Raw genomic sequence first — 69,115 nt, 5'->3', positions numbered from 1 at the left:
AAACGAGAAGAGATAGAGTAATTCCGCTTGAGGTCAGAGACATCAACCAAGCGTAACAACTGCAATTCTCTCGATCAATTAACAGGTTCTAGCATATTCAACAATATTATCACAATCATTTCTACAACATCCTTCGTGTCCAAAGTGATATTGTTATTTTCAAGTTATCATTTAAACATTCGTGCCCAAAACATTTAAAAGATAACATAATCGATCGTGTCATAAAACGATATAGTTATTTCTAACGTATCTTTTAAACATTCGTGACCAAATCATCTAAAATATAACAAGGTCGATCGGATAACTTAACCGACGATTTCCCAACCGATTAAATGTCCGAAAGCATTAAGTTTTTGATTAAAAGTGATTATCAAAGATTAGTCAAACGCGTCAAGAGTGATAATTTAAGATAGATTGTTATTCTAGTTCTAGATTCAAGAGTTCGTGTCCAAATCATCTTGAATCTCGATGAAAGTATTAAGAACGAGAATAACAACAATATTGAATAAATAAGCTAGAACCATCATTAAAAGATAAAGAAATTACATAATAGCTAGATTGAATACCTCAAAACCACAAGTTAGATGCAGCTACATATGTCTATGATAACTTTGCAAAGGATAAAAGAAAGATGAAGATTCCATGAAAAGATCCACGATGTCTCAATGAATCCATTATTGAATCTACTCCTAACTACCTTGCTTTGTGTTTCTCTATGGAACTAACTCCTCTCTTACAAAACATAAACTACCTAAGAAAACAAGACTGAAAAATATAGTACAAGATTGAATGAATTGGAAGAGAGGAGAAACTTGCTTTTATAGAGCAGGAAATTTCGCTAATAGCCATATTTTCGCTATTAGCGAAATTGTTAGGTTACATGCCTGTCACTATCAATGTCTTCTAGTGCCAGATTTCACGGAGTAGATGTCAAAATCATGACCTAACATTTACGCTATTAGCGCCCCATACGCTAATAGCGACGTTCTTGCTTTTCTTCATATTTCGCTAATAGCCTATGTGAAGCTATTAGCGAAATCCTTTTTCTTCATAATTTCGCTAATAGCCTATGTGGAGCTATTAGCGAAATTCTTGTTTTGCCTTTTTTTGCCATTTCCTGCTCCTTTGCTTGCATTTTCCTGTCAAACTTGAGTAGAGTGAAGCATTTAAAGCATAAATGGAGAATTTACAACAATTGAATGCTTTTCCTTGGATAACTTGCATAACAAGTTACAAAAATGCTTCTTTTACCATATAAAAAATAATACTTTTGAGCACGTATCAAGCATATCTAAGAATCTACAAGGGTTCAAAGTTGGTGAATGGATCAACCGCCAACACGAAATCAAGATCCGCGTACCAACAACCTCCTGAACAAATCTAATACCTTGAGCATAATAGTCCAAGTACATCCACATGGACTGAGACAGATATGAATCGAGTGCCAGAGAGGAGGCAAATCTGATACCTCGAGACCTCTAGATCGCAACAGACTTGGAACATCAAAGAATCGAAGAGCACATCAACTCAACCGGTTTCACAAGAATATGTGTGTTTGATCCCAGATCGAAGGATGAGTCTAACACACTAGTAAAAGAATCAATAAATAGGTTATGACAACTAGTCTTTAATTGGGGTTGAATTTAGTGGAAGATGTTAGTTTCTCATAACATACTTAATTAGAGAAATATTATCAACACTCTCGTTTTAAAATTCCCTCTAACACTCGTTCTATTATTGTGGAAAACTCAATGGATCTTACAACTTTATGTAGAATTCATTTTCAAAGTATGAGACCTATGTATGTTTCACTAAATAAGATATTGAGTGTCCATGACACTTTTCAGTTAAATTAATACTCAAACTTCGACTTCGAAGTGCGTACATTTAATGTCCGATAGTTTATTGAAAGAGTTAAGATCCTTTCCATTTAAACGCTTCTCTTTTTCTTCAATTTGGAGAGATAAATACACAAAAAATCTTAATAATAATTAATAATGATGAGATCCATTTAATGATAGAACCCACCATATATTTTTTGTGTTTATCTCTTTTATAATGACAATCTCTATTTATTTTTATAAATGGAGAGTATTCAACTCTTATTGAACATGATTATCGTTTTTTTTACCAAGTTGAACATGATTATCTTATGTAGGAACAAATGGAAAAAAGAGTAATGGAGAGTACTTCTAAAGCTAGCTAGATTCCCACTAGCCCAGGACACCAATGCATCACAACAATCACAGCGTAAAAGTGGACGGAATGTTTGACTGTTGCTAATGGCAATGCATTCTGCATGCATATATAAATAGAACAATCACTGTCTATTATTCTGTCTTTTTATCATGGCTCAAAAAGCACATCCATAATATAAGGATCTTATTGTGTTTGTTGTATCTAACACTAGCTAACATCAGCGGCGAAGCTCGCAAAAAATTTATGCAGGGGCCAACTATAAAAAAGATTTTTTTTTTAAGAAACAAACATATCAAATTTAAGGATAAAATATATTTTTAGTCACATAAATTATAATTTTTTAGGTTTAGTCCTTAATAAAAATTATTCAATTTTTATCTCAGTTTTGTAAAATTTTACAAAAGCAAAGTGTTTTTAGTCTTGAATTTAATCTCTAACAAAAAATTAAGTACTAAAATTAATAAATCTTAGGAACTTAACATAATCTCTAGTTAGAAATGTTGGGCAAAATGTGTTTCTAGAATCCAATTTCATCAATAATTGCCTGTTTAATATTAGATTAATAATGTTTTTCAATTGTAAATAAATAGGTTATTTGTAAGAAACTCACTGTACATTTAATTTGTTTACGACTATTGTCTTGATAATTTTTATCAAACCAATATTAGATATGTTTCTCTATTGTTGTTATTGAGATCGGGAATATCAAACCAATATAAATAAATCTATCAATCTTGTAGTAATTTATTTACTCTATTATTTATGCTAATTTTTGCAACAAAACTTATTTGGGGTAGCTCAATATTTATTATTCAGGGTAGCCGGATTTAAATACATACCGACAACTTCAAGAATAATATTTTTTTGGGGTAGCCAAGGCTACCGGCTACCCCTCCCATATGAAGGGCAACGCCCCTGGCTAACATAAACACATTTTCATTTCTCTTTATTTAAGGAACATATAATGGTGCATGCAATATGTAATGTGATACATACCAAATACCATTAAGCCAAGTGCATGCGAATATATATTTTATAATTAAACTTCCGCATAGTAGGTAGTGTTCTTAAAAAAGCAGAGACAAAAGTGGTGGAGACAAGAAAGTAGTAAAAGACACGGAAGACATGGAGAAGGTGTGGTTTTTTTTCATTCTATTTCTAGCATTGGACTTCTTAATCACTATCCTATAACAATGTACACCAGAACACCTTTTCTAGTTTCTTAGTTTTAATTTCTTCTTTTCATGAAACAAACAGTTGGCACTTCTTAGGTACTTGGACAATTACAAAAAGATACAGAAAGCTAGATAAAGGCTAGGTGTTTTCGTCAAACCCTTACTTTTGTTCTTCAAATCATTCACACTATACCTTATTTCTGTTATTTCTAAGTTAGGCTGCTGGAGTTGCTTCAATAACTAAACCAACCCAACAAAACCTAAAACAAAGAAAAAAACAATAGTTCTTCACCATTTTAGAAATGAGTCTTAGATAAAGTAATAAAATCCACATGAATTTTATCCAATAAATGAGGAAGTATTGAACAGAAAATATTAGATTGAATTTTGTTAGCACTACTTAACAAGACAAATATTGTCGTTTGCTTTTTTTTTTTTGGTCAAGATAGTTGTTTGCTTTTAACAACCACGTTATTTGGCTATTATTTAAATTAACTTCCGTGTAAATTAATGATCCTCCACGCGTAACTCTGTAGACTTATACTCCCTTAAGTCTTATGTGATCAAAATAAGCGGCAAACTCCGTATAAGATAAGATTAACTCAATGTATCTTATATTATAATTTAATTCTTAGCTGCTTTGTGGATAGCTGCCTAACGCAATATACTATCGCTGATTTTGAATTAAATTGCAGTAACAAATTCACAGTTATTCGTGTAAAAGTAAAAAATAAAAAATTTCATTTAATCTTGTAGTTGTAACTATAAAAATAATTGTATCCTCCAAAATATCATTCATAAAAACTTGTTTCATCAGAATACAAAAGTTAATTAAAATTCTTTCAAAAAAAGAGTTAATTAAAATATATTTTAAGAATGATATTATTAAAATTAATTGACTTTTTTCGTACCCGCTCTATTATTTTTTATCGTCACTTTTGTAGAAATATTTAGCTCTTATTTAATTTTCATTTTTAAGTTCAATCCAATATTAATTATTGTTTTATCAATAATATTCTTAAGTGTCTATTGCAAATATAGAGAAATATTTAAAATGAAATGATGAATAATTAAGCTATAAAATTTTTGATGTTTGATGATATAAATTACTTCTTCCATTTCTTTTTAATTGTCCCTTTAGGGTTTTTACATACCAAGAAAATTAATAAATATTATTATTTTGATAGAATTATTATCGGTTTTTTAACATGTAAACTCAACGGCTTCTGTCCAAAAGACATAGGAGTTAGAGCAGGCAAGACAAAACAAATCCTAGTGCCATGCGAAGTTTCAAGAGACAAAATAACATTAGTAAATAGTTGAACATCTTTGGGAATTGTAGATAATGCACAAAAGAATGTCGTCTGTCTTTTTGTGATTATCAGATCTTGGGAGTAACTTAATTGTGGAAATTAGGGTTTGGTGGCTTAATTGGTTTGAGCTAAGAGTTAAGGAGTTTGAGTTTCATGATTCAAGTCTTGATGAGAAGAAAAACTAACATAACCATTAATATATTAACATTTTCATTAAAAAAATTGTGGAAATTGAAATTAACACTGAAGCATGTATGCATCTCAATCTGTCAAAAGTAGATCTTAAACTTGATAACTTATTATGATATACATGATGCATTTTGATCTATCAAAGATAATTAAAATACTTGAATGTTAATATTCTCGTAGTGGTAATCTTGAAATACAAAAAGAGAGATACATGTGATATGGTTCGATCGAGATTGTTAGCTAAAGTAGACAAGTGTTTCGTTGGCATCGTAAACAGGGGGTGGTAGCTGCTAGCACTCTGACGTTCAAGTCAGTAATATAGTGAAAAGTTTTAGAGTGGAAAAGGTGTGTACTTTGCTTTGTTAGGGAGGGAGATATTTATACAACCTTCGGGTGGAAACCATGAAGAAACAAGAGGGAGCCGTTACAAACGGCGCCCTTCAAGCTTGATTCGTTAGCTGTTGGGTGTTTTAAATTTATAGAAGCATTACAAATTACAATCATATTTTGTGTTAGGTGCTTGGTCCTTGAGTTGAGCCTCATATATATTATTTATCAATTTATGATTCATTCTCAACCGAGACTAATTATGTTTTAGACACTATTTAGATGAGGAAAAAATATAATATATTGCCCGCTGTGTTAAAATCATATCTATATGTAGGATGGTGTCCAATTAGAGTTTCTGTTATTTTGAAATAAAACATCAGTGACATCCATCCACTGATCTTTGAACCAACATCAATTAATTAATTAATTATATAATTAAAAATCTGATTAAAATCATTACTTAATTTCATTACTAATTAAGTAAACTAAGGGCTACATCTTGAAAACCATATGGTATATAATGTGAACATTGCATGCTGGTCAAAGTTTTGGGATAGATGAAGTATACTATTAAGTAAAGGCAATTTGCTTCGCATTGTGGCAGTTACAACATCTCCTTCTTAAGGTTTTCGTTTGACAAAGCCGGCTAATATATATTTTAAAGTACATTCGTTTAATAAGGATCTTTTACCCTCCGATTTTTAGGAGGAGATGTTCTTGTAATCTAGAGTTCGGTTGGTTGGTACACGTAAAATATGATTATAAAATTCTTTAATTTAGAATTCAAACTCGGATTTTCCCGAATAATTTTGATAATGATTATTTTCTTAATAGATATACTTTAAATAGCTTCGGTTGGTGTATTTTCATTGTCTTATCTTTTTTTTATCATAGTTATTTTTAATTGAAAATTTTAAATATTAAATAAAAAAATACTTTTATACCATGTATATTTATCAATTAGTTTATTTACAAAATTTATCAAACCTCTAAAATTTCAATTCGTCTATTAGCTTTGTATGATATCTTAACTTCGTATGTTATCAGCTAGTTCATCCATCATCCATTTTTTACGGACCGAATTATAAATCTCTTAATTTGGAGACTTAACTTCGTATGTTATCAACTAGTTTATCCATCATCCACCGAAATCTAAACAATTAACATCGTATGTTATTAGCTAGTTTATCCATCGTCCAATTGTTAGAGACCAGATACTAAATCTCTCAATTTGCTCAAAAATAAATTGTTAGACCTAAATTATACTCCCACGCCTTAATTAAAAAGTATATTTCCATATAACATTAAGTCAACCTAATTCAATATCTCTGTCAGACTTTATTGAGATCACAGTAATTCAATATCTTTGTTAGACTCTATTGAGATCACAGCCGTCCAACAAAGTTTATAAAGTATGTTACTTTGACTTGCCACTCCTCAAACTTCAATTTGTTTTCTCATCTAAAAAAGTGCATATTGCTTGATAAAATAGTCCTAATTAACAATTAAGTTTTTATTTTTTATTTTGCATATTATCATAAAGTATATTTACATATTAAATCACTAAGTTCTTCATATTTTTAATTTCATTTCAATCAGAAATAATTTAATCAATAATTACAACTACATCATAAAAAATTATATTATTTTTCTTCCCTTTAAAGTAGTTTATATTACATTACAATATATATAACAACTTTGAACCATTTGTATATGAACTTTAGCGGACCAACCATTTAATTTTAAAAGCAAAATTTGTCTTAACTCACACGTCTTTCTTGATTGAATGGGATCAATCTGATAAGTATGCTGTCGAAGCACTAAGTATAAAAGATAAGACAATGAAAATTACATCAACATATGTAGAATAGTACAATCATGGAAGTAAGTGCACACTTTACTGAAAAACACATTGTGTTGTGTCTTAGAATATGAACTCGAGGAAATAAAAAAACATAACATAAATAAAGAATCACAAAATACTGTTTAATTTCAATTAGAGAAACTTATATGGTCACTGTTCCAAGACCAAAACGTTGAACAATGTCTCCTTTTACAAATACCAATATCTTTCTACTTGTTTATTAGCATCAGTCTAAATGAAACCGATCAAATCCACATATTATAGTGCCTCACATTCCCTAAATTCAAAGCAGACAGAACGTATATTATATGTTCAGTACATGTTTGATTTTACTTCTTTTGTGTGCCAAAGTTTAAGTATAAATTGATTTTGATACGTTTGACCAATAAGAATTAAGTTTAACTTAAGAGATTAGTCTCATATAACGTGGTGAATTAAAATTGGACTTGAGTTAGAAGATATTTGATAATTAACGGTGTCTCAAAAATTATTACCTCTAGTAGAAAAAATTTAAGGGAAAAAATGATTTTGACATATTTAAGGGTTGATGAATAAATATGCTTTTGTATGAATTTTAACTTAATTTCAAGATTTTTTATTCAAAAAAAAAAAAAACTTAATTTCAAGATTTTAAATTTTTCTTCCCAACATAATACGTAACCTTAAATTTATTGTTCAATTATCTTTTGTGTGAATTGCACCAAAATCAAATTTAGAGAATGAGTTAATTGATAATCATTATGGTCACCATAAAACTAATCACAAGGATTCACTATTCTTGCACATGAGACAATCATATTTGAGACCAAAAGGAAAAAAAGACATACGTTCAAAAAATAAATAATCAATTTAGAGTAAATATTATCACTTTCTTTGTAATTTAATAATCTCAAACTATATAAATATAATAAGTAGTTGACTTTTTTGTTGTTGAGAGGAAGTAGTTAAGATGTTGATGAGAGGAAGTAGTTAAGATGTTAGAGACTTAAAACAAATTTTCATATATTTTAGGGATTGAATAAACAAATTTCATCTATATTAGAAATTACTTATCATTTTTTTAAAGGATATACTATTTATCATATTTATATAGTTTAAGGACTAAATTAGTGATGAACAATAAAATGCTAATAAATATGTTCATGTGACACTTGTAACCCACTTGGATTGGTTTAATGTTGTTGGATTGAGACCTTGATGTATGCTCCTCTTAAGGTCTCAGATTCGATTTCTCATGGTGTCAATTTCGATGGACTATGTCCATACAAAGCTCGTTTTTTATTTAAATAATGTTCAACAAGTGCACGGTGAGATTGCACCGATTGGATAAGTTGGTCATTGGGCATATACAATAAAATTCATTAATACTTGTGTAGTCAATTTTTAAAAGTGTAAAAAGATTGCTCTTTCATATAAAATTTACTTTTTTTGTGACTTTAATAAGTGTTTATTTACTTTTTGAAGAATGTTAACCAGTGTCCCAAATGCATTGGTTAAGTATCTAAAACAAGCAAGTTTTCATAAAAATATTGTGTAATTATGACTTGGTCAAAAATAACATATCATATTTCCAAGACAAAATTTCTATTTGTAGAATCCTTAACCAATGCCCCGAGAGCATTGGTTAATGTCATGATGGCACCAGTTAGCAAAATTCTTACTTTTTTTGTGTCATTAACGAGTGTCTAGGACATTAGTTAACACAGCCCATTTAATTATCTAAACTACCACTCTCTCTAATTTAGTGGAGTAGCCCTTAAAGTATTTTTTTTTTCTATTTTCAAAACAAGCATGCTTCCATTGTGCAAACCCTTTTGATTGTTAGTGTATTAATCTATTATATATATGCACACGGATTGGGATATTGTTCAGATAAACTCAGAACTAAAGTATTGAGTTCAGAGTTAGAAAATCATTGAGAGGAGTAAAAACATCTAGAAGTGAAATATGGAAGAGAGCATGTCAGGCTTTTGCATGAAATCATCTGGAAGTAGTTTCCATGGTAAAAGTGGAAGCAGCAGCAGCACTGGCACAAAGTGTGGTCGTTGGAATCCCACAACAGAACAAGTTAAACTTCTGACTGAACTTTTCAGAGCAGGGCTCAGAACTCCAAGCACTGATCAAATTCAGAAAATATCCAATCAACTTAGTTTTTATGGCAAGATAGAGAGCAAGAATGTGTTCTATTGGTTTCAGAATCACAAAGCTAGGGAAAGACAAAAACGTCGTAAGGTTTCTTTTGATGATGACAAGGATGTCATAGTTCATAGAGACAACTCTGTGAATGCTTCAACACAAAGTAAGTCAAAAATCACTTACTCTATTTACCGACGCAACTCATTTATTCATTTACTTTCGTATCAATTTCCTTGAAACTTTGATCTGATACTATGTTAATCACAAGATCTAAGAGATAAAGATCCATCTCGTTAGAAAAATAATTTTGTTAAAAAAATTATTTTAAAAGGTCTTACTAAATTTTTTGCTTTAGGCCTCTTAATGCATTGGACCGGCCCTGACGATGATGTAACATGTATTTGACACTTCTTTTCCTCATATATTGCAGGGTTTGCTGAGATGTACTCAGAGCCTGATAGAGTGATTGAGACTCTCGAACTTTTTCCATTGAACTCATTTGGTGAATCAGAATCAGAGAAGTGGAGTATGCATGCAAATGAATGCAGGGAAAATACAATGTTTGCATACACATGTACAATGGGAGAACAAATGGAACACCCACCATTGGACTTACGGTTGAGTTTTGTGTAATAGAGACTCAATCTTTTCATAAATTAATTGTTGTTACTTATTGAGCTTAGATTTTTAGCATAATATGAAAAATGTTTAGGACTGTATCATGGATGTAGCTTCAAAATTAATATTTACCAAGTGATTAATTTTAGTTCTAACTGAAAATGTTATAATTTTGCCTATATATTCTATTGCATGCATCTTCAACTTGGATATTGAATATAGAGATGACTTGGGATTCTAATTCCATTCCTCTAATGAGATATATGTCTCACCTTGGAGTGCATACTAGAGATTACAAATTAGTCATACCTTGGGTTTGCAAATCTTTGAATATCTTGAACCACATACGCACACAATAACAATAAGTACTATATACTCTCCTAAAAAAAACAATTCAAAAAAACCGTAGGTATCTATCCATGTTTGGGAATGTCATTCATCGTAATTCACGGTTGGATCCTAATTATGTTTTTGGAGAAAGTGATAATTTGGATTAATTATGGAGAGCAGTATAGTTTAACTCAGGTTCACGTGTAAGGAAGCTGGCAAGTCATGTGAAGAAAAAAGCAAATGTGAAACAATCTCATTAACATATTAATTCAAAAGTTACTCCATGGAAACTAAATTATTAGACTCAAATAGTTCTTGTAAAAATAAATAATAATTACTTCAATTTAAGATAGATTTATAGGAAATATCCGAGTTTGAATCTTGGCTACAACAATCTTTTAAAAGACTTTACTTATCTATTGGTCATAGGTTATAGTATCAATTACTAGATTCCTATTTCCCTTGAGAACAAGAGAGTTAAAATTTAAGACCAAAGAAATTACCCAAATTGTTTCAAATTAAGCGTTTAAGTGTCAATTTAACGCAAAACATTGGTCTAAAGTGAATAGTTCACTTTATGGAATAAAATGAATAATATTAACCATTAATAAATAAATCAATGGTTGTTATTAAATTCACATGCATAGCAAATCTTTTTTTTTTTTGAAAGAAAGAACATGCATAGCAAATCATGAATAGTTATAGTATTAACTCTTGACTTTTTCACTTTACTTAACTACTTGTTGGAGCAATATTTAAAATCACTTCAAAAACATTTTTTAGTTATCGAAAAAATTATTGGATGAGTCCAGAACTAGGTCGCTCTTTTTAATATGTTATGTGGTACTGCCAAAAATTGTGCAAGCATGATGACAAAACATCATATGACATTTTTAGTTATGTTTTTAGTACTTTTCTTAGCATTTGTAGACAAATAAGTTGAGAGATAAATGAGCTGCTAATGGTCTGAGAAATATATTGTATTGTTTTCACTCGAGTCGTTGTAATCCACTTTTATCCTAGATCATGCAAGTCCAAAGGTGTTTTAAGCATTTTGTAGTGAGAAATCATGTAAATCGACAAATCAAGACATCACATGAAGGATCAAGGATATGAAGATTGAATTCAGTAGTTCTTATAAGGTTTTTGAAGACAATACAAAGTGAAGAAAATTCATTTTAAGTTCCTACGAGTTTTCAGACGGACGAACGGTCGAAAACAGAAGAAAAACACAGGATTTCAAACATCAGGGGCTTCCTCAGGCGCTGATGGCAGTGTTGCTACCACCCTGGGCACCATAGTACCCATGCATGCCCCAGTCGCGCCCGACTACATGTATTTTTTACCTGCAGCTTGATTTCCAAGCTGGATCGATGCAAAAAGGTCATTTTTCTTCTCCTAAACCCTATGTAACAGCCCGATTTTTCGATTAGATTTATTTTTATTATTTTTAATTGTGTTATATGTGCTCTTGTGTGATTATTTGCCTCTGTGTGTATTTTTGGTTGGGAATTGTAGAATTCGGTGTTAGAAGGGTATTTTAGTCATTTTGGACTTAGGGGCATTTTGGTCATTTTGAGAGCATGGGTAATTTTGTAATTTTTGCTGAAGGTTATTTTTAGTGCTTAGTGAGAGTTATTATTTTTACTAAGAGTTAGAGAGTGGAGTAATTATTTAGTTTACTGTTAAGTAACCGTTAGCGTTATATTTTACCGTTAAGTGAGTAGTAACATTTTGGGTTAAAATAGAAATGGGTTAGGCCCATTAAGATATTGTGAGTTGAGCCCAATTGAGTAGAGCTTATATAAACACTAGTTGGTAGTGAAATAGGGGCTTTACCAACATTTCCATTTCATTTTCACAATTGAGATATAGATAGAGAGAAGACAAGGGTTCAAGAGGAAGAACAAGAGAAAGGGGTTGGAGGCTAGAGCTAGAAGAGGAATTCATCATCTAGGAGCTAAATTGAAGCTTGGGTTAGAGATTCTTGGTGCTAGAGGTAAGAGGGTTAGGTTACACTCATAATTTCATAACTTTTCCCTTTTACCCATTTTTATGAAATTGATGAATTGATTTTAATTGGTGTAAATTCGTGCATGATTGTTGTTGTTATGTTTGAGAACATGATTTGTATGATAATTGTGTTGTTGTAGATGAAATTACATGCTCAATATATGTTTATATGTATACTTTGTTGATTTCACTCAAAATGGTGTAAATTAGTGTGGTTGTGGTTGATTTGTGATGGATTCGTGGTTGAATGAAGTTGTTGTTGAATTAGATATGTTGTTGTTGTTGATTTATACCATGGGTATTCCATTTTGTGATGTTGTTGTTTGAATTGGTGAAGTTTGTGCTAAGTTGTTCATGTGAAGGACCAAAATGAACTCTTGAAATATGAGGTTGTTGACTGAGTTTTTGATGTTGTTGGATGAATTGGACTTGGTAGAATTTCTGTTTTCATGTTATGATTGTGTTAGTCGAGTCGTTTGGGAGAAAACGGGATTTTCGTGGGAAAATTCGAGTGATAACCGTTTGAAAAATGAGTGTGATGTGAGGTTTTGTAAAATGATTTTGGGATGGTTGAAACTTGAATTTTTCTGTACATTATGTTAGAGTTAAGTGTCAGGAGCGCGTACGCGAAAACGACATCGAAAACGGGTTAACAGTTTGGATTTTACGCGCGAAAACGTGAAAATTGGAAAATCTGATGCTGTCTGTCAGGCAGCCATCGTACTACGATTTTTGGCATCGTACTACGATTTTGACCAGTTTTTGGAGTGTTTTCGCACTGGAAAAATCGTACTACGATGGAGAAAAATCATACTACAATTTTTCCTGACCAGAAACTTTTAAAATGCATTTTTCTTCAACCAAATTGTTTCCAAACCTATTCCTAAGTGTAGGAACTTTATCCTAATCATCTAGGGGGTGTTTTTATGAAAGAAATGACTTTGTTTAAGGGGTCCAATGAGTTCTCGTGTTGCTTTACATTGAATTGAGTAATTATGAGACGAACTTAGGATTTTCTCAAATGAACCTTAGTGGGACTTTGAACTAATGCTTGATAGCTTATAAGAGGCCTATGTTTGTACTTATATGATTTCTAAAATGGTTGGGATTGGTTTCACCAAGTCTTAACTTGTTTTTCTTTGGAAATGGAAATTTTTGTGAAAAATGAAAAAGTGAGACGAACTTTGTGGTTTTCGTGAATTCGTCGTAATTGGCCGATGAAATGCTTATGTAGCCTCTATTGCACACACAAGTGACTTGTGAGAATACATGGCATAGGCAATTGAACTTGTTTACCTTGTTTTTGCTTAAATGCTCAATTATTTTTAATGTTGTGACTTGAGAGACGAACTTGATTGAAATTGAGTTTTAAGAGCCAATTGTATATGAATCCATTGTGAATAGTTGTTATACCTTATGTGAAGATGATTGGTGGTGTATATATGTGACAACTATATGTTGCTTGAATCATGGATGTTGTTGGTGATTGTATATATGTTAAGTGGTGGTGAATTGTTGTGTATTGCATATATACAAGTATTAGTGATGTTGAGGTGATTAGTTTGTGTGAACATATGCATTGTAGTCGAGTCATATGTTCATGCATTCATGACTGATGGTGGTGGATTTTATATCCAATTGAGGTGATTACGATGTTTTTGTTGCATCGGAGGTGACGACCTTGAGGTGATATGGTACCGCATGCATCTAGATGAGTCTAGAGCCATTGGATACATTGTTGGTGGATTGAAATACATTTGAGTTGTGCATGATGATTGAACTTGTTAATTGCTAATTGACATGGTTGAAATTGTGATACGTGTATGATACACTTGTTGATACGAACTTGGAATGATGATATTGAATGATATGAGTGTTGTAATGCTAACCCTCAGTGGTTTACCACCTACCTTTCCGTATGGACGGGTAGATAGAGTGCAAGATGCTTATATTGTGTGCTTGATGTTGCCGAGGAGCGGAGTTCCTCCTTTTTATATGCAAGTGTCTAGATTAGGGCTCTGATCTAGGGTAGTACTTGCATGTTGGACTCTGTTTTTTATTATGTAGCTGGAGTTGAGATATTGTTTGTATCTGAGATCATTGAGATGTATCTATTGTCATGAGATTTGGAGATGTTATTCACATGATTATTTATATTCCGCTGCTATATTTTGGACACTTGACAATTTATACATGTATGTTGCTTTTGTTTTGATGACGTAACATCTATTTCTAGAATATATTTGTATATTCGCGCGTTTTACCGCTTATTAGAAATAGGGTGTTACACCCTACCCAATCATTTGCTATAAATAGAGACCCTTGAACTCATTATTATTCATTTAGAACATTGGCGGTTCAAGGCGAGGGTCAAGTATCAGAGCTTCAAGGTTGAATTTCTTCCTTATCTTGGTCTCTCTAGGGTATGTTTTTTTATTGTTTTGTTATGGTGTATGTTGCCATGAGCAACTAAATCTCTTGATCAGGGTTTCAAGATGAACTCCTGCTTATTTGTTGGATTCAATTAATAAAGTTTTCATTCAATTATGTTTTTCTTATGTCCGATTTAATTTGTACTTGTTTGTTTATTCATGATTTTTCAATTGAGAGTCTGTATTAGTAATCTTGACAATTGATCCGTAGAAGATTAGTAGGATTGACAACCTGAAGTTCTTTAATCGTTCATGGCAGTACAAATTACTTACTTCTTCATTATTGTTAATGAAATTTAAGTATGAAACATAAGGTTTTATATTCTCTTCTTTTGGGAATGCCATAGTTTTAACTAGGTTAACTTGTAGCACGTGTTGCCGTAAGATTTAATGGAGTTTAGAAATTAGTTTCTTAAATCAAAAGTAGACACCACATAACTGTTGTTTTACCGAGTTAATCATGATTTGAATTATATTGGCTTTTCATATGTTTTGTCGTTACATATGACTTCTTCTCAAATGTCTTTAATTCATTAGGTCCCTTTCGGTATTAGGGTTAGACATCTCATGAAGTGTAAGTCCTTTAAATGACAATTTAGGAGTCACACATGATGTTGTAGTCAAAGGACATGTTCATGGCTTTCATAATTGAGTTATGGAGTAATCTAAGTAACAGTAGGAATATTCTTTCTATAGTAAACCATTGTTTATGTTCATTATAAAGCCTAAAAACATATTTAACCCTTCATAAAATTATCATTTACAAATAAACAAAAAATAAATTTAAAATTTAATAATAAGAATGATATGCTAAATCCTTGAAAAAAAACAAAAACAATATATATGCTAAAGAATTTAAACTACTCCCTCCATTCCTTTTCTTTTGATGTTTTAGGTGATTGCACAAATATTAAGGAATCATTAAATTATAGGAATAATTGTATGGTTTATACTAAAATACCCTTACTTACTCCTTGTTTTTTTTTCTTCTCAAAATTCTAATCTCCTTAATTATTGAAACTCACCACACAAATTGCATTTATCATTTAAACTTCCAATTTTCAAAGTGTGTTTTTCAACAAGGATAAAATTAGATAAAAAGTATTAAAAATTCTAAAACATCAAAAATTTTGGAATAAAATTTAAGTTCTAAAACATCAAAAGAAAAGGAATGGAGGGAGTATCATTTTTATCCCAAAAAAAAAAAAATTGAACTATATTGGAAAGGGCCACGCAAACGCAAGAACCCCACTAATCCAAAAAAAAAAAATTGAACTATATTGGAAGGGGCCGCGCGAACGCAGGCCCCCGCAGCAACAAATTATGATGTAGGCTGTTCTACTTGAGAACACCTTAGATAGGCACCCCTCCAAAGTGCAATGGAGGTCACCAATCTAGGCCATGAACCTTATTGATCATCCATTGACCCCATCCAGGTAAGTATGTTGCAATGTTGCAAATACCTCTTTATTTATAATTCCTTCAACACTCCCGCATGTATACTTCTAGCGATGTGGGACATAAAAGATATAATAAACTTGGTTAACTAAACCAACGAATCTCTTCCCTTTGCAAGGGTAAATGACTATGAATAGGTTGTTTCTTTGATATCAAATTACTTGTGATTGTATGGTGCTTATCGTATTTTGAACAGACAATTGCAATAAGTTTCTTAAAGTATGATATGCATGACACTATAAATTGGATTCTCCAAGGAAATGTATTCTTCATCTTCTATAGTCTTTCCTGCACACTGTTTTTGGCTGATCTAAGCTATGTTCTTCTTTAACAAAGATTTTCTGTAATAACCTCTTTTCAGAATGCATAACAACCAACATGTAGTTGGTATGAGCAATGAGTTGCAAGGGATTCTAGTATTTGTGTGCGAGTACAGAAAATGATCTGAAATTGAAGTTATGGTGTCAAGATGATCAGCAACCAAGAGTGTTATCCAAAATCCAAGCATGATGAGCAACTTAAGTGTTTGTGTACAGACCATAGTCCCTTCTGGTTTTTCTTAGAGTGATCATCAAACCACATTCCCTTCGAGGTGTCCCTTCGAAAGCTATAGAGTGGTCATTGTGTCATACTTGAGTGGTCTCTGGGGTTGGGCTTTGTGTAATAGAGAGACTCAACCTTTTAGCATAATATGAAAAATGTTTAGGACTGTATCATGGATGTAGCTTGAAAATTAATATTTACCTAGTGATTAATTTTAGCTCTAACTGAAATGGTATAATTTTGCCTACATATTCTATTGCATGCCTCTTCAACTTGGTATTATGTCATTGAGTATACTATGTTGGATTGTACTTGGATATTGAATTTAAAGATGACTCGGGATTCTAATTCCCTTCCTCTCATGAGATATGTCTCACCTTGGAATGCATACTAGAATTACAAATTAGTCATACCTCGGATTTGCAAATTTTTGAATATCTTGAACCGCATACACACACAAAAGGAGTTAAGAAAAAAAAACAAATTTTGTTTTGGTGAAAGAAGTACTACTACTTTGGATTAATTATGGAGATTAGTAGTTTCACTCAGGTTCACGTGTAAGGAAGCTATCAAATCATTTGCAAGAGAAAAGAAAATGTAATCTCTTGAACATATATTAATACAAAAGTACTCCCTCATCACATTTTGAAAAAGAAAAAAAAAAATTGTTCTAAAATAATTGTCATTTTTAGTTATGACTTGAAGTGATCGAGAATAATTGGCCGAGCTTGAAAATTATTCTCTCGAGATGGATGTTATGGCCTTGTGGATGGTACATGCAAACACTTTGATAATCAAGTCTGTAAAAGAGCAAAAAGGGAGATGCTTTGGATGAAAAAGAATTGTATACCTTACATTGTTGTAAATGATGATTTTTATATTCGTCCCAAAGTTACTGCAGTGGTTTTACTTTGAATCTAATTATTTTTCAAATAAAAAAACTCGATAAAATATTTTTAAGCTTTATTTTCTAGACTTGTTCTTTTCCCACCTTATGAGTTTCTTGTGCGCCATATACAGTTTGGATTATAGAATCCGAACGTCGTAAACACCTCGTAAAAACCCAAAAAAACACGTTGAAAGATTTTGAATTTTAAAATCTGAATAGAGCGCGAGAGGAAATTTTACCCTATACCCCAACACATGTACTTTCACCCCTACAAAATTTTAAAAATTCCAATTTTACCCATTTCATTATTTAACCTTTTACACATAAATTTTTCACCCTCATTTTCAACATTTCCTGATTCAGTATGAGTTCACCCCCACATAATATTTTTCCAGATTCGTATTTCGGTTTTTTTTTTCTCTATAAATTTTCCGAAAATATTTCGGAATACTCATATAGACTTTTCCGAAAATAATTCGGAATACTCGTAAGATAGCTTTTCGAATATTTACCAGAGATCACAGCAGTACATTTCTGGTTCATGCCAATTACGTTATGTTACCATATAAGTTCAATATCAATTACCGGATATTCTTATTCTAATTCTCATTGTTCTCCCTGGATTAGCTTGTCTTTCTTAATTGCCACTCTCAATTAGTTTTATGGCATATGTCATTATTCATTTCTGGAATTATATATGGCATATTTAAATTATATATGAAGTTTGTCTATTTTTCATTGTAATGAAAATGAAGTTTGTCTACTTCAGAGAGCTTTTAAAAAAATCGTCGTCATTTAAAAAAAAAAATTGCCGTCATTTCAAAAACTTGATGCTGAAATGGAATTCTTCACCAAACGAATCCAGGAAGAATTAAGTGTTCCACGCGTTTTTCGGGTCCGGAACGCTTTGCACATGGTTTCCGGAAATCAACCGGAACACTTGGGTTAACACGATTCCGGGAACACGACGACGACGTTTCCAAATGGTTATTTATGGAAAACGATTTCGTGATGGATTCCTAACCCACTAACCCAGAAATCCATGAAAAACCTAGCCCTGAAGGATTCCGGTAAACAATTAAGAAGAAACACAGAAAAGATGAAGACAATTGAGGCTTACCGTTTGTTGGAAGCAAAAGCATAAGACCGTTTTTTTTTCCAAAAAAGGGGTTGAACTCGTTGAAGTTGAACTGCAGGAAGGGTTTTGTGGGGGTGAAAAGTGAAAGGGTAATTTATTTTTGTTTTATGTAAAGGGTAAATTTGAAAGTTTGTGTAAAATGTTGGGGTAAAGGTATAAATGTAGGGGTGTAGTGTAGGGTATAACTTCCAGCGCGAGAAACTCGTAAGACGGAAAAGTAACTGTCTTATTTTCTACATTTTCTATTCATGGGGGCCCAATATAATTTGGGCCAATCAATTGGGCTACAAACACCGTGGGACACTATACAGCCCAAAGCCAAAAGAGAACAAGTTCTTGTTTCAACTGAAAGGGTTTTGGTGAGATCGGAATCACGAAGAACAAAGAAAGAGGAATTTTCTTCCATATTCATTCATCGATTCGCACACAGAACAAAAATTAGGGTTTAAACCACTGAAAATTCACAACAACAACAACAATGGATGTGATAAAAACGCAACAAATTTCATGGAGAGCAATTGAAAAAGTTGTAGTTCATCCTTTAGTTTTACTCAGCATAGTTGATAACTACAATAGAGTCGCCAAAGACACTCGCAAACGCGTCGTTGGAGTTCTTCTTGGTTCCTCTTTGAAAGGCACCGTCGATATCACCAACAGCTACGCCGGTACAATTTTCAATTTCAATTTTCATAATTCAATATAATTACATGTGTCGGTGTCGCAATCACATGCACCTTTAATCAGAAGTGTCAGTGCTACAGAGATAATAACAAAATTGTGTTAATAGTTTTTTTTTTTTTCCTTTATTTGTTTTTAACAGTGCCGTTTGAAGAAGATGACAAGGATCCTAGCATTTGGTTTCTTGATCATAATTATCATGAATCAATGTTCTCTATGTTCAAGAGAATCAATGGTATGAAAGATTATTGTTTGGTTATAATATTTGCATGTTTTTTTATATTGGGAAATTTGATGTGATTAAAGATGGTGAATGATTGTTGTTGTTGATTTATTTTTTGTAGCTAAGGAGCATGTTGTGGGGTGGTATAGTACTGGACCGAAACTGCGAGAAAATGATCTTGATATTCATGCTTTATTCAATGAGTATGTTTCTTAACCTTAAATCCACTGCATAGTTGTTTTTTTAATTTTTTGTTTATTACTGCAATTAGGAGCTTATGCTACGGTATATTTTCCTTTTTATAGCTATGTTTATGACTCTAGGTGTAGTATAATTATACCGAGTGTAGCTTGGTTGGGTGGTGGGTTTGGCAAAATTACTGTGGCATAGTAATTTAAAGAGGCTCTTAACTATAGCTTTTGCAAAAAATGCGGTCAGTGTTGTTAAATAGCAGGTATAGCGGCATTATACCTCTAGCATAGCCAAATTTAGACAAACTGCTATTGTTCCGCAACACACTATTTAGTATGAAATGTTGTCAATAGCAGTTTGTAGCCCTATTGTGTAGCGGAATTTTAGCGATCCGCTATTTTCCACTTTCCGCGATTGACACAGTGAGTGCCATTGCTCACCGTAATTCGGGCTATCCAAAGTGCCTCTGATGTGGCATAGTCATATTCAAGTTAGAAATGAATAACATGCCCATGACATTTTCTCGCAACCTAAGGATTAATAATTGGTTGTAAACATGATAGAATGAGAAATTTATAGATGTTCGTGTTGTATACACCTCTTATCGATTATTGATGTTCGTCTCAATTTATGGATTGTTGCAGCTATGTTCCAAATCCCGTTTTGGTTATAATTGATGTTGAACCTAAAGAGTTGGGAATTCCTACAAAAGCTTACTATGCTGTTGAGGAGGTTAAAGAGGTGGGACTAAAGTACCTTTTATCTTTCTTGCAAATATGTACTTCTAATCTTATTTTTATTGTGTGTCGTGATAATCATTCTGCTTTATGTGATGGAAGGAATTATAATTTGCTTGAAAGTTGAAACTTAATTGTTAGATGTAGGAACTTAAGAATGGTATGTTTTGAATGCAGAATGCCACTCAGAAGAGTCAAAAGGTCTTTGTGCATGTCCAATCAGAAATTGCTGCTCATGAAGTTGAGGAAATAGGTATGTCATGGAATGGAATACAGAGCTGCTGCATCTTTTTTTGCCTTTATTTTGTTCATGATGCAACCCAGAAATCAAATTAGACAAATAAAGTAATTTAAGAGAAACTGTTATGACACTGGTGATGATTATTGATGAATCAAAGAAAAATAGTAGCATGAGTAAATCCCAAACTATCTACAGAGCAAAGCTTCACAGAGAATATGCTTCCCTGGCCTAACAGACAATTGCGTTCCCTTCCTGGCCACTAACTCCCCCACTCCTTTCCTATATGTATGGCACACACCACTAATTCATTTTGTTTCTCTCTGCCACCTCACCATTCTTTCTGGAGCTCCTCTCATACACTCCATATTTTTGGTGTGGTCATTACATTATCAATTCATTTTGATTATTATTATTTTAATTAATACTGAATCTCTTTAAATCCTGTCCATATGACAGTGTTGTTCAATAACTGGTATAGCGCTGCTATGCTATTACATATCAGGATTTAGAGCAACCGCAACGAAAGTCGATACGCTATTGCATTTCCACTACCACTTCAATAGAGGTGGGCATATTGGCGATAGCGGTTATTGCTTACATATATAACGGAAGTTTCTGTTTTCTATGCTTTTGTCTCTAATGATAACATTAAAAATAAAATAATGCTGAGTCGGTGATTAGATGGGGTCTTATATAACTCCTAAAACCTACGACCTAGGTAAACTCTCATCACTAAACTGCCTTGGGCACTCCAATCTCCATATTCTCTCTTCACTTAATACTTCATCCTCTTACACGTCATTGATTCTGAGGATTCATTGAAGTTGAAGGATATGCCTCACTATTTAAAAATGAGGATAATGATTATGTTGGGGAAGAGGAGAATAATTTGAACTATTTAGATTTTGAGTTTTAAGTTACTTCTAATTTTTGTTTCTGGTTTTTCTGCATCACTGTATGCAACTATGCATTGTGCCTAATTAGTTGTTTGAACTATTGAGATTTTGAGTTTTATGTTAGTCACTTTGCCTCCACTATTTGCCCATTACACTATCTGCTATTTCTCATTGATGATTTTTGGCGATCAGCTATTTTCTGGGATCCGTTATTAATAACACTTAATTATTCTCATAGTCTAAGCAATTTATCCTATAAATTTATATTCTTCTTTCCCTTGTGCAGGAGTGGAACATTTGCTTAGAGATGTGAAGGATACAACCATTAGCACCCTTGCAACAGAGGTGCCTTTTGCTCACTTTTGTTATACATTGATTCCTTTCAAGTTGGTTTTGTTGTCCTGCCTCTAATGGTGTATTTTTCAATGAGTATGTTAGATTATTCTTTTTTGACACATGGATAAAGGCTGACAATCTCGTTTGTCATATAGGTAAGTGCAAAACTCACAGCCTTGAAGGGTTTGGATGCAAGACTCAAAGAGATAAGAAGTTACCTTGACCTTGTCATTGATGGAAAGCTTCCCTTAAACCATGAGATCCTGTATCATTTGCAGGTTGGTTTCCATAATCTATGAACCTATTGATGCTCTGGCGGTTACCAAATGGTCCAGGAATTTAGGTTGATATATGTTTTGCTTATCAACTTCACATAGTTTAATTTAAAACTGGATTTTAAATCAGTAACTTGACTTTAGAGACAAATGAAGAGTAACCTTTGCTTTCTTTAGGGTGTGTTTGGTTGTAGGGTTTAGAAGGGGAAGGAGAGGGGGGGGGGGGGGGGGGGAGTTTACTTTTCTTTTTTAAATTATGGACACTATAAAATGCTTTTGAAATCCCTCCCCTCCCTTCTTCTCCTAAACCCTCAATCCAAACACCCTAAGTTTTTTTTGGGTGTGTTTATGGTAAAAAGCTCTGTGGATAGTCAGAGGTGAGCTAGCAAGTTGGTTAGAGGGGGAGAGAGAGGGAACGCGTGGAGTCGGGAGGGTAAACGAGGTGTGTGAGAAGGGAAATGAGATGGTTAGTCTGTTTGTTAGTTTCGGCTTAAGCTTGGGCAGAGGGAATGCCAAATTTCTTCGAGGAGCTTTGTTCTGGGGTTATTGGAGAGATTCTCTTCTAATACATTTTCCTTGTTTTCAAGTAATACAATTTCTCTATGTTATCTTGATTTGGGTTCTATCAGTTTACTCCAATATTGTGTTTTACCATGTCCTGTTTTATTTTGCTAGGACGTATTCAACCTGCTGCCCAATCTTAATGTCACTGATTTGATCAAGGCTTTTGCAGGTTAAGAATTTGAATTAATGTTAATTATGAATGTTATAGTGTTATGCAATTTCCTCTATGGATTATTGATTGATTCTTGTCGTCGTTGTGCAGTGAAAACTAATGATCAAATGCTGGTAATATACCTATCGTCTCTCATTAGAAGTGTAATTGCACTCCACAACTTGATTAACAACAAGGTGAGATTACACTATCGAATCATGCTGCTAGTATTTGTTATTGTTGTCTGCTGATTTGGTTTTATATTTTTGGGTTATTATATTGTTAACTTGACTATTTTAGAAACAACAGAGCAAAAATCAATTTAGTCCTCCTTAGGGCTTTACCATGTTTTGTTTCTTGAGCTTTAGTTAAGTTGTTTGGGTTGAATTGTTTGAAATTGGTTTCTATTGAATCAAAGTTTAGTATCCAGGCCTTTGTTACATAAGAAAAGCTTGTCAAGTGAAACATTTGAAATGATTAATGTGATTTTATGTTTCTTAACATCTGAATTATCATTTCAGATGCTCAACAAAGAACATGAAAGGGAAGAAGACTCAAAATCAGTGCCTGTACCAAGTACAGCAGGAAGTTGAGATTTGGGAGGGTTGTGATACTTGGAGTTCGAAGGGCACCGTTGTTTAAAATGATAAATACATGGACGGAGCCAACTGACAACCTTCTGGTCACTCTTAAGTTTTTCTGCACGGGTTAATGAAATACATGTAATATGGCACAAGGATCTTTTAACTCAACAAATCCATGTAATATTGCTTCTGCTCGTGGTTCTGTATTATATGTTTCAATTTTATTGCACCTTTTTTGTTTTGTTTTTGATTACCTGGCGGCTTCGCTCACAACCGTTTAACAGAAGTACCTATCAACTATTGCAACAAATTAAACATGACATGAGATCTTTTATTCCCATTGGTTTTATTGGTCCCTTGCATATGCTGAATCGATAGCTCTAAACATGACTTCGTCCACAATTCCACACAAATTTAATGTTTGAGTAGTAAAGTAACTGAAATTATTCTGGTATAAAACCAATCTTGGTGTTTGGGAGGTTTTACACTATTTATTCTGGTGATTGATTATACACCGGTGCAGACATGAGAGTTCATGTAATATAGGTTTACTGCTTTTCGAAATTTAGCATTTTGCAAGTGACAATTTAGATTAAGGGATCCAGATGTCACCAATGTCACCAACATTCAATGTCACCCAGGTATCATTCATGCCAATGATCCCTATGATGGTTGATTTGTTTTAAAAATTTACTTTTGCACTTTATTAGCTATGCGTATCACATGCAAGTTGGTGGTTCACATCAACAGGACTCTTCATTTATATAAAAGTTACTATAGTTATGATCGTTATATAAAAGTTAAATTTTCATTGTAACCTGCTTGATGACAACTATGAACATTGGGGTGTTTAATTTTTCAGCTCTTGATTGACAACCGTGAGCATGGTTTAATTCATATCACTTAAACTATGTTATTTGATGTCATTTTGAACAACCATTTTTGACAATGGGACAAAAAGATGTACAACGGAGGCGAGCAAAAAATCATTAAAAAAGCCTATACTAGATGTAACCTCGTATAATTTCTCTATATAATAATGCAGCTTTTCATAGAGAGTTGTCTATTAGGTTGTCCCAAAATGGTAATCAAAACATATTTCTTTATATATTATATTAACTAACGACCTGTAACTTGAGTTGAAAAGCATCAATTTTCTTAAGTATATCTATAAGAAAGAGCTCTGCTTGGATTGAATTTGAACAGGTAAGAACAGTAACAGTATTTCAACATCTTCTGCAAGGACAAAATTAAAACCTTACTTTTAACTATCTAAAGGAAAAGGTGGTAATATGTACAAGTCTGAAATTCAGTAATATACCAAAGTATATGAAACGAAAATCAAAGAACAAAATCTGAATAAACTCAATCCTCTTCAGTTTCCTCAGATAAAACCGATTGTTCAAAATCAGCATCCATAATAACCCCATCCAAAACATGAACAACAATCTCATTTTTCCTAACATCAACTATTTTTGACTTAATCCTATTAACAACAACCATTCCATCAACATCTTTCGAAATAAACAAAGGAAAACCAGACAAAGAATCATAAGACACAACCTCACCAAACCTTAAATCAACAGAACATAGTGTACGAGGTACAACAGAAAAACCCAACACACGACTCACAATTGCATATGTATCATTAAACTTGTCTTGTTTCAAACTATCATTCACACTCAAACGTAGATCACGTTTAAAAGCTTCTTCAGAAGGAACAAAAACAGTGAAAGCAAGATCTTGTGGTAACATTTCAACCATCATTTCACCAAACTTGCCCAAGTTCAAATCTTGAATGGAAACTTTTCTGGATCTAGTAATTGGGTCAAACCCCATTTTCCTATTAGTTTTGTTTTGAGGCTCTGGAAGATTGAAAAAAGTTGCAGTTATGATGAAAATGCAACAAACTGTTACCATAATAGTTATAAGAGCGATTGAATGCTTCAAGAAATGATGCTTCTTCATTTTGATTAAACCCAATATTTCACTAGATGAATTGTTGATACTACTTGTGAAAATAAATTTGTCAAATTTTTGGGTTGTCACAAGATTCGAGGCTGTGAAGGTGAAGGCTTGAAGTTGAAGACTCAATGGAGAAGAAACAGAAAGTGGTGTGATACGCACTAATAGGGAAATCTTAAAATACAAGAAACCGGGTTGATTGAAGTCAAACCGTAAAATCACACATCTCGAACTGTAAAAAAAAATCGATTAATAATGTAGCTTAAGCTAACGATATGTTAATCCGTTTAAAAAAATCTTGATGAACTTGATAGTTTAAGTAGGTTGACAAAACAGGTCAATTTGTCTCACTTTGTTCCATCGTTAATCCGTTTTTGTGGTGGCTGGGGTTTGAACCCAACCTTACATATATTACGGTGGGTTGACAATTTGATTCGTCGATGTATGTAAATTATTAATTAAAAACTTTAAAAAAATGTAAAAAGTGTAAAAAAAAAATATGATACAAACTAAAGAAGTATATGATAAATTTAAGAAACCAATATATGTAATTAAAATGTGGTATCTATCATTCAAATATTCATGTTTCATCATCTAAAAATCTATAATAATCTAAGACAACAACTAAATAAAAAGTTCACGAGTTTACCGACTCAAAAACTCTACGAGAAGAAAATTGTAAGATAAATGGTGACTTATAAATGAGAGTTTTTAATTTTATTGACCCGGCATGCCAACCCTCCACTGTTATTTTATGGGTTAGGCAAAGCGGGTCAACTAGAGGTAACAAATTCAAAATCTCAAACCCCCCTTGTAAAAAAAGACGGACTAAACGTACCAATCTGACATACCAACCCATTTTTGACATTCCTAAATTTAAGCATTTTATTTGTATATGGTCATGTAGTATAAAAATATTTCCTATCAAAAAATAATACCAACATTAACATATTTAATATTAAATAGATTCTTTCAGTTTAACCAGAAGTCATATGTTTGTCGCCCATTCCTATCTTACTCATCTTGAGGCATTAATTTCAATTACACATAGAGGATACCAATTCTTAGTAAAAAAAAAAAAAAAAAAACTAAATCGATCAACCGAGAAGAAACTCACATTTCAATATTTTTTTAACATTTCTGTGTATAATTTTTGATTAAAAAAATTTCATATATTTAACACGGAAAGTTAAACATTGTAAACGTTTAACAATGAAATTGTTTGAACTACGTTAAAACCCAGTCCTCTATTAATGGACTAAATAACGAAGGAACACATTACAAAGCCACACCAATGGTGTATCAAAATGCAAGCAGGTACACCACTCCATCGAAAAGTCACCATTGTTGTCCTTCGTTGTACCACTTTAACTCCAGCCTTCAATCTCGATCCACTTTGAAGCAAAAACCCTTGTCAAATGTGCATAATTGTTTCCAAGATCTTTTTTTTTTTTTTTTTACAAAAACAAATTCAACTCGTTTTATTAATAATAGTAGTTGTAATGTGCATAATTGTGTGTATACCACTTTATTCTCTGGACCCATGTTTGTTCAATATATTGGAATGTAATTCCCTACAGTTTTTTTTTTTTTTAGTTTTGCTATCAGGAGTTAACTTCCGACAGTTATTTTCTTAAAATTTTGAGAATTTGATGGGGGCTCAATAGCAAAAACTATATTCCAAGTTATGACGAGGCCCTAGTATTTTTTGGTAATCAGCTCAGGCCCTTTCATAAATGCCACAAGAATAGGATAACAAAAAAATATGCACTGTGAATAACCGCGGATAAAATCCGCCGCATGCACGGGGCGGATACCTTAATGGGTATTCATGGATAAAATAAATGGATATTTTATCTATCAATTATTTAATGGATACGAATGAGGATTTGGTGGTATCTGCATCCGCGAATATTCGTACTCGTTATTAAACTAAGTAAATTACATAAATAATCTTAATATCATTTCAACTTTAGGAAAAAAAACCCTAATATTATACAGTATTATTACACGACACTTTAATTCTCCTCTAAAACAAGCCAATAATATTTCCCTTTATTTATGCTTTTTTTAATCAAGCAACTTTGTTTTTGTAAAATGTGATTAACTTTTTTCTTTTTGTTAGAAATGAAATGCATAGATATTACTATGTACAGATATTGTTAATGTAATCAATGCATATTGTTATATTTTGTTAAAATAAGTGGTGAAGCTATATATGGCTTCATTCAACTCAATTGTGTGTACATATGGCATTATTCAACTCATGAGATGATATCAAATTCCTTTATGCTCTCTTCATGAGAAAAGTTAGTTACGATCCATAACCGTTTTTCATTGTATTTTCACCTTGACTTTCCATCGTCGTTTTACGATGTTAATACGTGTTCATCACGATTCCTTGATTGCAGTGAGTCTTCCTCACCGATTTCTTCTTGAATTCACGTTTTTCTTCGTACATTTATTCACTTTCATCCTTTGTTTTTGAAGAAAATTGTGTCTATTCTTCATTTTTTGGTATTTTTCCTGCTTCATTTGTATCAAGTTTTCTTCACTTCATCTCGATTTATGGTTGATTCTTTGTCAATGTCTTCCTTATCTGATCTTGGTTTTATATTCATCACATTTTTCACAATGTCTCCACGTCGTGTTCTCGTTCACATTCAATCTTTGCAACAAGATTTTGATTCAGTCTTCTATGTTCATCCTAGTTAAGAACCAAATTTCGTTGTCGTATCTCATAGGCTCAACACATCCAATTACCTTCAATAGATTCGATCAATGCAATGAGCACTTAGTGCCAAGAATAAGCTTGATTTCATCAATGGATCAAATGTAATCCACGATCAGCTGGATTGAATGTAGCAACATGGTTAAGGTGCAATCATCTTATCCATTCATGGTTGATTACTTTTGTTTCAGAATCTATTGCACAAACTATTGTTGTTCATGAACATGTTATAGATGTCTAGGAAGATCCCAAAGAGATCATTTATAAAGTTGATAGGATTAGAATTGCTTCTTTATGTTCTCATAACAATAATCTTAAGCAAGGTTTCAAATATGTGTTAGACTATTTCGCTGAAATGTATTCTTTATGGGAGGAATTGAATTCACACAGACCTATGCCCAATTATACATGTCATAATCACGATAGATATGAAGTTTGGGCTTTCTCCCAGCTATAAAATTGAAGATCAGGTCATTCAATTTTTAACAAGCTTGAATGATCAATTCTTTGTGGTTAAGGCACCAATGTTGCTTGTGGATCCTCTTCATTCCAACAACAAGGTGTATTCACTTGTTATTCGAGAAGAAAGCAACAATGCATCTCTTTATTCTATGTCAAACGTTGAAGATCGCGACATTCTAGTAAATGCTTCTTACACAAGAAAGCCTTAAGATTGTGGTAAAAGCTTTCTTGGTGGTTCCCCACACAAAAATAGTTCATGGTTTTGCATATTTTGCAATCACACATACACACTGTTGAGTTTTGTTATTAGAAACTGGTACCCTAACTCTAATAAAACGATTTTCACTAGTTAAAATTTACAATTTTTTTTTTAATAACTTCATATTTTGTTACAAATGAATATCTCTAAAGGATCTAATTTATATATACTCATAATGTAAAGATTTTTTACATTATCGACAAATCATAAGCGTCTGATCATAAAAATTGTTTGACTTTAATCATAATTACATAAAAGTCAAACATATAAATGATTGTGATTTAGGGTTTTTTTGAAGCAAAACTCTACCTCAAAAGATTTAACATTGTTGCATTTCTAGAGTTGAATTCGAACCTATGATCACCGGTTAAATTGAAAGAGATATCTCATCCTATACAAATGTTCTTCGGTATTTAATATCAATCCTTTCATTCGACTTTTTGCTGTTCTTTATCCTTTAAAATTTGTTCCCATATTGAAAGTAGGAAAATCCATTTTGATGTAGTTAGGAAGGAATATAAATTGCGTCAAAATAAAAGGAAAATATAAATATTTTTTCAATTATAATTTTTTTTTTGGTAGTGTAATTATAAAATGAATATGGTATTGGGATACAAAATTTCAAGACAATATATTATTTAAATTTTATTCTGAGAAAATAAATTAAATAATACTTACTTGAAATAAAAAAAATTATCCCCCTTTTCTTTTTTTCATCCATGTAAGCTAAGGTGTTGATTCAATTTTGTTTTATAGCATATACCTTCAATAATGAGGACAAATATTCTCACCGTCCATAAGTTCTTTTAATAAAAGATAAAGTTATTGAGCGACTTATTGGATTATTAAAGTTGGTGAAGCTTAGCCTTGCAATTGACCAGAATTATTATGGTGTACGACCATTGTTTGCAAATTGCAGATACGTTTAAATTTGTGATTCAGAATTGAGAGTTGCATTAGCTGAATATTGCGCAGATGCCAATCAAAGATGGTGCACTGCGTGGACCATTAACCCATATTATTACCTCTATTCTATGAACCCACTTGGTTCATTGCATGAATAGCTAGCACATTTCATGGGATACCTCCACCAAATTAACCTAACGTTTTACTCACTTAATGTTACTGATAGTGAATGCACATGTGGGGGATATATTAAAGCAATTAAACTCTATTTTTAAATCCACACGAGTAATTAATTGAACTTAAACAAGATAGCAATTGGCATGCCTTAGGAGATATAAAGTTGGCTTGATGATGGATTAAGCAGAGAGTGATAAAGAAATCGAGGGTTGGATCAGTTTTAAGATCTTTTTAGTAAAGGCAATCATAATTGATCCACTTATGAACCATATTGATCAACAGTTTGGGAATGGGGATTTCAAACAACAAATTAAACATGTTTTGCAAACAAGTACTGTCACATAAATAAATAAATAAATAAATAAGAAGACATAAGAGATTATGCAAGTGTAGTTCAGTTAGTGCTGCTGATGTAGTCGTTAAGTTGTTGACTTGGATCAAAATGCTGTCATTTAAAAGCTCCAGGGTATCAAAACGCTACGTTTAATGGTCACAAATGATCATTTATAGTGCTAGAATGATTATTTGTGACCATTAAACGTAACGTTTTGACACCCTGGAGCATTTAAAATGCAGCGTTTTGATCCAAGTCAACAACTTAACAGCTGCATCAACATCAGTTAATTATTAACTGACAGTAGGGATAACAATGAAATATTTTATCAACTAAAAGGACCTATTTGAAACTTTTGAAACTTAAATGACTAACTTTGGGAATTCTGTCAAACTAAAAGGATATATTTGAAACTTTTGAAACTTAAAGGACTAACTTGGAAATTCTGTCAAATTAAACGGACCAAAGGTGATATTTGGTCTTTTTTATGGATAATGCTAACCATTGCCCTTGGGGCATTGGTTAAAGTACTAAAATGAGTAAGTTTGCATCGAAAAGTGGTGTAATTATTGCTAAGAAAAAAATAAAGACTTGTATTTTCAAAACAAAATTTCCATTATTGGAATCCTTAACCATTGCCCTTAGAGCACCGGTTAACAAGACCTTTTTTTATTTATTGGAAAAGTCACTCAAAAAAGTTTATCATTTGAAACAATTTTATATGTTCTATCATGTTTTTATTTTCTTTTTATAACTAACGGGGATTTTTTTTTCAAAAGTAATCAATCTTTAAAAAAAAATCAGGACTTTTCTTCACCAAAAAATTTGTGGTGAATGCGGCTGCAAAAGACAAAAGTTAAAGTCAACAATATCCAATCTATACTTGAAACGTGACATTTATCTATGCTTATAAATATCATATGAGGCAAGTGGAACAACTAGTTCTCTGTTCCGAAATATTGTACATCTGAATTTGGTTGTTATAAATCATCCATAAAGTTCTGGTACGACATTGAATGCAAAATTATCAAGTGGAAAAAGTGAATAAATTCAAAATAAAGTGTATGGAAAAGTACACAATTAAACACGAGTATTTGAAAGGACAATAACATCTTTTTTTTCGACTCATGCGTTAACGTCAAAAGAGTAGGAAGGACATATATGCAAGAGTAAATCGACAACGAAGCCTAATTTGAAAACTTAAATAAGTCTCTCTTACAAGTGATATCACTTGGTGCCCATAAAAAAAATACATATCACTCGATTATAGGCATCTCAACAAAGTTATTATTAATGAGTTTAAAGTTATTATTAATGGGTTTTACATTGGATAAGAGAAGGTTTGATAATACTGTTGCGAATTCGATGAAAAATTCACACCAATAACAACCTGATGTGTGGAGCAAGGGATAATTAAGCAACAAAAATAAAAGTGTATGGAACAGTTATAATCACAAACCAAAAGTAGAAAACAACAGCGAGAGAAAAGGAAGAGAGAACACAAAGAATTTGTTGACCCAGTTCGGTCCAAATTGACATAGTCTGGGGGAGAGAGCAACCCTCCGTTTCACTATATGATGAGTAACGTTACAAAAGAGATATCAATGGATTACAAGAATAAGTCTCCCGCCTAATTCAACCCAAATCCCAGCCTCTTTCCGTAACCAAGAGACTCAATCCTAATAGTGTTTCCCAAGGTGAATCAACCCTCAAACCCTAGTGTTTGTTCCAAAGAGACAAACTCTACACAAACCCTAGATTTGTTGTTGCCTTTCTAAACCCTTGTTTCAGCCCCCTCTATCTCAAGGTTTACACTGATACAATGTCTATATTTATAGTAAAAGTAACTCCCATAAAATTGTACCAAATCTGGCCCAAAAATACGTTTATGGAAAGAAAAAAAAAGCACGCAAAATCGGGCCCCGATTTTCCAAAATCGGCCGCCGATTTTTACAGCAGCAACAGCTTCCAACATGCGTCCAAAATCGGGCCCAGATTTCCAAAATCGGCCACCGATTTTCCCAGTTCCAGCAAACATGATTTTGGCCTCCAAACTCCAATTTTGAGTCACTTTCACAACAATCTCCACCTTGACTCCAAATTAGTGATGATGCCCATTTAACATCAACACCTTGCTGCTCTTTCCCTTGCTTCCCACTACACCAAGTAGCTCCACAAGTTTACACCCTAATCCCTTCAGCCATCGGAATGTCTTCCGCCTTCTCGAAGGTACTTGCAGTCCAACTACGCTAGGAATTTCAGGTAGTTCCACAAGCCTTTACCTCAACCTCTTCAGCCATCGGAACGTCTTCCGTCTTCTCGAAGAGTCCTTGCAGTCCAACTACACTAGGAGTTTTAGGTAGCTCCACAAGCATTCACCATCACATCTTCAGCACAGGACATCTCCCATTTCCTTGAAGGTCTCCTTGCATCCAATCACCCTTGGCCTTCTTTTAGAGTAATCCCGCAAGCCGTGCTATACATTCTTCAACCTCCGGAATGCCTTCCGTCTTCATGAAGAAACCCCTTGCTCACCATAGAGCATAGCACCCAAGGTCCTCCATAGTCGTACCATTATCGGTGTGTTCAACTCCACCTCAAGCTGAGCGTACTCTACCTCAACTAGCAAATGCGTACATCCCACTATGTCTTCAACCTTGAAACTCCACCTCAATAGGTAGATCATGAGTATTGTTGCCTCCGCCAATCCAGACTGATCATGAGTATTCTTACCACTGCCTCTCCAGGCTGATGTTGAGTGTTTAACATCTCTCCAGACGACCACCGCTCCACTAGGCATCATTCTCAAGGTGACCAACATCACCTTCATCCTCCAAACAACACCACACCATCAGAGCACCTGCATCCTCAAAACGCACCTCAATGTTCTCCAAATCACCAATGATTTTGTTGAACTCCACAAGTAGCTCCATGATGGCCTTTAACTTTACCATCCTGAATAAGTAAAGTTGTTGCTTTAGGAATTGCCGACGAGCCAAAGTCTTTGTCATATACAAATATTCGAACTTTGACCACATCGATGCCGCGGTTGCTTCCTTTGCTGCTTCTCTCAGAACTTTATCCCCGAGGCACAAGACAATGGCACTCCTGGCCTTGTCCACCATCTCGGTCTTCTCCGCTCGTGACATGGTGACCGGTAACGAACCTTCACCCTTCAAAGCTTTCTCACACTTTTGTTGTATTAACACCGCTTCCATCTTTACCTTCCACAACCCAAAGTCGTTATCGCCGGTAAACTTCTCAATATCCCACTTCGAACCCATGGTACTTGATTATCCTTTGACCCTTGCCCCACGGTGGGCGCCAATTGTTGCGAATTCGATGAAAAACTCACACCAATAACAACTTGATGTGTGGAGCAAGGGATAATTAAGCAACCAAAATAAAAGTGTATGGAACAGTTATAATCACAAGCCAAAAGTAGAAAACAACAGCGAGAGAAAAGGAAGAGAGAACACAAAGAATTTGTTGACCCAGTTCGGTCCAAATTGACCTAGTCTGGGGGAGAGAGCAGCCCTCTGTTTCACTATATGATGAGTAACGTTACAAAAGAGATATCAATGGGTTACAAGAATTAGTCTCCCGCCTAATTCTACCCAAATCCCAGCCTCTTCCCGTAACCAAGAGACTCAATCCTAATAGTGTTTCCCAAGGTGAATCAACCCTCAAACCCTAGTGTTTGTTCCAAAGAGACAAACTCTACACAAACCCTAGATTTGTTGTTGCCTTTATAAACCCTTGTTTCAGCCACCTCTATCTCAAGGTTTACACTGATATAATGTCTATATATATAGTAAAAGTAACTCCCATAAAATTGTACCAAATCTGGCCCAAAAATACGTTTCTGGAAAGAAAAAAAAAGCACGCAAAATCGGGCCCCGATTTTCCAAAATCGGCCGCCGATTTTTACAGCAGCAACAGCTTCCAACATGCGTCCAAAATCGGGCCCCGATTTTCCAAAATCGGCCACCGATTTTCCCAGTTCCAGCAAACATGATTTTGGCCTCCAAACTCCAATTTTGAGTCACTTTCACAACAAATACGTTTATAACTTGTAATTGGAGGCAATCTCAACCTCACAAGCCGGTTTTTCAGGGATGTGTTAGGGTCAACCAAGATTTCTAAGATGATATCAAAGCCTCCTTTAAGACTTGTTGGGCCACATGCTATCAGGTTTTTGTTATTGAACTACCCATCATTTATTTTCACGCTCTAGATGTCCAGTCCTGGGCGTGAAGGGGTGTGTTCATTATCGAGCCACCCACCATTTATATCCACACTTCAGATATCCAGTTCTAGCATGAGGGGGTATGTTAATGAGTCTCACATTGGATAAAAGATGGTGCGACAATGTGTTTATAAATGGGGGCAATCATCATCTCACAAGTCGGCTTTGTGGGATTGTGTTGGGCCCAATCACAACTTCTAAGAGTTATCCACCCAAACCAAGCTCGATTAGGAGGTTTTCCCCGTTTTGATTGGGTTTGAGTATGAGTTTCGGTTTTCTTTGATTTCAAAACACGGGGACAAAACATGTAACAGGGATATATATGCCCACCTCGAACTCATAGCCAAACACGTTTCGAATGTAAAAAATTATTTTATCATCCATTGATATTTTGCCATGTTATAAAATTTGCTATTGATATTTAAATGAGTAACCAAATCACTCAGTCAAGAAAATGTTAAAATGAACATATTGATGTAGAATGCATTACAACATTGATGCCGAGGCTAAAAAAAACTTATTTTTTTATTAAAAAATTGATTCACTACGGTGACGGGGATGAGACGGGGATACCCAAACCCGTCGGAGACGGAGATGTGAATCAATTTATCATCCTTGTTGGGTATAAGTAAGGTAACAAGAAAGTATATAAGAGTCGGAGATAGAATGGAGAATTTAAAGAGTGTTTTTTCAAACAATGTTTAACTATTTGAATTCAATCACTTAATTTCCTCAAACTTATTTACTCTGTCAAGTATGAGACTGACTTTTTTTTCCTAATTATAATTATAAGTTTTTCAACACGGCGAGTGTACTTGAATTGATGCCTGAATCTCCAGCAATCTCTGTCTCACAATAACGGTTGTATTTGACCATTTCACGCATATAAAAAAAACTAAAAAATAGCTATACTAAATTATCTTATTAACAAATAATAGCAAAAATACGAGCACTTACGAGTCCATCTTTCCGCTCTTTTTATAGCTCTAACGTTTGAAAATTATGAACGATGTTTTTTTATGAAATTTTGATTTTGATTAAAAGTATAAATATCAATGTTTGTTACTTTCAAATTATGACAAATCAAACTAAACATGCTTATATATTTCAATGACACCAACAATATAACAAAAAATATAATATAAATTATTATCATTTTAATGACACTAACAACAATCATTTTATAGAAAAAATTGTTTAAGATTATAATTATGATAATGAAAAAGTCAGCTCAAAATGTCATTTTTCTTTATATATGGTATCAAAATGTCATTTTTCTTTATATATGGTATAGATGTAAAATGGTAAATAACAACTTATAAATAATATTAATTAAAAAAAATATAATTAAAGAATACATTTAAAAAGTAGCACTCGTTTATACTCTCTCCATTTTAAAATACATGTCGCATTTTTGTATTGTGTACTATTCACATAACTTACTTTGACCCTACTTTTTAACTAATATATACTTGCTCCGTCCCTATATCTAAACATCATTTTATTAGAGGCAAAATATGTTTATAGGCTGTGTTTGGTAACACAAAAAAACTAGCTTATAGCTTGTTGGACTAGCTTATAAGTTTGTTGGATGAAAACATGATGTGTTTGGTAACAAGCTTTTTTCACAAGCTTATAGCTTTTCTTGAGAAGCTATTTCAAGTAGCTTTTTAGCTTGTAGCTTATAGCTTTTTATACATTTTACCATTTTTAACCTTTAGTTTTATTTTATTATTTTTTATAAAAGAAAAAACCTACCCACTAGCATGATGTGTTTGACGGTTTAAAATTTCATTCCTGGGAATAACCTTTCCTGGGAAATAATAAAGGGCATCTTATTCCTGGGTATTTTTAAAAAATTGTGTTTGGTAAATAATTGTCAGATTCATGGGAATTTTTTGTGATAGTGGGTATATGGGTAGTTATTTCAATTTTATTACTATTTACATGAGAATCTTTTATTCCCAGCCACTTTCTTTGGGAATAAAATCATGGGTAAGTGGAAGTTATTTTTTTCCCAGGAATTCTTTATTCCCGGGAGTTATTTTTTTAACTTTGTAACAAACATAGGAATCTATAATTCCAACCTCCACGTTCCTGGGAATAATTTTTTAAACCAGGAAACAAACACCCCGTAGGGTTCATCTCATCTCTCTGTTCAATCTATAAACCAAATTTTTATTTTTATTTTTACAAATTGAGAATATAAAGTATGTTGTTCTTTATATTGCACACATATATCATATTTATTAGTGCTAGTTTAAAGAAAAATATATAATTTTCCATAAAAAATTGTAAACTAAAAAGATATGATTATCTCCTAAAAAAAATACGATAATGAAGTTAATTAAACAAATATATCATTTGATTTCATATATCACATATAGCATTGTAAGGAAGAAAAAAAATTTATAAACATAATTTATACGAAGAGCAAACATACATTTATGTCATTTTATACTTATCAGCCACTTCAACAGTTAATTTTACCAAACACATTATTTTTAATAAGCAAGATTTTCAGCTATAAGCTATCAGCTATCAGTCATCAGCTATAAGCTAGCTTTTCAGCTATCAGCTAGCTTATAGCTTCCTTTTACCAAACAGAGCCATAACGACGGAGGGAGTAGTAAATACAAAGATGTGTGAAGTATTAAAACGGAGGGAGTATAACAATTTCTATTTACAACCATGACAGTTATTATGCAGACAAAAGAGTAAGCAATTTTAATTCTTCCCTGCAAGTTGATTGTAGTGATCCATCAAAATGGAATTTAGATACTCTTGAAATACGTTTACTTGATTTTTCTCCATTTTCAACCTCACTGTTGAAGCACCCATTTTATTTTCCTTTATAATTTTAACTCTGTTTTTCTCCCTTTAATTACGATTCCGTGTGAGAAAAATTATGAGAATTACCAATAAGAAAGAAAGATCTATTTCCATCGAAATGGAGAAAACTAAGAAAAAAAGCCATTTCATATTGCAAGTTGAAACAAGATTGATTGTGAATGTGATAGTGCAAGTTGAATCAAAGACGATCCAAAAGAAGAGGATATTAACTGTCAAGTTGAAACATTAACAACAACAACATTACAACAACAACTCAATTAAAATCAAAAGCACATAAAAACACTAAAATTAATTAACAATATGTCACAATAGACCCCACAGTCTCAAGAACTCACACATATTAGAACCAACCAAGACCACAATGACACCATCAGTAGTTAAGTTGTACCCACCAAAACACGACACGTGTTATAACTGCCTCGTCGCATAAGTCATAAACTCAGTATCCAACTCAAGAGCCGCCATAGTTTCTGGCGCCAAAACAACCTCTAAATCAACCGTCCCACTTCCATCGCGCCCTGGAAACGCGGAAATCTTACCGTCGAATTTATTCGCTTTCCCGCTCCTAACTACCAACGGTTTCCCCCAACCAAAATCATTGTCATACATAGGAAACCTAGGAGAACTACCCATAGTTATAGAACCACCATCACTATTCCCCAAAGGAAAACACCTAGGATTATTCTCCCAATCCTCTACAAACCTCCTCACCATACCATTATCATGTGCCTTCACGTTTTTATTCAGCTGCATCGCACACCACCGTATATCCCTAGACATTACATCTCCAGCAGAAGCATAAGTTGGAACACTCTGAATCGCGTTTCCGAAATAAAACGCTTCTAGCTTCGGTTCTATACGGTGTCTACAATTAACCGCCATTCTAAACGTCGTCGTTTTTGAAGGATGAAATTTTCTTGCACGCGTGATTGCACGCCATAACAACGCGCATAAAGATTGAAACGATGAAATCTCAACCGTTTCTGTTTCAGCAACTTCTGTTACGTTAACTGGTTTAGCATTATTCTTGAACCAGTTCTCAATTAACGTCGTTACTTTACCGTTTTCTTTCTGATTGTTGTTATAGTGATCGTTCATGTGTTTCTGCATCAATTCAATCGTGTTGTATTTCGCGGGACATGGTTTGTTGTTAGCTTTTGCTTTCAATTTCTGAATTGCTTCGCGGCTGAAGCTGAAAATTCTTTCTCGAATCGGGGCATTAGCGTTGAATGTTACAGCAGGACCTTCTGCCGGTAACCGGAGAACTGCATCCGAGATTAAAACAGAGTCTCTCCGGAAGCTTGGAGAATTTCTTATACATTTGTTAGCTCCTCTGCAGATTTGAGCAAATGTATTGAAGAAATTCCAGAAGGAAGTACCGTCAGTGACGGCGTGGTTAACGGCGATGCCGATGAAAATTCCATCAGCTAGTTCAGTTACTTGAACGGCCATGATCGGAGAGAAATGACCGGTGTAACTGACTTTCCGGTCAAAAGTGAAAAATTCCTTGAATGATTCATGAACATCGGTGGTTGATAAGAGGTCAGTGATGTAAAGTGAGGTGGAAGTTGCGGTGATGAAATCGACGCCGGCGTCGTTGCAAGTCAGGTAAACATAGCCCTCAGAGTCGGTGGTTAAACGACCGGCGAGAGGTGGAAAGAGGGAGAGAGTGCGGGAGAGAGAATTTTTGAGGAGAGGGATTAGAATATGGAAAGGAATGTTTGAAGGTTTTGTGAAGAGACAACCTTTTTGGATGTAATGACAAGACAACATAGGTAGGTCTGAAACAGAGAGTTTAAGGTTTGCTATGTTGGATTTTTGGTCTGGTGTTATGGTGCATTTTGAGACCAAGGTTGGAGATGAAGAAGGCATTGTTTGGTTTTTCTTGGGTTTAATTCTAAAAGTGATTTGATAAAAGTGATTTTTTGTTTTGGTTTTTGTCCCTCTCTCTTTTGTAATTCAACACTCTTTGGTGTTGTTGTGTCTTGAATTGGCAAGTGTAGAGTGAGGTGGGATGAGAAAAGGAGGTGGGAGTGTCTAGTATTTATAAGGGTGGACGGTGTTCAGATTCATGAATTTAATTTGATTCATTATGCTGACTATGCTGCTTGCATTATTTTATTTTATTTTATTTATTTCTTACATTTTGGAGGTTTTATTTAATATATAATGTTTCAATCAATCAACTGGTAGTTAAGTGAATTATTTGGCGGTTGTTCTTTGTTTACTTGTGAAGTGGAATTGAAATTGAAATTATTTTACAAGAGACAAAGTAGGAGTTGATAAATTAGTTTTTCTGTTTTATTTAGATTTAGAGACACTGGTTTAAATAATTGGCTTGGTAAAGAATTTGTCACATGTTAAATATGAGTATAATCTATTTCAACCCTTCTCTTACTGACCAATAATTATCACCTTATTTTACTATATAGAGTAGTTGTGTAAAAAAAAACAGAGAGAAAGAGTAGTGGTCCGAGATGGACCAAAGAACAATGGTTGGAGTTGATGAAGCGCGGCATAATACGGTACTAGCAAACAATGGATCTCTCAAGTAAGTAAGATTTTTGAGTGAGATGAGAGAGGTTCATCACAATGAAACATGTACCTTTTTCTTGGTACAAAACTGGTCTTTTTGAAGATAAAATTTCGGAAGAAATATTGGGTCTTGGTGTAAAAAAAAAACTGATTTAACTATTATATGATTTTTTTTACTGAACAAACAGGAAAGAAAAAAGAAAACGGAAAAAACAAGCTAACTATTCCCTAAGAAAGAAAGTGTCAGCGGTATCGCTTCTAAGGAGATTAGTGAGATCAGCAGGGGGCAACTCATAAATAATAAGGCCACTATCAGAAGTAGCTCTGAGCTTTACAACGAAATTCGCATATTGGTTCTCTTCTCTGAAAGTGTGACAAACCGTAACGGTACTTTGAACAAGTAAATCTTTTATGTCTTGGATAAGAACCGTATAACTCACTATGTGATTTGTCGATACATATACAAAATATTTGTAAGTTTGGCATCATCTAAAAACAAGTTTTATGAAGAAAAAAATTAGTTACAAAAATTAGCTATATATTGATTGTAAAAGCAGATACACGTGGGATTGTCTTGCCGTGAGTAGTATAAGAAAGCTGAATGAACATTCAACAAAGAGATATTATTTGGGCTCTCAAGGGAAATCTGAAAATAATATGCAGAAAAAGGGGAAACAAAGTAGTAGTACTTGACTTTCCGTCAAAAAAATAAGAAGTTCTAGTACTTGACTTAGATATGTTATGTAAATAGCAAAACAAGAATCCTAAATTCATCTAATAACAAAAGATGTGATGCATATTTGGAGATATTATTAAGGATCTTAGGATCCCCAAGATTTTTCCTTAAAATCTCAGGAGTATCAAAATCCCTCTAGTGGGTGGTCTTCCTTGAAGGACACAATCCAAAATTTGATATGATTTGTCTTTTATTGAGCCTCTTTTTTTAATTTACCCTTTCCAAAATATCACTTCAATCCATGTCTTTTTCTTGGCCAAATTGTTTTTGTTAATCCTCTTGACCACAAAAAATATTAGTTTTATGAATTTTGATAATGACAACACATATTTTAATTAAAGTATTAGTAATAATATAAATGTAGTGTTCACACACACGCACATGTTCTTTATGTCTTCACAATAGCCATGCAATTAGTGTTTCTTTGAAGCTTCAACATTTGAAAAAAAAAACTAAAATTTATATCACACAAGATGTTAATTTAAAATATATACAATGAACATTTGATGGCGTTGAGCACGTAAGAATTGAAATTAGTTCCTACAATATATTTTTTAATACCAATCATAAGACCATTTTATTATTAAGAGATATAGAGCTAGTAAGACAAGTATACAAATTAATAATATTGGGCAAGATGACAATTTGATTGGATTCCGCATGGGTAAGCAAGTTAACAATATTATCGGTTCACAAAGATATAACGAGTGTATTGTTTTTTAATCCAAATAACTTCTCATTGTATTAAAAGAAAAAAAAAACTTGGACTTAACCCATCAATTAAAAAGTGTCTAAGAAAAATTGACAAATTTTTTGAAAACATTAGGTCAAACGTTGTGGTTGGAACTTCAAACTTCGACTCTTTCAACTATTATGAATTTTTAATGTCTATAGTCATTTTGTATATCTAAAAAACAACGACTCTTAACATAAAATTTCGGATTGGCTTATAAAAAAAAAATTAGTAACATCTACTCTTTTTTTTATAACCTAGTAAAGTCTAAGTTTGACTTGTAAACCTCATTTAAAAACACACACACACACACACACACACACGCACACACACACACACACACACACACACACACACACATATATATATATATATATATATATATATATATATATATATTTGCAATTATGCACATTTTTTTATCTTGGTAAGAAAAGATCAAAATTAAAAACTTAAAAATAAATATATCCTAGTATCGATATTTTTATTCATAAAAGAATCTCTACTATCAAGTATCTTAGCCAACTTGATTCTTTATTAGTCGTTGTTAGTGATATTATCTCATCCTTTATATTAGACTAAATCAATATTGTCTCTTTTAGATATATAGTGTCAACAGTGGCAAACCTGAAACTGCCAATGGTGTTTACATATTCCGATTTTCTTGCCCTTTCACCAATGTTTTTAAAGATCGTCTCAACAATGGTGTGTAAGCTGGTTTGCAGTCAAGGTAATTATATTTTTATTTTTTTAAGATATTTTCAACACAGTCAACTGATCCAAAGAGATTTTGTTTTTCTAACCTTGTAATCTTAATACCATGAATTACATTAGCTTCTTGACGCTTTTCATATAAAAGTTGTTACACAACAATGATTTCACATCATTTACAATATGAATGTTTGAACCAAATAGGAGTAATTCGTCTTCATATGAACATATGATTGTGAAAATGTTATATTCAAATTTGTCGCGAATACATTTGTCACTTGCATTCACTTTAAAGGCAGTTCATATCATTAGTTTGTCAAAATTGTCATGTTATCACCCAGAAGCCCGTTTAAGATCATAAAAAGACTTGTCTATTTTACAGATCTTATTTTTCATGCCCATTAATTACAAATTTTGACAAGTCAATGATATGCAGAGTTGGAATTAAACATGATTGCAACAACTAACTTGGTCAAGACTTTATTCTTTGTTTCAATTTTACCGTTCATTTTAGGAGAATATATAAGGAAATATAAAACTCATTGAATAATTTTGTGCTCTTTATAAAACTAATTGGAAATATGGAAATCATATTTTGTGTGTCTATCACTAAAAAATCAATAGATTTTCTTATTGAATTGATTTTTTATTTCTGTTATACAAAAATTCGAACATGTGAAGCACATCAAGTAAATATTTTTTTTCTAATTCTGTTCAAGGTGTTATCAAGTTTGCATATATCAAAAATGCTCTAAGTCTAGATGTTCAGATTCTCAAGAAAGATATTTATGCGAGCTTTTGGTTATTTTAATTTGACTGCATAAATCACATTTTTCAAAATCATCTATAGAAAACTTTAGTGTTAAACCCAAGTTGCTCAAGTTTAAAATTATACATTTATTCACGTGACAAAGTCTGGCATGACAAATTTAAAAATTACCCAACATGTAAAAGAATAGTGAAATTTTATTCGCATCAATGGTGTGTCATTTCCCAATAAAAATACAATTTTTAGTAATGCTGTACAAATCTTCCCCCTAAGTCTGAGTAAACCTAACCTTATTCAATGAAAATATGAAAACCATATTTTTCTTCTTCTTATCTTTGGAGCATGCATCACGTACTCGAGAAACAATCTATTTTCATGTGAATTACAACTCCACATCTCCAACATTGACAACTTTAGTGGTATGGAAACTCCCAACAACACTTACTTATCTTCAGTAGAGGTGTATGTTTTGAACATGACACGATCATATAGGATACGACCAGAGACACCAATGTCGATCCACTATCCACTTGATCCGCCAACAAGGTTGATCTCGATAATCATAGAAATATATTACTTTTCAACCAAGTTAACTAGCAGAGCAACACTTTGCATGTTTCTACATTTGTGTGCCATATGACCTGATTTATTATGAACAATTGTCATTTCTTAATTGGTGGTGGTTAACGATTCCCATTATAGGCTTTTTAAGGGTTCTCATTCTTGTTGCAGTTGGAGTTCTTATTCACATTGTGGTTCCGATTCTTGAAATGTTTGTTAGTCAGCTTTGATTTTTTGTGAAATTCATCGTGTTCATTCTTAATGAGTATTTTTGTAGCCTTTTTATCCATGTTGTAATCAGGAACGACATAATCATACCAAATAATTTTTTTTGATAGATGTGACAGAATGAAACATCTTAAATACTACACTAGTATTGTACTATGTTCAATTTAATCAGGTATTGAGACTAATCTAATATGGTACTATGACCACTAAAAAATGGTACTTTCTTCAAAGACACCTAATTTTACTGAAGAGACATGAATATTTCATAGAAGGGACAAAATTACCTAATGAACAAAAAGAAAGAGGAAGTAGTGGCTCAAAAAATTGTCGAGCAAAAAGAGAGACTTAGTGTTTTTCAAATTACAATCACTAGTATACTCTACTATCTAATGTTGCGACTTTAGAATTTTCATTTTCAATTTACACATTTTATGTTTTGTGGGGTCATGAGGGGAGTCCAGAGAGGACCACCCACATTAGACAAGAACAACTATGCAAATAAGAGACTTAAATTCGAATGAACACTCTCTTCCCTCTTGCCAATAAACTTCTAAACAATTTTTTTTTTTTTTTTACGAATAATAAACTTCTAAACGATGTGAGACTTCTTTACTCATATTTGCTAGACAACATGTTCCAATGATTTTAGCCACTTAAATTCCCAAGCTTTTTTTGTAGTGCGAGTTCAAATTATAGTTCATGAATAGATTAACTACCTTTTTACGGTAGCTTAACTTACTACCTATTCCTTACTTATATTAAATTTCATTCTCTCATAAAATGAAAGATATAAATATATTTTAAGACTTAAAATATTTATATAATTTTTCATAGGACATTAAATTAAGAATCATGCATAATGCATTTACATTCTGTATTTGTGGGCTGTAATTCCTCAAACCCAAATTGGTCGGCTCCTTAGAATCTCAACTGTTTAGCTAATTCTGAACTGTCTCATATCCTAAATCAAATATTAGTAACACTACTTGACCTTATTTTACGTCCATACAATTCTCTCTCTTCTTTCAATAATATAAACAACGTTGCTTAGGTTTAGGATAATATGATTATTAGTTTCATCAAACCAACTGATTTTTTTTTCAAAGGAATCAAACCAACTTATTAGAATCTCCCACAACCGCCATTGTGATTTGTCGGTTTGTGTCAGCTATAATACTTCTCAAGTCATCATATACTAAGTTCTTATATGAGAGAGATATTTTTTATTATAAAAGTCTGAATATATATAAAACACAGTAGCACATTTTGGTCTGTGGTATAGTTAATTATTTGACTAGAAGAGAAAGGTGTTATTATATTATTGCTTCATAATTGATTAATAAAATAAAGGTGATAAGGAAGATTAGTTTTGACACTGCAGAGTGGTGCAATGTCTTGTGCCACAGTGGACACTGGACAGTAAGGTTGGTGTGTGTGAGGGAGCTGTTTCTCATCCAAATTCTGAGATCCAATATTATTTTTGGAATTTTCATTACAATGTATCTTGGAATCAGGCCACGTGGTCCACAGTTCAGGGCCAACCGTCAAGGTTCTGTGGGTTCTATATGTGACAGTGAACATAACTGTTGCCAGGTGTTTGACAGTGCGAAAACTACCTTGAAGAGAGGTTTACTCCTTACCCATAATAACGGTTACCTTTAAATATTTCACACTAATTAAGATAGTATAAATTAGTGAAAGAGTTGACTTGTCCGCTAAGTCATGTGTTCAACTCCTACCGTTAATGTGAGAACTTTTTGATTAATCGTTTGTTGAGCCTTGAGAATCATGTTAAGTTCTCGAGCTCAATTCACCTAAACTTTATTATATTATCATAAAAAATAAAATAAAAAATGAAAGAATTGATAGTGAATATAAAACCTACCGTTAATGTGAGAACTTTTTGATTAATCGTTTGTTGAGCCTTGAGAATCATGTTAAGTTCTCGAGCTCAATTCACTTAAACTTTATTATATTATCATAAAAAATAAAATAAAAAATGAAAGAATTGATAGTGAATATAAAAACATTTGAGTTGTCATGTATTCAAATTTATCCATGTCTCCTAGCTACAAAGAGAAATTTTTACCAATTATTTCCACGATTACTCCCTCATGTCTCTACTATAAGACAAGTTCACTTTTTAAGTTTATTGAACAAATGGTGTATCTAGTTTTTAATATAGACCACAACCAGATGCTCATCACCAACCTAAGTCCAGCAGGAAGTCAAGAAAGAGTAGTCGCTCTGCAAGAGACAAAGGCTCTATGGCATCATAAATAGTGAGCTCATCCAAACTCGTCTTAAAAAGGGTGTAATCAAAAGCAATCCCATATATGTTTGACTGCCCAGAAGATGTTTCTTAATATGTGCTAATACCTAGTTGTTTGACAGCTTAGTTTAGACAGTTGATTTGATTCTTTGCAAATATGTTTCTTTAGTTGAGATTTGTTTTGGTTGAGTTTGGTCATAGTTGGCCTGCTTATTTGTTGTAATAAGGTTTAGACCTACTCCTGCTTTGCAATTTAATTTTTTTAACTTTGATCAACAAAAAAAAATTATTTATTGAATAAATCTAAAAAGTGAAATTTATCTTATAATAAAAACTAGAGCAGTAGGTTATTTATATGTACACCATTTACTTAAGTATTTTTTTAAAAGGTCTAATTTCATATAGAGAAAATTATTATTTTAAGAGGCCTAAAGTGAGAGATTGGTCCGCCTTAGGTCAGCCTCGATCTAGATGGAGTACTTTTCAGAAATTATCTTATCTATCTCATATATGCATGAATTCTCTATAATGGCATCACAATATAATTAGCTACAAAGTCATTAGATTAAGAGAGAAATTAATTTAGAATTTCTCTCTATTAATCGAGTAAATAACACCCAAATTGATCTTGGTTTGATCGTTGTATCGAAAGTCTTCACGACGGTGTAGGCTGGAGTGTGTTCTATTTGTGTTAATGGATGTGCAAATATAGGATGTGGGAGTCTCAACACTCCCCGGAACTATTGATGGATTCATATGTGAGGGATTAAGTTTTACATCAGTTATGAATGAGTTCGATGTTGAATAAATAGTTCAATGTTGGATTTATAAAATATGTGGCCCAACTCGTCCCCTTCTCTTGTGGTCACGAAACATTGATTTGTTGTTGCTCCTGACGCTTCTCAGGTATCAGAGCCATGATTTGACTTAGTGAGAGAGCGGGAATGTGATCCTGGTGCTTGGATCAAGTACCGGAGAAACATCGGCATTAATAACATACCAATTTTTCAGGATCACAAGATCGAGAGACGCCACACGTATCAACCCAAAACCTTAGCACATTAGCTATATGTGTCACATGTCTTACATATTCAACATTTGGCTCATATATAATATGTAAGACTAAACCACTCACATTTGAATTCAACAATCTATCCCTCGAGTGTGAATCTTCCACATCTTATACAATACTTCGCATCGAGGGACTTTTTCATCCATGTACGTACCTTTGATAAATTTACAATTTCAAATATTAGTGTGTGTGTGTGTGTGTATATATATATATATATATATATATATATATATATATATATATATATATATACACACACACACACGAAAAACACGAACGAAAAATAAAAATAAAAATGATGAAAGTGCATAAACATGCACATTACCATGCCATTACGATCTCTCTCTCACATCACTATCTCCCATTTTTATTTCTCTCACTCTTATTTTTTTTCCTAATTAGGAATCTCCGTATTTATTCCAAGAAGCTAATTAGTTTATTAATTTCTTTGTCTTTCTCTATGGTAGCTGTAACGAATGACGACTGTTGGTTGTGTTAGCTAGGTTTTTTTCTTGGATATATACTAGCTAGCTAGCTAGGTTGGAGTGCACGGTCAACTGCAGTATACATCAATGCCTGTGTTTGGCATAGATTCCCAACAATAATACCAAGGCTATACTAATTTTCCATACGGTTCATATGATGAGGAATATGTGACTTGAACTTGGTCATTTACCACCACCCACCAGGTGCAGTTGAAGCTAGAATTCAAAGCCTCAAATCAAAATATTGCTAGGGTATACGTATGCACCATAAGCTAGCATTTATAAATTGATTATTGTGTAAAACAAACATTTATAAAAAATTACTAAATAGGACCATTATTTTTGTATGTCATCTCATAAAGAAACATGTATTTGTCATATAATTAAAAGATAAGATCAATCACGCACGCATGCTCCTTCCAAATGCATGCACATAATTTGCCTTGGTCCCAATTGTCTTCTAATAACAGTGTACATGCATTAATTACCCAAAAGCACTTGGTGAACGGGCACCACAATAATTATTAGCATTTTTTTCTTAGGTGCGTTTGGGACTTGGGGGCGATGGGGGCGATGAACTTTGCCCTTTTTAAGATAAGCAAAATTTTGCCTTCTTAATTAGTAACCCAACATGATTAAGGAATGGAATCTTGCTTGTTACTATAAAAAAAATTATAAATAGTTGTTGCTAACGACTTAATGATTGTGACATTAATCTTAGTTTAATTTATTAGTGTTGACTAAACATACGTCTAATCTACTCCATCCGTTTCAAAATGAGTGTCGCTTTAGCCAAAAAAATTTGTTTCAAAATGAGTGTCGCTTTCAGTTTCCAATGCAATAATAACTTTTTCTTTTCAATTGTACCCTCCAATTAATACTCTGCACACAACTTCCAAAGTATTACTTTTAAAACTAACCAATAGTTAATAAGGATAATTTGGTAAAATAACCATTCTCTTTCTCTTAATCATTGCATTTCTTAATATGTGTGTAAACACCTAAAACGACACTCATTTTGAAACGGAGGGAGTACTAACTAAGGATATATCTAGCAGCAGATATTAGACTACCACAATATAACAAATTAAGGTTCAAATTTGATTGAGCGCGGTGTCTACAATTAATTCTGAAATTGTCTCAAATATAATTACCGCTTTATAAAAAAATATATAAATACTCCCTTGTATTATTATTATTATTATTATTATTATTATTATTATTATTATTATTATTATTATTATTATTATTATTATTATTATTATTATTATTATTATTATTATATAGTTTGATAATATTATACTATATCTTTCTCATATGGTGTGTTTTTTAAAGTTATGCACATTTTTTACTGACTCAAATTCTTGAGTATTGATTGTTTGATAAAATGTTCTTCATTGAGTAAACTTTTTTATAAATAAAATAGTTGGTTGATTGAAGGTAGATTTAGACGCAATAAATAAATAGTGAAAAATGACAAATATTATCAATATATCGTTGGTATTTTAAAATGATTATGAGAAGGGTAAAAAATTAATTGCATTAATTGCATTTTTTAATATACATGTAATTTTTATATGTTGTTGGACTTTTTTTTTATTTTTCATACCATTAATCAAGGATATTTTTGTAAAATAAATCATGATTACTCTTTTCTATATAAAATTAATTACATTTTTTAATATATATGAAATTTCTAGAATGACATATAATTTTGAACGGATGGAGTAATAATTATGTGCAAATTTAAATATGTTAAAAAGTTCAAAATAGTAAATTTACGTTGAAACTTGTGCATTTTAAATTAAATGAATAATTTTTTAATAAATAATTATTGTTTTTTTATAAGTTTTTATTTTTAGTTGCTTTAACATGTACAATACTGCACATATTAGAAAAACCCTAATAATAATTATAAAGTGGCTCAATGATTATAATTTCGAACACTAGATTATACTGTGAATCAATCTCAGATTAACCATATTCTAATCCCATTTACTAACTAAATTCTACTGTGAATCAATCTCAAAGTAACCATTATATTCTAATCCCATTACTAAAAAAACAAAGACATTCCGACAAGCATGTTTAGAGTATATAGCACCAAATGGAACATTAAAAGGCCAGGGGTAAGGAATTTCACATTGTTAATTAATTGTTTTTCTGATTTGAGATCATAATAATTGCAAATTGCAATATCACTCACTTCAGTCTGATATACTCCCTTCCTTCCCAAATTCATGAATTATTATGACGAGTGCTGGTTGACATTTGTCGTCATTCATGACACTTTCATGAACTTCCAGAGGGGCCCCGAATATATATATATATATATATATATATATATATATATATATATATATATATATATATATATATATGGGATTTGCTATAACACATCCATTAGTTTTTATGTGGGAGTGTTTTAGCAAAGATATAACTAAAAAGTTGTTAATCTTTCAAAAAAAAAGTTGTTAAATACACCTTAAGAATGTTGCTAAAACACATCTTCTTAAAAAATAAGTTGGTGTATGTTAGCAACTCCTATAGACATTTGCTAGAATATACCCTTTTTTTGTGAAGAAACCCACTTATTTTTTAGAATGTGTGTTTTAGGAAGTTATAACTAAAAAGTAGTTAAATGCACCTTAAGGTGTAGCTTGCTAAAACAATCCCATATAAAAACTAATGGATGTGTTCTAGCAAATCCCTTTATGAAATACTCCCTCCGGTCATTATTATAAGCAAAACTTCACTTTTTAGATACATTGAATAATTAATGTATTTAGTCTATAATAAAGACTAGATACATTGATTATTCAATGTACTTAGAAAGTGAAATTTTGCTTATAATAGTGAACGTAGGGAGTATGAAAAGATGTCATTATACTACTTAACAACGAAAAAAACGAAATGGTGTAGTTAAAGAGTTAGGGTGCGTAGCATCCTCAGAGCACCTCTAGCGAGAGGTATTTCACTCGAGTTCGACAAGCTTGCACATGTTTTTCACTACTTCACCATTGGAGATGATCACAAGTTTGACAAGGTGGTATCACGATTATTGTAGCAAGTGACAGTGCTTTGAGTGAATTTTGATTTAAATATGTATAAAATACTAATATGTAAGGTAAAATTGTTGAATCAATATGAGTTCTTTAGAGTTGCATTATTAATAGAGTAAACAATGAGTGAGTTGATATAAGTTGTTGTTGTTAAAGCTTCCTCATTGCACTCACTCCGTCCTAAAATAACATGTCTTTCGTTTATTTAACACATATTAAAAAAAAAAAGGTGAAAAAGATAGAAAAATAGTTTTAGGTGTTCTTGTTAAATATTAATACATTCATTGTTATCATAAATGTAAAGTAGAATATATTGAATTGTGAGTGGTGAAAGTAGTATTAATTAGGGTTATAATTCGAAAAATGTAATTAATATTACATTGAAAAGTGAAATAAATCAATTATTTTAAAGATAATTTTTTTTTACAGTATTTCTCCATTGCATTCCCTATTGTGCATGAATGTCTAAGGACACAAGTTAAGAAGTTAAAGGTAGAATTATTTTTGGGTCATGTTAACTTGCGCCCTAAGGGCACAAGTTAAGAATCTAAAAAAGGAATTAAAACATAAATTTTGTATTGAAAAAATAAGTTTTTAAACTTTTAAGACATTGAATGCACGATTTCCAAAATTAAATTTCTACATTTGTCTTGTAAACTTGTGCCTTGAGGGCACAAGTTAACATTTCCCATTATTTTTTTAAAAATTATGTATTCAACATTACAAAAGTTTAAACATTTATATTTTCAATACAAAATTTATTATATTTTCTTTTATACTCCGTGTATGGGCACATGTTAACGTTAGCCATGTCTAATTTTTTTTTTGATACAATAATGTGGTAAAAAAACATAGGGTCATGTTAACTTATGCCCTTATGGCACATGTTAAGCAACCAAAAAATGGAAACATTTTCTTAAATTTTGTGCATTCAATTATTGAAAAGTAAAAAAGTTAAAGTCAAATGCATTAATTACAATAAAATACACCCTCCGGTCACTATTATAAGCAAAAAACAATATTGTAGGTTCATTCATTTAATGATGTATGTGGTCTTTATTATAGACCACATACATCATTAAATGAATGAATCCAAAATATTGATTTTTGCTTATAATAGTGACCAGAGGATGTACTTATTTTGAATCATTAACTTGTGCCTTGAAGACACAAATTAACATTTCCCAAAAACATAACATAGATACACTACCTCTAAAAAAAAAAAAAACATAGATACACTTGTGGGCTAATAACCCATACAATGAACCGAAAAGTTGTGGATTGTTGAGTCATTTAAACACTCGATTAGCTTATGAGTCAACTTTATATGTGTCCCTAGGTATTTGGATTTTGTTCAATATGTACACAGATCACTTACACTCTGTTTGGTTGAAGAGAAATAAGAAAGAGAAATAGAGAGAAGAGAGAAATAGAGAAGAGATGGGGGTTTTCTTGTGTTTGGTGAAGAAGAGAGATTAAAGAGAGAGAAATAAGAGAGACCAAATTCCCACTTTTTACTTTCTTCGCTGGATTGAGAAGAAATGGGGAGAGAGTATTGACTGTTCACTACAATTACGTTTCTACCCTTGCTTTAGTTTTTATTTTTCGTTTGTAAATAATTGTTACACGTACGTTAACACTGTACCAATTTGTCTAATGCAAGAGTCCCGTACTACGTTTTAATATTTTTCGAGGGAAAGTACTACGTTTTAATTGTTACCACGTTTTACTAGCAACAATTAGTTCATATACCTTGTTTGACAAGTGTTTAGTTCATATACTTCATATTTGTTTTTTAATTAATACGAATAACAATTTTTTTTACCTCTAAATCTTAATTAATACGAATACAATTTTTTTTACCTCTAAAAAAGTAATTTTCTTTATGATTAATTGTACCAAGGAAACACAATTTATTGCTGAAAAACAAAAGAAACACAATTTAAATATTATTTTTAGATTTTAGAAAAGAAAAATGATCGTCTCTTGTTTTTTTTTTTCATGAAAAAAGACTCATGGTTGTCGGTAACAATGACAAGTTGTTAATTAACGTGACATGAAACAAATTTTAACAGAAAAATTAAATTTAAGTTTAAACTAAATATGTAAGTAAGGGGCATATTTGTCAATCCAAAAAAGTAATATATTTCTCTCTTTTATATTTCTCTTCTTTCTCTCTTATACCAAACAACTCATCAAATCTATCATATTTCTCACTTATTTCTCTCTTCCTAAACTCTCTCTCACTTATTTCTCTCTTTACAATTTCTCTTGTAAACCAAACACAGGGTTAGCAAAGAACCAAAAGCTCAATCATTATTGTCATTTGTCAAGATTTTGAATGAACAATATTTGATTAGTGGCCCACCTAAATAACCAGGCTTGAATACCAATCATATCAATCAGGAAATCACAAAATGATTAGGTATGAATTTGGAAATATGCGTTTTAACAAGAAGAAAGTTCTTTCCCATTTTAGAAAGATACAATGAACATCCTTCTTTCTTATAAAATGAAAAACTCGACCATTTCACACATATAAAAAATGTGTATGAATTAAAAAGATAAAATAGCAATTTTATTAAATTAACTTTATCAAATATTTATATACTTTTTTTTACCATGAAATCAAAATGAAAGATGTTGGATTAAAAATAATACAAGTAATGTTAATTAACAAATATTACAATTAAAAATGAGTAATAATTGCATTAAAAATTGAAAAAGATCCTTCATTATGCGAGAAATTTATTTTACAAATATAGCATTCATCATGAAATAGAGAGACTAACAATCATGCAACAAGCAATGCAAAATACAAAATATCATTCATTTCATAGATATTATGTGTATCGACCTAACTTCTGTTAATATTCACTCCTCCGAATACCACACTAATCGTCACATTTTAAATAGACTCCACCTCAAGATGGATGTGTTAAGTTGAATATTGATGGAAGTTGTGGTGATTCCGGTGACATTGGTTCTGGCGGTTTACTTAGTGACAACATGAGAGATTGGATAGTTGGATTCTCTTCTAATGAAGGGTAGGGGATGCGTTTTTTGCTGAGCTATTTGGGGTTTACCAAGATTTGATGTTAGCAATCAACAATGCTATTCAACGAGTTATTTGCGAGACAAATTCTTTAGAAGTCCTCCATCTTCTTTAAATCCAGACCACTCACATATGCATGTATATGCTTCTTTGTTGGTGAAGATTTTTAGTTTAAAGGAGCATATTCCTAACATTTCTTTCCAACATGTGCTTAAAGAGAGCAACCATTGCGCATATTTCTTGTTCAAACTCGGACGCTCTTCAAGATTAGGTGAGAGCTTTTGACAGGCTTCTTCATTGAAGTTGAAGTCAGTGTTAATGCTTGATGCCCCAGACTGAACCCTATTTTTAAAAGTTTTTTTTTTCTTTTTCTTGTCATTCTATAAGAGAAAAAAAATCAATTTTATGTAGCGCGAAAAAAATATGTTCTTCAATTGGCAATAGATATGGACTTGTGGTCCATGGAGAACCAAAGAATTGAAAGCCCAAACGGTTTTGCTCATTCCCAAAGTAAATGTCCAAAATATCCTTACGCATGTTAACTCACGTAGCATGAGTTAACTCACGCTAGTGTTAAATTTGCGTGAGTTAACTCACGTTTCGTGACTTAAGTCACGCAAAAAAAATCACACTCAAACCCAGCGTGAGTTAACTCACGCTGGTTTTGTTTCATCCATATTCATTTTTCTTATGTATGATTCTCTTCCTCTATCTAAGTTTTTCTAATATCACTATTTTATTTTGAAAATATTATAGCTAATCAATACATAACCAAACACATCATCAAAACGTGTCCACACAACCAACAAACAAGAAAATTGAATATTCAGGAGATTAAACAAACAAAGAAAGAGGAGTTTACCTTTATTATATTCAATATTATAATGGGATTTCCATATCTTTTAACAAGATTTTCAAAGTGGAGTTTAGTGGCTTGATAATTCTGATCCTTCTTTGACACGGGGGAAGAACAAATGATTACTTACATAAGAAAAATGAATATGGATGAAACAAAACCAGCGTGAGTTAACTCACGCTGGGTTTCAGTGTGTGTTTGTTTTTTTGCGTGACTTAAGTCACATAGCGTGAGTTAACTCACGCAGCGTGAGTTAACTCACGTTGCCACTTGCACGAACATGAGTTAACATGTGTAGGGGTATTTTGGACATTTACTTTGGGAATGAGCAAAACCGTTTGGGTAAAGAGCAGAATTCCAATACCCACACTTTGTCCACTGCTTTCACACATGCCTATTAAACACTCGGAAAATAGTTGTGTGATTTTTAGTTGAGCAACTCTTCTATGAACACAAACCTAAATGAAAAACATTTGGGCACACACTCACAATTAGAAAAATTTAATAGAGAATTAAATTAGTCACATCGTTTTTTACTTTTATCTTTTAATTTTTCTCATCCATGTGTGTGTGCCTAAGTACTATTTATTTGTGTTTGTGACCAACCAAGACTTTCTCTTTTTAGTTTTAGTGACTTTGGAGTATTTTGATGAGAGAAAAAATGATAGATAAATGATTAAAATATATTATTTTAATGGGAAATAATGATTGATTATGAGAGAGATTGAGACAAATCATCAAAACTCAAAACCACCGCTCTTCACCACTTTTAAATAATTTATTTTCTCCATCTTCTATATTTTTCATTGCACTTTTCTAGTTTTTCATAAATCAGACTAATCTATGAGTTTTGTGAATAAACTTAATTTTTTTTTTTTTGAAATTTCAGAAAACTCCAATTTGAGTTTTTTCAGATTTTGGATTACACTCTTCATAACTCTAGCAATTATGTATATTTGCAAGATTTTTTTATTGTTGCGATATTTGCAAGATTTTATTCATCTAAAAAAGTGAGATAAAAACTCGGTCTGAATGAAACCATTAGGAAACAACATTTATGATTAACACAAAATTACGACATTGAAAAAAAACGAAGATAAGGCGATTCAAAACATTACTTTTTAGCTGGGAAAGATTTTTTTCAATAGCTCCATAATTGATCTTTACACCCTCACATCTCAAACTTCTAACAATGCTCTTCGCACTTAACAATATTATTAGTCAAAACACCATTGAGCTTGGGAGGTCTTGTGAAGACAGAGATATTTTGGAGGACTAAAAATGTGATATTTTATGGGGGTGAAAAACAAAACTTGAAAATTGAAATGTTCTTAGTTATTGTTTTCCAAGAAATGTTTCAACACTTAGAAGAAATTGTAGGTATATACATTTTCATGATGTGTTATTCAATTGCCTAAACTCTAAGATGTCTGAAACAGCTGAAGCTGATCTGTCATTTAACCATGTTGCATTCCACAAAGGTATATTGTTAGTGGGACCAATGCACCATCTAGTACCTGACCGAAAAATGAATTTGGCACTACAAAGAAACCTCCAACCTTGGAATGAAGAAAATCACAATTTAAAAAATATCTAGCTTTGAACAACCGAGACTTAGAATGTTCTGATTTATCATTAACCTCCAACCTTGTTTTCCTTACATAGCAAAATTAAATGCAATTAGGTTTTTAAACCCCATACATACATCGTTCTTGTGCGTAGAGATTTATTTCAGGAAAGCCATTGTATACCTTTAGTTTGATTGTTAGAATGACCCCACCAAAGAGGAGAAACCTATGATACAATGATATTGCCAAGCCTCAAACCTATGCATACATATCATCTTCATCATTGACACTATCATGCCATGTATGCCTTTCTAAGTTCCCATTGTTCATTAAAAACAACTTTGTCCTTCAATGTATATTTTTAAGTGAAGGACGAAGAGATCAACAATGTGAAGGAGGGTGAGAGAAATGACATGAGCGATGGCAGAGTAACGACAACGTCCATGAGGGACGAGTGAGGAAGATGAAACAATGTGTGAAAATTAACGGAAAAGTAACGGTGTTAACAAATTAAGGGATGTGTTTGTCTATTTCGTGGGAACTCGAGGGAGGTTAGTGTAAATTTTAAAACTAGAGGGGTGTTTGTTTCATTTTCATATACCTTAGGGGAGATGAGTGCAATTTTCCCTATTTTTTTTTCAATCTCATAGCTCATAGAGGATGGAATTTGTAATTGCATTCTAAAATGAATCGTAATGATATGAGAAAAATAGAAAACTCTTATTAGAAGTCTAATTTACACCGAGAATATTGTAAGGTGAAAATATTGATTTTCTTATTTCGAACCCTCATCAATATGTTGATCTAAGTTCGAATTATCTAATCCTAGAAATATTATATTTCCATATGTTTAATAATTGTCATGATCATGACTCATAATAAAACAGTGGTCCACTTGTGCATCTTTGAATTCCAAATTTCCTTCCTTGGGACGGCAGTTTCTAGGTTATATATGCATTAAAATAGCATGCAAATAAAATAATCGTATTCTTAGTCTTAGTCTTCTCATTTTGTTGGATGATGCTTGTATTTTTGTCTTGCTCTAATTGAGAAGTATTTTGTCTCCGAACGTGAGAAGTAAGGCGTTCAGTTTTGTTACTTAGGCAGAGCAAGATGATGAGTACTGTTGGGTTTATCAAGTTAGTTGGAACAATCTTCGTGATGTGCAGTTAGAGCTTCTTTTGTCCAACTATTGTGGAGTTGCAGCTGCAAAACATGTTGGTTTGGGTTGCATAGAGAAGGAGAGACATGCTCTCCTACAGTTGAAGTCCGGCCTTGTGGCGGAAGACACTTACCTTTTATCTTCGTGGGATAGTAAGAGAGATTGTTGTGAATGGAAAGGGGTCGTTTGTAGCAATCAAACTGGCCTTGTTGAAGTGCTTGATCTAAATGGCGATCAGTTTGGTCCTTTTCGAGGTGAAATCAATGCATCCTTGATAGAGTTGCGGTATTTAAAGTATCTGAGCCTCAGTTTGAATCAGATTAGAAACAATGGTATCCTAGAATTCCTTGGCTCTCTAAGAAACTTGAGATTCCTTGACCTTCAAGCTTCGCTTCATCATGGAAGAATTCTAAATGATCTTGCTCGTCTTTCACACTTGCAATATCTTGATCTTTCATCTAACATACTGGAGGGAGAAATCCCTCATCAACTTTGAAATCTCTCTCATTTGCAGCATCTTGATCTCAGTTCGAATCATCTTGTCGGAACCATTCCTCATCAGCTTGGAGGTCTTTTAAATTTGCAGGTGTTTCATCTTGAATACAACTTGGGACTCAAATTTCATGACAAGAATCATGCGGGAGGTGAGTGGTTGTCCAATCTCACTCTTTTAACTCATCTTGACCTTAGTTGGGTACTTAATCTCAATTACTCTCATGGTTGGTTACAAATGATTGGTATGCTTCCAAAATTAGAAGAATTTAAGCTATCTCATTGTGATCTTTCAGATCTTTACCTTTTTTCTCCATCCCGTACGCTATTGAATTTTTCTACTTCTCTTGCAATCCTTGATCTTTCGTCAAATACCTTCTCATCGTTCAAAATATTTGAATGGGTGTTTAATGCCTCCTCCAACTTAACCGAGCTTGATCTTAGTAATAACCTCTTGGAAGGCTCCATTCCTTATGATTTTGGCAGCATTGGAAAACCTCTTGAGCAACTTGACTTGTCTGGCAATAATATATACGGTGGGATTTTGAAATCATTTAGGGATATATGTACCTTACACTCATTGAATGTTGGTTATAACTATTTGAATGAAGTCATTTCAACTACTCTTCGTAGTTTAGATGGTTGTGCTAGATATTCACTGCAACGCTTGTGGTTAGGTGGAAACAAAATGACTGCCACATTATTAGATCTTTCGGTATTCCCATATCTAAAATTAATCAACCTTTCATATAATCTGTTAAGCGGGAAGGTGCTATATGGTGCCTTATTGCCATCTAAATTGGAGTTCTTGGAAATTAAATCAAACTCTTTGGAAGGCGGAATTCCAAAATCATTTGGTAACCTATGTTCCTTAAGTTTATTAGACCTATCCAATAACAAGTTGAGCGAAGAGCTGTAAAAATAATTCATGATTTATCTGTTGGGTGTGCAAAGGATTCGTTGCAGGAACTGAACTTGGCTAGCAACCAAATTACTGGTGCGATACCTGACTTGTATGTGTTCTCATCTTTAAAAAATTTGCTCTTGTCTGAAAATCTATTATATGGGAATATATGGAAACATTCTCGATTTCCCTATCAATTAGAGAGTCTATACTTAGATTCTAATAATTTGAAAGGCGCGATCACTGACTCTCATTTGGCAACATGACTATGTTAAACCATGTAAACTTAAGTTACAACTCATTGTCTGTGATATTTAGTGAAAATTGGATCCCACCTTTTCAATTGTTCACTATATGTTTAAGGTCTTGTATATTAGGACCTAGTTTTCCAAAATGGTTGCAGAGTCAGAAATCTCTTGAGGTGGTGGACATTTCTGATGCTGGAATCAAAGATGTAGTTCCGGTATGGTTTTGGACTCAAGCAACAAATATAAGGTTCTTGAATATTTCATACAATAATATCACAGGTCAAATTCCAAATTTGCCTGTAAGATTTCCTGAATTTTTTCAAGCAATGCTGGATTCAAATCAATTTGAAGGTTCAATCCCTCCATTTTTCCGAAGTGCAACATTGCTACAATTGTCGAAGAACAAATTTTCAGATACTCACTTGTTGTTATGTACTAACACTACGGTTGATAGATTGCACATATTGGACCTATCAAAGAATCAATTGTCAAGGAAGCTCCCTGATTGTTGGAGTCATTTGAAAACATTGGAGTTTCTAGATTTGAGTGACAATACTTTGTCTGGTGAAGTGCCATCATCAATGGGATCATTACTTGAACTTAAGGTATTGATATTGCGCAACAATAGCTTAACAGGGAAGTTACCTTTATCCTTGAAAAACCTGGTCATGCTAGATCTTGGAGATAATAGATTCTCAGGACCAATACCGTATTGGTTAGGGCAACAATTACAAATGTTAAGCTTACGAAAGAACCGATTCTCTGGAATCCTTCCACAGAGTCTTTGTTCCTTGACAAACATTCAGTTGTTGGATCTCTCAGAAAACAATCTATCAGGACAAATTTTCAAATGCTTGAATAATTTTTCTGCAATGTCTCAAAAGGTTTTCTCTACTATATTCAAATACTCTGATTTACTTTACCCAGTTGGATTTGGAAAAAGCGTTCTCTATGAAGGCTATGATTTAGTTGCATTATTGATGTGGAAAGGTGCAGCACGACTATTCAAGAATAATAAACTCATTTTGAGGAGTATTGATCTATCAAGCAATCTATTGACAGGAGACATTCCGGAAGAAATAAGAAACTTGATAGCATTGGTGTCATTGAATTTATCAAGCAACAATTTGACTGGAGAAATTATTTCAGAGATTGGAAGGTTAACATCACTTGAATTTCTTGACTTGTCAAGAAACAATTTCTCTGGTTTAATTCCTACTTCGCTAGCTCAAATTTATCGCCTTTCCATGTCGAATGTGTCCGATAACAACCTATCTGGAAAAATTCCAATTGGTACGCAGTTGCAGAGTTTCGATGCATCGAGTTATAAAGGTAATGTCGATCTTTGTGGGAAACCACTTGACAAAAAATGTCCATATGAGGAAGTTGCTCAACTGAAACCAGAAACACATGAAGAAAGTAGTCAAGAAGATAAAAAACCAATTTATTTGAGTGTGGCATTGGGATTTATCACAGGGTTTTCGGGACTCTGCGGCTCTTTGTTTCTCTGCCGGAATTGGAGACATGCATATGTCTTGTTCTTGAACAACATATTTGACACAGTGTATGTGTTTATGGTGCTGAATGCAACTAAATTTCAAAAGTGGCTTAGAGGCTTGCTGGTAACCTTTTTAGCCCCTTGATTTGTTTAGATCGATGACCATTTTTCAAATCAAACATGGAACAATTAGTCTTGTGCTTTCTAATCTGATACGTTTTAGGAAATCAAACAGACCTTAAAACACATTTATACTATCAATGATACCAATGGAGTTATTCTGATAAGTAGAAATCGATCTTGGTACCTTAAAGTTTATGATATTCGTTCACACTCCACATCAACCATTTGCGTTGATATTAATTGAGCTTAGTTTTATTTAATGTCAACTTACCCTTCCCATTTTATTTTTGTAGATATTTTTTTCCGCGGATTTATTTGCAAGCTCAAAATATATCTGTTATTTATTTATTTTCTTTATTTTATTTCACTCAATCTGAAGTGTGTACTTTGATCACTTTGTACTTTCCACATGAAAAGTTAGTCTAAACATCACCAATTGTAACTTTGTTGAAGAAAGGTAGCAGAACAAGTAGCTGCTCTGATCAAAGTTCTCTGTTATGTATCAATAATTCAAATAATCAGTTTGTGAAGTATATGCTGTGAGACACTACTAATACTGTTATTCTGTAAACAATGTTCTATAAACTAATCATTGGGATACCATAATGATGCCACTGTTAGTCCTTCATCACTTTTTCAGTATATATAATGAGAAATAATAGCTCACTGATCAGATATGATTACAATTTAATGATTTGAGAGATATGATTACAACTATTTTTTATATAAAGATATGAATTGCCATAGCCCATTTGTTATTTCATCTTTATATAGCTCACTGATCGGATATAAAGAAATGACTACTTTTCCTATGTAATTAGAAGTAATAGCTTTGGTTCCATTTAGAAGTTGAACTATGGCATTAATACTAAGTATCAAATATCATGGTAGTGCATTTAGTATCAAAAACTACAAGACACAACTAGCATCTGATAACACATAACAACCAAACAAGATGCACACATTACTTTTACAAGACCATCTTGCAGCATCATCAATAGTCATTACCGTATGGTCGAAAACTATAACATTCTTGATATGGACCGTTGAACCAGAGATCACCTCAAACCACTTTGGATACCGAATCAAACGATTGCTCCCTTCAACAACTCTCGCCTCACCTATGTAAACCAGTTGATCTGCCTGTCAATCCCTACGGCAACCTGCATTTTCCAGTTTTCCATATCGGTCATCTTGAAATTTCAAGCTGAGCTAGTTTTTTTCAGGTGAAACTTTTCTTTCCACCTTCACATTGTATAATTCCTCCAAGGATTTCTCTATCTTCATTGCTTTTATGCAATAGAAGAGTTTACTTAACTTTCTAAAACTCCTTGAACCATTGTTGACAGGAGAATGGGCGAAGGTTGATGTTCTCAACAAGCTTGCCGTGCCTGTTTACATTTTATACTCAAAAGTGCTTCACTTGTTGAATATCATAAATCTGTAAAATGTTATGAAATTCAAAGAAATCATAAGAAAGCCAACACATTTGTCTCCTCAATTCCCATAAGCATAACATTTTGGGAGCTAGATTCTCACTACAATCAAGGAAAACACGGAGTCACACAATCAAGGGATTTCATAAATTGGATAAAGATTAAACGACTTGTATTTTGACTTCATTAAATCGGCATTAAATTAACGTGGATACGAGTTGTCCGGTATTTATTAAATCGTTTCCAACATTTTGCTGATTCTATAGTGCAAGTGTAGTGAAGCCGTTTAGTCTCTTTCCTTCCTAAAATAGGTTTTGTTGTGTCCATTTCCATCTAAATATCCCAAAAAAGGAAACAATTTACCAACAAACTCACTGCATAATCAATTCAGTCAATAAACTGAAACCATTAGATAAAGATCAAACATCTCGCATTTTGATTTCAACAAATTGAATTCAAAAGTCAAAACAAAGAACTAAGTATGTGAGTCATCTGATGGTTTCAATTTTCCGACTACAGTGACTGCATAAGTTTTTTACAACAGAAAATCTGAATCCAATTTTCTTACTTTAGGTCTTGGAATTTTGTGAAGCCAGCTAAGGGAAGGCAATAGGCATGACCTAACAGCAACGGATCTAGGAAAGGGTAAAGCTTACCTAGCACCTACTTCTGAACCCACAACAATTACATAAAGAGTAAATAGGTATTTTCATCCTTCCTTCAAAAAAAAAAAGGGTATTTTCATCCTTGAAACTGTAAGGATCGATCAATTTATCACCTCAAATTTGCGAAATAGCGATTTAGTCTCTTAAATAGAAAAATATCAGTACATTTTGTCTCTATTTTTTCTATCAAATTTTGCACCCCTATTTTTTTTTCAAGGGGAAAAATAATCTCTATCTATCTATAAAATTATAAACGCTACATAAGCATAAGGAATGAATAAAGTGCAGCTCATAACAAGGTCTGTCGAAGAAAAAAAAAACGGCAAAAAAGAGCAATCAAGCTTCACTCTTAAGTATGATTCCCAAACAACAAAATATCTAAACCATGAAAAACAAGACAGCTGCTCCACTTCACGAAACTATTCACGCAAATATGATCAATGATACAGACCGCTATACTGCCATTCCGCACATCATCACTCTTAAAATAAGGACAAACACATATTTCTAGCTTCCAATACAGTAAGCAACCAAAGCAAAATGTAAATGCCTTGCCCCACACTATAGCAACACCTCACGCAATGCCCCTTCGAACATAAGATCAACCTGTTACAACCAAACCCCAACATCCAAATTCCAATCATACTTCAACACCACCCCAGAACGTACATAGCCCATTCCGCACTCCCTTAGCTGCACCAGAAAAAATTCCTCTGTCAAACCTATAGTAGTCATAGCCTTGTCAAACCACCATTCGCCAGAGACATAAAGCACCCGATAACAATAAATAACAGCCACAGTGACAAAACCTGCTCCAATTCCTCACAATCTACCAAATCCCAAGCAAGGTAGTGGGTTTGCAGCCACTATGATGTGGAATAACAGAAACCACTAGTTTTCGACTGCAACCAATTCCAAGAGATCAAAGTTGCATCTTCTAACATAAATTCGACCAAAATTGCTTTACCTAGCAAAGTTACATGCTTTCGAAATTGACCAAATACATGCAAACCACGACGTTCTAAATTTGTTCTCCAATACTCTACCCCCTTGGATTAGACCCGAAAAATTACATAAGTGATGGCTTCTGCCATTATGCAGCACAACGAATACACCCAACCACCTTGCTAAATCAAGTCAAACCTTAGAGAATACTTGACATTCAAAAAGCAAGTGCTTCTTCGACTCAACTATCCCACACCCTACAATACACAGTATCGCCCTTCCCTCCGATGATGCTACGCCCAATTCTCTTTTGGCGGTATTCTATTTTCTACTAATTGTGACACAAACACCGCTACTAAGCAAAGTCTCTCGTTAAAGCATTGTATGCTGATCTAGCCGAATACAGTCTCACTGGGATCCTCCTTTCAAACAATTTTGTCTATCTCACTCTCTCGAAACCTTAACCCCTTCAACTGCGATACAAGCTGCCCACGTAACTCTACCTCCCATTGAAACAATTCTCACCTTCAACTCCATGCTCACTCCCCCCGGCTTCCATTTTGCAGCACAATTATAAAGGTTTATGCTTGTTTTGATGCAACAAAAACTATCCCTAACAAGTATGTAACCTATATAAATATCAATAAATATATGCACATTTTTTTTTTTGAAAGAAAATATATGCACATGTTAAAATCCGTTGTTTAGGTATCCTATATCCCTAACAATCAATCGAAACTCAAAGTATGTAACATATAAGAGTTGTGACAAGTGGGAGTATGTAACATATAAGTATGTAATATGTAAGAGTATTATTGATAAACCAATGATTGATTTTGATAAACTTGAAAGTGACAAGTGAAGTGAAGGAAAATTATTCTCCAAAAGCGATGTGTATTATGAAATGGAGGGAGTATGATATTTTCAATCCATCTATGTTGTGACTTCTATTAGCATATGGAGTATTTAAATGTCATTAATGTCGCTGTAATTAAAGTTGTGTTATTTTAATGACTTCTATAAGTTTTTATTTTTGTCTTATCAATAATTACACCATTTTATAATACAAACTTATTAATTTTAACATTTCAACCAATATCTCAAGGACACTCATTAACATTCTCTTATTTTAATATACTAATTTGATATTAAAACTAGTATGGATACCCGTGCCAAGCACGGGCTAGAATTCCCTTGTAATTAAAATATTGGATGAAGATGTGGTATTATTCTCATTTATATAGTTATTTTATGTCCAATAGATTGATCCACACTAATGTTGGCTCCCTCTATAAGGTCCAACGATGGTATAATAACCTAATTCAATTTTACGGAGGAAGCATGTGTGGTTCCGGGTGTTACAGATGTAGAGAGTCTCAAACATGAGTGAGAGACGTTAGTGTTTTAAGTGTCAACTAAAGTTCTACATTGGATGCAAGAGTAAATATTGAGAAACATATGAGTGGTATGAGTCATATACCTAATTCGTTAATATTTAGGTTAAGGTGTGGCGTCAAACTCACTCGTGTGGAATCTCTTTATCTAATGAGATAATCAAACTCAATGTAGTATTCTTTGAAAGTCAAAACATTATTATGAACCGTTCTTTTTTTAATTTTTGGATGTCATTCTTGTTTTATCTTGGTTTTCGGGTGTCAAACATTGATTACGTTTGAACCTTTTTAACCGGTGATATCTTATTTTTTCTTGGGAAGGGAAAAAGTAAGCAAAACCCTTGAGAATCGAGGTCCGGGAGTTGTTTTCGCTACGGGAAGGTGTTAGGCACCCATAACGACTATAGTATCCTATAGGAACCGTCTTTAATTTCTACGCGCGCGCTTTATTTTTAAATGCTATTTTGAAAGTAATTATTAAACCTAAGAATGTTCTAAGTGAAGAATTGGAGGGAGAAGAATGTTTTTGGATTTTTATTTTAGTTGAATTGAAGGAATTTTGTTCCTTGCCTACGTACCCGTTTAAGGGATCAAATCCACCGTAGTTCTCTTTCAAAAATGTTTTTGTTTTTGTTGGTTGATTTTAAGTTTGAAAATTGGAGTTTGAAGAATAGGAAGAGGCCTCAAGGGCATGAGATTAGGAAATTGTGAGGTTGAATTAGTCATTTGCAAAATATGGTCTAAACATGATTATTTTCATTGAAATTTGATTAAGAAAATGAAAAAGGAAAATACAATGGGATTTTGATCCCAAGGTTTATTTTGAAAATGGTTTGAATGATGTTTGTTCATATTTTTTGGAAATTGATTTTTCTAAGTGTAAAAGCCTAAACATTCATCTAAACATACAATCCTAAACATACATCTAAACATGCATATTCTAGCTACATATCTAAAGTGAAGTGTGTGCATGTGTCGGTGCTTGTGTCGGTGTACATTATTAGAGTCCATTGTCCTTTACATCATACCCTAGATACATTCTATGGCCTCTTTGCCAAGAAATTAAAATTGCATAAGAAAAAATATTACAAAATTTCCTAAGTATTACATTCTAAGCCTTGGTACAAATTAAATTGCAAGAAGATAAAGGTGAATATGAGATGAGATGGGAATGCTTATGAAATAATGAACAAAAGAGTTAGTGATAATAGGCATAGTATGATAGGAAAAATTGACAAGGAAATAAAGCATGGTGACATGATAAAATGGCAAAGAAAGATGACAAAATATACCTAACAAAATACCAAAATCCCAAGCAAATAAAAGACCTATAACCCTCACATTATAACATTTTTTAAAGAGTTTTGGGGTCAGCCCTAATATGAGAGTTACAAGAAAATTATAGGCCAAGGAATCATGATATGAAATTAGGCCTATTTTTGCACTAATTCACATATTAAAATGACAAATAACTTGCTAACTAAGCAACCAATTATCGCCCATTCAAAACACACCAAACACTACACATTATGCAGCAAATAACACCCTAAGATCACCCACCAAGTACCAATTATCATGAGCCAAGATATTGGAATTAAAACGTGCAAAAAGGCTTCACAAAATATGATAAAAAAACAACACAAATCGCTCACAATCTCACATGTATTTTTCCATCAATTTCCAGCACTCAAAGTTCACAAGAAACGATCCTAAATCAATCGACATCATTGCAATAAAGCTCACCCAAATTTTCACAAGTTTTTAACAAGGTTTTTTAACAAAGAAAGTAAAAAAAAGAATTGAATTAACAAAGAATTATTTTCATGCATTTTCATCAAGATTAACGTGTAAGACATGTCAAAATTTAATGAAAATAGCAAGAAAATATTGAACAAAATTTTTTGGGAGTTTTTTAAAGGATTTTTAGAAAGACAATGGTGTAAGTAGCAAGACGTGGTGTTAAAATAGCAATAATAAGTGCAGAAAACGAAATCATTCCACTAAGGCCCAAGCCCGAACTAAAACAGGCTGGATCCATGGGTATGGCATGGGTTATGGGTCATGGAGCAAGGAAAACGGGTTAAAGGAATTGGATATGGTATAAAGTCAGTTTTGTTCACAAAAACACCACTTTCCTCAACTCTTTCTCTTTCTACAGATCCAAAAACTCACACTCTCCCTTACTAAACACAGCAATCGGAGAAGATAAATGAGGGGCGGCCGGAGTTCCTCCGGTGCGGTGGTTGTCCCTAGCGCCGCCGCACCGGAGTTTTTTTTTTTTATTCTTTTCCGAAAGTTTCTTACACCAATGTGACCGCCTCCTTCTTCTCTTCTCAAATCCATGTTCAGATTTTCGAAATCCACTCATATCAGTCCTAAATCTACCAATTTCAGCAAGATCTTTATACCAATATCTTCCAAACTATGCGAACATTAACGAATACACAGAATTATAGAGAAGAAACACAACACCTCGGGTTTAAATCGGAAGAAGAGAGAGCTTTGAAACGGGAGGCTGCACTTTGGAGTCACTTGTGTTGGTTCGATCTGCTTCTGTTCCGATCGGATTCGTCGCTGTTCGAACCACTCTCGTCGCTGCCCTCTGTTCTTGATTCCGAATCAATTGAGCTTGCTATTGGAAGCTTGCGTGAACCGTTCCTCCCTTCTACTTCTTTCTTATTCTTTCACGGATTCAATTGGAATTTTTGTATGGACGCTTGCTTTGATTCGATGATTTTTGCGGTGATGGTGATTGAATTCTGATTATTTTTGTGAAGAATTGAATTGGTTGAGGTGGTGGAAGTGGCGGCTAGTGGTTGTTGTTGTGGTGGTTTTATGATGGATTGTGGTGGTTGAATGGTTAGTTATGGTGGAGAGAGAAGGTTGTTAGGGTGGTTAGAGAAGGTTGTTAGGGTGGAGAAAGTTGGTTATGGAGGAAGAGTGGTGGTGAAAAAAGTTGTTAGGGTGGTGACAATTTTGGTCACGTGGGGAAAAAGAAAGAGAGAAAGAAAATGGATTTTTTTATGACTTTTTTGTGTAAAATGATTGAATGTGAAAAATTGACCAAGACTTTGACTTATATAGGTGATGAAAGGGATGCTTGGACCAATGAGGAAATGCCACATGGACTTGGACTCTAACAAACTCTTAAGGACCAATAGCATTTGGACACATGGCACTTGGACTCTAACAAACTTAAAAGGGATTAAAATGTAAATAACAAAAGTACGAGGACTAAAATGGAAATTAAACTAAAATTGAATTGAAAAAGTAAATTGAAAATTAACGTAAAGCGAGACGATTAAAAACAACAAAGCAGATTAAAATGAATCAACAATTTTATGTGAAATGACCAAAATGCCCCTAGGGGTTTAAAACGACTAAAAATGACTCAGATGAAATTTTAAAATGGATTTTTTTTACAAGGGATTAAAGCAAGAGTTTATACAAGCGAATTAAAAGACTCAGAGACAATTTTTAGAATTTAAACAGGGTTTTGACACATGAAAAGACCAAAATGCCCCTAGGGGCAAAACTGACTCAAAAATGACTTCAAATGCAATTTTAAAATGGATTTTGACATAGAATTGAAATGAAGACTTATTCACACTATTTGAAAGGACTTAAACAAATTTTTAAAAGATTGAAAGAAATTTTAACACAGGAAATGACTAAAATGCCCCTAGGGGCTAAACTGACTAAAAGATGACTCAACTGATATTTTCTGAAATGAATTTTGACATGAGATTGAAACAAGGACTTATACAAACCAATTTAAAAGACTCAAACAATTTTCAAGGATTAAAATGAGTTGAATGCAGGAAATGACTAAAATACCCTTTTATGTGAATTTTGCAAACAACATTGAAATAAAATGCAGAGAACGATGCAATTAATCAGAGACATATCAAATGACTTATAATGCAAGAAAGGAAGAATTGAACAAGTATTTTTAGGTCCAAAATTAGGGTATAACAATTCTCTTTCATATGAAATCTTTCATTCAAAGTCTATTATCTCATATTTATTCACTTTTGGACTTTGGTGGCAAATGAAAATGGTAAAATGTTGATGCATTATGCTAAGTAGACAAAAATATATGCTTATTAGACAATTTAAAATTATTTAACTAATCTAATTTGTTGGTAAACTAATTACCCAAAGG

General features: G+C 32.9%; 5 protein-coding genes, 1 non-coding gene and 1 pseudogene across 6 annotated transcripts; 3 read left to right on the top strand and 4 right to left on the bottom strand.

Moving 5' to 3' along the window:
- Nucleotides 1-8,882: 8,882 nt before the first annotated feature.
- On the top strand, nucleotides 8,883-10,028 carry LOC146924104 (WUSCHEL-related homeobox 5-like). Its single transcript, XM_085709132.1, has 2 exons — nucleotides 8,883-9,369; nucleotides 9,637-10,028. Exons 1-2 carry the CDS (start codon nucleotides 9,018-9,020, stop codon nucleotides 9,837-9,839), a joined length of 555 nt encoding a protein of 184 aa, XP_085565258.1. The 5' UTR covers nucleotides 8,883-9,017; the 3' UTR covers nucleotides 9,840-10,028.
- Nucleotides 10,029-15,882: 5,854 nt separating this feature from the next.
- LOC146924103 (U1 spliceosomal RNA) lies at nucleotides 15,883-16,043 on the bottom strand. The gene has a single exon (XR_015012937.1). It is a non-coding gene; the product is annotated as a U1 spliceosomal RNA (small nuclear RNA).
- Nucleotides 16,044-18,973: 2,930 nt separating this feature from the next.
- LOC146924102 (26S proteasome non-ATPase regulatory subunit 7 homolog A) lies at nucleotides 18,974-23,733 on the top strand. Its single transcript, XM_085709131.1, has 10 exons — nucleotides 18,974-19,292; nucleotides 19,448-19,540; nucleotides 19,650-19,731; nucleotides 20,365-20,461; nucleotides 20,635-20,710; nucleotides 21,881-21,939; nucleotides 22,086-22,208; nucleotides 22,881-22,938; nucleotides 23,032-23,117; nucleotides 23,442-23,733. Exons 1-10 carry the CDS (start codon nucleotides 19,106-19,108, stop codon nucleotides 23,511-23,513), a joined length of 933 nt encoding a protein of 310 aa, XP_085565257.1. The 5' UTR covers nucleotides 18,974-19,105; the 3' UTR covers nucleotides 23,514-23,733.
- Nucleotides 23,734-24,588: 855 nt separating this feature from the next.
- LOC146924101 (Fasciclin-like arabinogalactan family protein) lies at nucleotides 24,589-25,755 on the bottom strand. The gene has a single exon (XM_085710927.1). The coding sequence runs from the start codon at nucleotides 25,470-25,472 to the stop codon at nucleotides 24,870-24,872; it is 603 nt and encodes a 200-aa protein (XP_085567053.1). The 5' UTR covers nucleotides 25,473-25,755; the 3' UTR covers nucleotides 24,589-24,869.
- An 11,890-nt stretch (nucleotides 25,756-37,645) lies between these two features.
- Nucleotides 37,646-39,456, bottom strand: LOC146924100 (HXXXD-type acyl-transferase family protein). The gene has a single exon (XM_085709130.1). It carries the CDS (start codon nucleotides 39,310-39,312, stop codon nucleotides 37,849-37,851), a length of 1,464 nt encoding a protein of 487 aa, XP_085565256.1. The 5' UTR covers nucleotides 39,313-39,456; the 3' UTR covers nucleotides 37,646-37,848.
- A 17,649-nt stretch (nucleotides 39,457-57,105) lies between these two features.
- Nucleotides 57,106-61,135, top strand: LOC146924099 (receptor-like protein EIX2). Its single transcript, XM_085709120.1, has one exon. The coding sequence runs from the start codon at nucleotides 58,904-58,906 to the stop codon at nucleotides 60,530-60,532; it is 1,629 nt and encodes a 542-aa protein (XP_085565246.1). The 5' UTR covers nucleotides 57,106-58,903; the 3' UTR covers nucleotides 60,533-61,135.
- A 211-nt stretch (nucleotides 61,136-61,346) lies between these two features.
- LOC146924098 (uncharacterized) lies at nucleotides 61,347-64,115 on the bottom strand (annotated as a pseudogene).
- Nucleotides 64,116-69,115: the final 5,000 nt, after the last annotated feature.

Source organism: Medicago sativa, chromosome 5, assembly GCF_051527215.1.
Source record: "Medicago sativa cultivar Bolivia chromosome 5, Bolivia_mono, whole genome shotgun sequence".
In the NCBI taxonomy this organism is placed as follows: Eukaryota; Viridiplantae; Streptophyta; class Magnoliopsida; order Fabales; family Fabaceae; genus Medicago; species Medicago sativa.
The sequence above is the reverse complement of the archived record's forward strand: the minus strand, read 5'-3'. Positions and strand labels throughout refer to the sequence as shown.

Bases quoted from the DNA above. Each gene is read 5' to 3' on its own strand.
- LOC146924104 (XM_085709132.1), top strand. From the start codon at position 9,018: ATGGAAGAGAGCATGTCAGGCTTTTGCATGAAATCATCTGGAAGTAGT. The intron at 9,370-9,636 runs GTAAGTCAAAAA...CATATATTGCAG, and splicing joins TGTGAATGCTTCAACACAAA to GGTTTGCTGAGATGTACTCA.
- LOC146924102 (XM_085709131.1), top strand. From the start codon at position 19,106: ATGGATGTGATAAAAACGCAACAAATTTCATGGAGAGCAATTGAAAAA. The intron at 22,939-23,031 runs GTTAAGAATTTG...GTCGTTGTGCAG, and splicing joins TTTGATCAAGGCTTTTGCAG to TGAAAACTAATGATCAAATG. The intron at 23,118-23,441 runs GTGAGATTACAC...TTATCATTTCAG, and splicing joins ACAACTTGATTAACAACAAG to ATGCTCAACAAAGAACATGA.
- LOC146924101 (XM_085710927.1), bottom strand. From the start codon at position 25,472: ATGAAGAAGCATCATTTCTTGAAGCATTCAATCGCTCTTATAACTATT.
- LOC146924100 (XM_085709130.1), bottom strand. From the start codon at position 39,312: ATGCCTTCTTCATCTCCAACCTTGGTCTCAAAATGCACCATAACACCA.
- LOC146924099 (XM_085709120.1), top strand. From the start codon at position 58,904: ATGACTATGTTAAACCATGTAAACTTAAGTTACAACTCATTGTCTGTG.